The 72,089-nt window shown below is 44.4% G+C and overlaps 1 protein-coding gene across 1 annotated transcript; it reads left to right on the forward strand.

The window, feature by feature from the left end:
- Positions 1-11,444: 11,444 nt before the first annotated feature.
- On the forward strand, positions 11,445-39,844 carry B3GNT2 (UDP-GlcNAc:betaGal beta-1,3-N-acetylglucosaminyltransferase 2). Its single transcript, XM_081156633.1, has 2 exons — positions 11,445-11,702; positions 37,307-39,844. The coding sequence occupies exon 2, from the start codon at positions 37,316-37,318 to the stop codon at positions 38,507-38,509; it is 1,194 nt and encodes a 397-aa protein (XP_081012759.1). The 5' UTR covers positions 11,445-11,702; positions 37,307-37,315; the 3' UTR covers positions 38,510-39,844.
- Positions 39,845-72,089: the final 32,245 nt, after the last annotated feature.

A 72,089-nucleotide genomic window follows, 5' to 3' on the forward strand; every position in this document is an offset into this window, starting at 1 on the left:
TCCAGCTGTTCCTGCCAGTGAGCAAAGGCGTCTTCCTTCTTAGTCACTTTTCTTGTTCTTTCTCTCTGCTCTTCCTACTGTCTTCCCGGTCTTTTATCCCAAATGAGGCCTTGCAAAAGCAGGCTTGCCTTTCTGATCTATGGCTTTAACTGACATATTCAATTAATCAGCAAGTCTTTATTTGGCACCTACAATGAACAGAGCACAGCTCAGCGCTGTTAAGAAGGTAAAATAGCTTTGAGGCATGTTCTCAGTCTTCCAGGATGCAAGGCCCTTGAGGCTGCACATCCAGCGCCGACCTCCCGGGAGCCAACGCTGGTAACCAGCCCTCTTTCCCGGGCTCTGTGTCTCCACACCTGGTTTTCTTCCTTCCTCTCTCACTTCCTCCTGGCTTCCTTTTGCTGGGTCCTCCCTCGGGTCCCTTGACAAAGATTTGGTCTTCAGGAGCTCCGTCCTAGTCTCTTTTCATCCCCTGGACCATTTCAACCATTCCCATAACTTCAGTTGCCGTCTATATGCTGATAATTGCCCCAGGCCAATGCCTCCTTTCAGGCGCACTGCTATGTCTGCAGCAGGACCCATGATCGAGTTAACATGCTTGTTAACTTGGGGCCGACCCTCTCGCGGGCTCCAGTCAGATTTTGCTGCCAAGTCAGTTTTAGCACCACCTAATGGGAAAACTTTCATTTTTCAGAGCTTGATGAACTCCAGGATTGCAGAGATTATGGACCTGTATGAGGAGGGGTGGCCTTTGTCAATCCAGAAAAAAAGGTGAAAAAAAGGAACCTGCTCTGCATTTCCGTTTCTGCAGAGTGACCAGTATTCACAAGACTTGAGGTGTCTCTCTGGCTCCCCACTGCAACAGCGGCAGTTCCAGATTCCAGCACCTCACTCTACCTGGGATTCGTTTCTCACTTAGCTGAAATGTTTGGGCTTTCCGTAACACATAGTCTATACTTCCTGAATACACACAAACGTTCACGTGTATGGCTTTAATTCTGGGGTGTTTGAATAGGTATATAACAATGAACGAATGACTTCCCAGCTCTTTTCAGTGATGACTTCTTTCATACCCCAGCATAACACTTCCTATAAATTGGCCCTACAGCCAGATTAGCAACAGAGCTAGAGAATATTCAAGGGGCTGGGGGCATGGGGACAGGGAAGAATCATGGAGATGCTGGATAAAATGCTGTTTTAGTATTTTCAGTGAGACAGAGAAAAAAATCATGCAAATATCTCTATGTCTCCCCCCCCCTTTTAGTTTTATAAAAACTTTCTTTGCTCAAATCTCAATTTTGGATTAGACCCTTGTTGACTATATCTGTTTAAGTCCTAAATAAAGGTTTATTTGTTTCACCTGCCACATCAGTAATTGCTCATTTTGATTTCCTATTGTGTAGACTGTTCTAGGAAGCTTGGCAAGAAGCACACTATGAAAATGTGGAACTGAACAGCTTAATGTGTGTAATTTAGGAAGTCCAGCAGATGCCAGGGCTTAGCAGGCTCCCAGCTTGTTCAAGACTAATCCTGTGCATTTTCATGTTTGTGGGCAACATGCTCCTTAAGTCTGAGGGCTCGGGTCCCACCAAACTCAGTCCACACAGCCATCTCCCAGCTGTCCCACTCTTAAAAACCAGAATAGTAGCTGACACTTGGAAGTTCTGTCACTTCTTTCTAAGGAAGTAGAAGAGTAGTGAGATAATTGGGTTCCAGAGATGGTTCTGGTAAAGGCTGACATGTTTGCTCCAGACATGTTGGTTTCTAGGAGACTTGAATTGAACTAGGGATTGCCCATACAACATCCATCTTCCCTATAATGGATGACATGTCTTGCCATCCAGATCCCCCCTCCAAGACCAAAGCACTCATTTCCCAGTCTACTGGGAATGTTAACAGCAGCAACTGTCAGCTGAGTCCCTCTCTGAGGTTTCTCCTGTTCTGAAAACAGCCACTTTGCTAATGGTCATGCTCCCTTCCAAAGGGCAACCCACATCTAATGTCTGGCTGATGCAAGACCCAGCTCTCTCACACCGATTTAGGACAACTCTGAGCTATCCTAGCGCCAGAGCCCTCTGAAAGATCAGCTAAGGCCCTCAATGCGGCTGCATTGCAGTTCAACTTCTCTGCCCGTTCCTGCTTACTGCACTTCCCCCAGGCTTTGACGCTGAGTGTACCCCCCAATAAAATTCCTACATGGAAGCCTCTGTCTCGGGGTGGGGGAAACCCTACCTGCAACATCCCTTTATCCTGGTTGGTACTGCACCCACTGCGTTTGGGGGGCCATACCTCCTCCATGTGATGGGTGGCTCAGGAGTAAACCATTACTGGCCTAGGCTAGTCAGGCCGTCTCATTCATTTAGCCAGCGTTTGGCTTAGGAAGAGTCATGTGACCTCATCCCAGCCGAGGACGTGGGAAGGGAAATCTAGTAGGAACTGTGGGAAAAGTTTCCTGCATCATAAAAAGAGACAAGGGGAAAAGAGAGTCCTTTTTCTGCTGATGTTGGCCTTGAATGAGATCCCTGAAATAGCTGTAAAAAGGGCCAGAGAGGTGGGAAGAAGATGGAACAGAGAATAGCAGAGAAATCAAACTGAAGCAGAGCCCACCTTGCCTATTACCTTTTTGTCATCTGCAATAAGGTCGGTCAATTAAACTTTGCTCCCTTTTTCTATGGCATTATGGGCACGGAGTGTGTAGAGTTAATGTTATGTAACAATGTGGAGGGAGTGTGACTCCTAATGGATGCTGACTCTGGAAAACCATGTCCTGGGGATGGTTTTAGATAAGAAAAGAAAGAAATGGTGTTGAAAAGGCTTTCAAATTATAGAGGAACAAGGGCTTGAACTTAGTGTTTGGCCCAGAATAGGATACTTATTTTTAGAAAAATGCACTCTCTCCTATCTGTAGTTTATTTTGAAATGTCAGCTCATAGCTGCCCCAGAGTCTGGTGCAGAAGAAATTGCCTGGCGTGATAGTAGAACTGATGGTGGGGAGCCTACTTCTTTCTTCCGTTTGCCAGTACTCCCCTCCGTCTACAGACTGTTGCTTCCTAATTTATAAACAATAAAATGTACAAATCCAAAGTACACAGTGTGATAAGTTTTGACAATGGTATGCTCTTATGTAACCATCATTCTAGGCAACAGATGGAACATTTCTCTCATCTCAGAAAGTTCCTTCATGCATCTTTCCAGTTAATTCTTTCCTAATCCTCAAAGCAACTAGTGTTCTGACTTCTGTAACCATAGACTAGTTTTAACCTGTTCTTGAACTTCATATTTTTTTGTGTTTGACTTATTTCACTCAGCATGTTTTAAGATTCATCCATGTTATTACACGTATCCTGCTTCCCTTTAAAGACTATCATGGGGTCCACCGCTCTCTGATCTCTTTGACTGTCACGTCAAAATAAGGAGGCCCTGCCCCTCCTGGTGATGGTTTTGCTGCGAGAGGACTTGAGATAACTTGCCAAATGAGTGTCCTAAGTCCTTGGGTCCTAAAGACCAAGTGAGTGGCTGCTCTGAGGGACAGCTAGTAGATCTTTCCATTCTACATGGTGATGATGATGATGTTGAACTCTTTGGAATGAGAATAGAATAACAATTCCTCCTGTGAACTCCCAGGACAAATCCCCAGAATCCTATGCCAAGATACCACCTGTGCTTCGTCCCAGCGAGGACTTGGTCCCACTGCCACGGCCAAGGGAGAAACAAATATTTATTAAGCACCAAGTGTCTATAGGCACTTAGTCATAAATGACCTAATTTCCCCTTCCTGGGAACTCTTCGAGGTAGGTGTTACTATACCCATGTGTTACTATACCCATGAGGACACACAGGGCTTTTTCCCAGAGTGGGATTTGAACCTGGGTTTGTAGACTTCCATACCATGATTTTTCACCAGCAGCAGCCAAGACCTAGGCCTCTGTGTCCGCCTGAGGTGGCTCACGTATTTCTCTAGGTGATCATTAGATTTCACAGTCATAACCGTGACTGGATTGCTGCAGGGCTAGAGAGGACTTGGAGCTATAGGTACTTTCTTTCTCAATAAGAGCTAACTAGTTGGCAAGTAAGTCTTAATTTTTCGGAAATAGTCTCTTCTCCTTAGCTGGAAAGCTTTGACCTTTGGTAAAGGCCAGCAGATCTTTGTTATGTCCCTTGGAAATTACTGTTTTTAAACGGTGTGTTTACAACTGAGATGGTTTCCAGACCCAGGGAAGCTTTGCAAAGGATGATGCTAGCAAAGAGGCATTAGGTTCTCTAATAGGCTTATGCCCTGATAATCATATTAATGGCATTGTCTCATGCTTGATGCTGCAATTATGGGCCTCTCCTCTTGAATGTAATTTTGCAGTTTAATAATAATTAGGAGTATGATTTTTGCATTTCTCCTTAATGAAAGTTCCATTCTCCTAACAATATGATGACCCTAACAGAGATGACTGTTCCCTTCAAATTGCTGACCTTATACCCCCACCACAATGTCATATGCAAGCTGGACTTCACTAACCTAGAAATTCTGAATTCTTCCAGCATCAAGACTCTGTGGGATATGGAGCAGATGCCCTCAGAATCATGATACTGACTTCTATTATCATCATCTGATAATAAAGTTTTCTGTTTTTCTGCTGTTGCAAAGTCAAAGTAATCTTGGGGGAAGGGAGGGTGGGGAGGGAAAGGATTTGCCAGTTAATTTTTAATCTGTATCTCAATTGTTCAACATTCATGATATTATCTCTAGTATCAGGTGTTTGGCCTCCAGAAAGCTACTTTTGGGGCCTTCTTTTTTTCATTTGCAGGTTCCAAAGGATTTGGATTGGAATTCTAAGAATTCTAAGAATTCCAGTGCCAAGGTTCCACCTTTCCATTAGTAACTGATATTTTTACCATTGACAGAGGTGGCTGTTTTTTCATTGCCCCACCTGGGACTGATTAATAGTCTAACAAAACACTGGTATCCTAATGGAGTAACCTAAGCCTATAGCATATATGAGATTTGGGGATTTGCGCTGCTGATGCTACCCAGGTGCACTTGGCCCAGTGGCATGCTGGGAGATTTTCCAGGCTTGTGGTAAAGGGAGAAGGGAGGTATAGGGCTGAGGCACCAAGCCATGGGGCTAGCCACTGAGGAAGAAGGCCTTCATTCTGAAGCATGTCCAAAGGCCTCTAGGACTTGGCTCCAACACAGCCAAGGAGGTGGAAATCAGCTCTCGGGCTCTGGTGTGGCAGCTCCATGGGGCCTGTATCTGAATGGAGGGTTGGTGAGTGCTCCTGGGCAGTGAGGCAGAAGCAGTAAAAAGCAAAAGAGGCAGGCTTGAGGGCTGGCTCAGGGCTTTGGCTCTGTGGACATGCAGCTGGCCATGTGCAGTAAGGCAAACAGAAGAAGGAGGACCCTGTAGGACTGGCTGGGTAAAAATACCAGGTATGTGCTGGCACCAAAGAGGGCACAGAAAACTTGCTGAAGGTCAACCTCTGTTTCTTCACCAGGAAAATGGGTGACAAAGAAAGACCAAAACAGGAGAGGCCCACGGCACAGAATATAGGTTCATTGTGTAGCTCAAGCTGCCCAACCAACCAGGATATGGGGTGTGTGTGTGTGTGTGTGTGGGGGGGTGTATGGAATTGAGAGGTGGCAGAGTTTATAGGAGTGACCACAGGCTGGGAAGCAGGGGTACCAAGAGAGAAATTTGTGACCTAAAAACTTTTTGTAGACATATAGCAGATTGTCAGATCAAGTCTCTGCAGCCACAAAGGAATGGGCATCTTTACAAATATTATCCTTAGGATAAGTGAGCAGTCTGGGTACCTTCCACCCTACCATCTCCAGGAAACCTCCCAGACTTTCCCAGCTCCAACTTATTGTTCCCTTTTCTGATCTCAGAGCCCTTATTTTCTGCACCTTACAATTTAGCACTTAATCAGACGCAGCTGTGCATTCCTCTCTAATTGTTTTGGGTGTGTTTGTCCTGTCTCCGGGGCAAGAGTACAGCTTCCTCTGGAGCAGGGACTCAGAAGCTTTTTGGGAGGGTTTCTGGGAGAGATGTGGGTGTATGTGGTGGGGTTCTGAACAAGGGAAACCACTCACATTCTTATAGCACTTTACAGTTTAGGAAGTGCTTTTACTTAAGTTATCTCCATTTCTCCCCTACTCCTTATAATTGCTCTGAGAGGTGGTGTAGTTTAGAATCCTCATTTTACAGACACTGAAACTGACTCAAGAGAGGTCACCAATCTGTCTGAGGAAGAGAGAAGGTGAGTGTAGTAGAGGTGAGATAAGCTTGGGATTCCTGATTCATAACCATGGTCCCATAGAGGCTCATTTGGACAACCAAGTCCTCAATGGAGAAGAGGGGGGTAGAAGGGGAGGCTTCCACATGCCTTTCCCTGATGAAAATCTTGGGGAGAAGAAGGGTGTGAGGGATGTGTGGCCCTGGTTTACAGAGTTACTGGGTCAGGCTTCATAAAGAGACAACTGGGGCAAAAGCAACTGTGCCACTCATTTCTACTTCCACTGTCATCCCCTAACAGATCCTCTGTCCTGCCATCATATCACAATGCTCTGAATCTTTCTGGCACCGGACCTCCCCTTCTTTTCTTACTCCTCCCATCCAAATCTTATCTACGGGCCTCTAGGACTGCAGACTTCAACAAGCAAAGAGAACCAAAGGGCGGTTCATCATTGCATGCTCCTGTCCATCCATCCATCCATCCATCCATCCATCCATCCATCCATCCATCCATCCATCCTTAAGGTCTACTTAGAATGAGATGAGGCTGCTCACTCTTTTGCCTCTATGTCCTCCTGGATCCCAAGGTAGGATGAGTCTTCTTTTCTGATAATTTTTCTTCTACCTCTTGCAAACACCCTGTTCCTTTGAGTGGGCTGCCACCTAGCCATATCCCCTCTCCCTTTGCTGGTGGTTCCCATCTTCTCACCTCCTGGTCACTCCCTCTTTCTTACTCTCTTATGACTTTAGCTCACAGTTCTCTGACCTTCACACCATGACCTCAATTCCTGCCCACATCCTGGATAGCTTCACTGTCCACACAGATGACCCACCCAGTACCCTGCCTCTAAATCCCTTGGTCTCACATTCCCCAATGATGTTCTCCTCTACCCTTCCCCATCACATCCTGCCTTTGTCATGTCCCTAAACTTTATCTCCTGAACCACTTTTTACTTTTTTTAAGTAATGAAAAGGGTAGAATTTAATCTTTATTTATAGGACTGAACCACTCATTTAAGCATCCAGATCTCTGACCCAACTCCCTCTTTTCAGCATGACTGAGCCTTGACCCTGTTGACCCCTTCAACCCATTGACTTCTGTCCTTTCTCTCTGATCACATATGATGAGAACCTCACTTTAGCAAGGTATCCAATTTGCTCCTCCTCCCTAGCAATTCCCTCACCAGAGCCTGCGTTAGAGCAGACAGCTAAGCTCTGTGAACGAAACCACAAAGGAGGGCCAATGGGCACCTTACGAGTTCAAGCCACTAATCCATCGGGTTGCCATGCTGCCTGCCATCTGGCCTGTTCTCTGGTCATCTCAACCCTCCCATCTGCTGCAATGACTGTGTCAAGCCTCCACTCTCTTCAAATCTCTCATTTCTCCTTGCCCCACCTCCAGCCTCTTGTATGTCAGAGAGTAGGAGGAAGTTCTCACGTGGAAGGGTTCAACAATCCACACCAAACCTACTTGGCTCGGTCCTCCACCTCCCCCCTCCTGTTCTAATAGAGCAGGTGGTCTCCTGCACGATGCTAGTCTTTCCACCCATACTCTGCTTCCATTCCCTCCCAGGGTCACAGGAACCTTTATTGTCCACAGTCCTCTTTCTGCTGTACCTTCATCTTTCTCTTCTCTATAGGATTCTCTCCATCTGCATTTAAACACGCTCAGTTATTCCATCCTAAAGAAATAATAAAAAATATATAAACTAAAATAAACCCACAGCTGACAGCTCGCTCTCTCTCTGACCCTTCACAGTCAAACCTTTTAGGAGTTGCTGTACTCACTGCCTTTCTTCATTTCGTCACTCTCACTCACTCCTTAATGCTCCCCAGTCTATCTACCACCCCTTCACTCCACCAGTCACTGTTCTGTAACAGCCCCCGTGACACCAAGGTCACTCAGTCCAGTGGAGGTTATTCAGTCATTTTCCTTGGGTCTCGCAGCCATTCTGAAGGTTGTTGACTACTTCCTCATAACAAGCTCCTTCCCTGCACTCTGTGGCCATACCTGTCCAAGCTCCTAGTTTTCTTCCTGCCTCTCTGGCTGCTCCTCCACCCTCTGTCAGAAAGTTTACCTCTGTCTAGCCTTTAGATAAAGGTTCCTCAAGTCTCAGTCCTAGGCCCTGTTCTGGTTGAACTCTATACTCTCCTAGGAGACCACTGGTTTCATAGCCACCTCTACACCCACTACTCCAGCCCCAGCCTCTCCTCAGAGCACCAGACCCTATAACCAACCACCTAGTGAACATCTCCACTTGAACATCTCACAGGCACTTCAAACCCACCTTGTCCAAATGTGAACTCAGGAAGGTTTTCTCAATGCTCCACCCTGAGGGTTCCCCAAATCAGAAAATTGCACCACCATTCATCTGGCTGAAGAAGCAGAAACCTGGGAGTTTGCCTTGATTCCTCCCTCTCTAAGCAGCTGCCAACACTTGTTGGTGTCTACTTCTCTCCATTAGCTCTTCTCCTTAGACAAACAACCCTTTTAACTTATATTATTGCAACAGTCCCTCCATCCTGCTCTCCCCCTCCCCGGTTCCTTCTTCACATTGCAGTCAGAGTGATCTCACTGAAAATGGTATACTAAGCCCGTCATGGTCTAGCCTGTGCCTCTCTTTCCAACTTCTCCCTCAACCACATCCCCCTTTGTAGCCTGAAATAGCCAGAAACTCTGTCCCATTTTCCTCTTTGCCTGAATAAATCTTGCTCATCCTTCAGAGCTCAACACAAATGCCACCTCCTCTTGGACTCTCCAGACAAATGGGACCTTATACTCTCTTTGGCCCATATCACAACTGTAATTATATAATTGGTAGTGCATTTAATTGTTAAGCCTTTCTCTCTCCAGCTAGACTGTTAGCTCCAAGAAGGAAGAGTTTGCCTGCCATGTTCATTACTCCAGTGCCTAGCCCTGTGCTGTGCACCTAGTAGATGGTCAACACATATTTGTTAAATATATGAATAATAGATCTTTATCTAATGATGATGGACTTAGGCCCCAACCCAAGAGTAGAGACTATAGCCAAGTGGTTGTGGAATTTAGTCCCCAAACACAGTGTAACTGTTACAGATACACTCCCAGCTGCATTAATTAATAGCTGGATGGAGAGAATGCCCTTATTTTTTAAATTTCAGGGCCTACTCAGCTTTTGGCAGCTGCCAAGGACACAAGCTAATTTCCTTGTTGGCTGCCAGCTGACATTGTAGCAGTTCCTTAACTAAAAACTCCTTGGCTAGCAATTCCTGAAAGTATGTCTGTGGCTAGTGGGAGTGCATTTAAAGGGAAGATAAATACACATAGACACAATATACCAATCTGACAGCACAGGAAAATCTTCAGATGTTAGTGTTGTCAAACTGCAGCAATTAAAGAACAACAGCTTAAAGATACTTTATTTAAACCAAAGAACATGGACTCAGGATTAATTATTTTGACACAAAATGAAAGACATAGGCTTCATCTGTTTATTAATTTATACTTTCTGTAGAGTTCTTAAAGATTTTCTAATTTCTATATTTCTTTACAATGTTTATTAGCTTCCTAAATGATTAAAGTTAATATAACTGGAAAAATTCGAATTCAGTAAGGGTATAAAATTCATTTCCCCCTCTTTCAACACCCCTGTCCCACACGCTGTGGTTAACAGCGTGCATCCTTCCAGATGTTTTTCTATGAATATGCAAAAATCTAGCTTGTTTCCTGGACGTTATGTTGTACTCTTAGGAGTATCGTGCGATCAACATAAAAACAAAAACGTCTGAAGACTGCAAATTAAAACTTTCCTAGATCTGACTGAGAGTTCTTGTTTCCAGTGGACCCACATGGCTCAGTGCATCTAGCGGCACCCTGTTCTTTGGAGCTGAGCTTAAGACTAGGTGGGCTGAGCTCAAAGGTGCCTGAGATTCCTACAGTAATATTTTGAGCTAATTCCGCTACAGAAAGGCTTCTAAAAAATGCAAATAGTTAAGGGTGGAGTGTCCTTAATTCCTCAGTCTGATTACCTAAAAGGGGAACACTGCTTTCCTCCGGGAGAGATTAGGAACAAAGGAGGTGAGTCCGCTTTCGGTTGCGCCTGGGGCCCGCCTGCCTCCCCGCAGAGCGCACGGGTGACAACCTGGCTGCGCCCGGCCTTTCAGACCCGGGCAACCTCTCCTTCTGGTCGCCCCCAGCTTACCTGGGGCCCCTAGGTTGCGTCAGCAGCGGCTCGGGCTGCTTTAGAGTGCAGTGCCCTGGCGAGCTCGCGGGGGCGCTGGGAAAGAGGGGGCGACTGTGGTCCCCGGAGTTCTGGCCCGTGGGTGTCGTTGGCGCCAACCCCCCCCCCCAGCCCCGGGGAGCCGGTGATGTGTGTCCGTTAGAGGTCAACCCTTTTAGGTTGCACTAGGTACACGCCTTGCCCCTTGGCCCGGCACGGGTTTGAGGCCCAGCCTCTGGGAACTTCGCGTTTCCGTCTTCCCGACACATCGGTGGAACCTCGAGGAAACTTGCAGGTCACCGCAAAAACTAGAACTTCCCCCTCACCATGTCCTAGGCAGCTTCATAAATCTGAAGATGGAGTGGCAGTGGCAAACCGGGCACCGCCCTAGGCCTTGGGCTCTAGGGCATCATTTGGGCACCTAAGAAGTGGTAGCAGGTACTAGGTGGGCAGAGAGCATTGGTCTGCTCAAGTCCCGTTCTGGCCCTGGTTCCCCCCCCCCCCCCCCGCACCTTCCACGGTGGAACCTCGGGTTTTGCGGGGACGCCCCCGCCCAAGCGCTCGAGGTGCGGCGGGGTCCAGTGCAGGTCCAGTCACAAACTGGCTCCAGCCCGGAAAGGTCACTGGAGTCCTCACGAGGCCCTGCGCTTAGTCCCCCAACATCAGAGGCGCTGCCGGAGGGGCGACCTGCAGCTGGAGGCATTTAGGGTGGACCGGAAATGGAATACAGTTCTCTTGAACTTCAAGCTGCCCCATTTTCCCGGAGGGTCTACCTCCCGGGCTCGCCTGCCTCCAGCTTAACCTTCTGCTTTCCAGGGGTGGGCCTGGGGGCGCAGGGGTCCCGGGAAGCCAGCAGGAGCGCGAGCCCGGGTGGGTCCCCGGCGCGGACTCGCTGACAGGCGGCAGCCGGGCCTTCTCCAAACTTGGGGCGCGGGGCGGCGGGCGGGGCCGGGCGGTGACGTGAGGGGCGGCACCCGGCCTGATAGGCTCGCAGGGCGAGGGCGGGGCGCGCCCGGGCGCCCAGGGCGGTGACTGGGCGCGGAGCTGGAACCCGGAGCGAGGCGCAGCTGCCGCGGCTGCAACAAGTGCGGGAGCCGAGCGGAGCGGAGCGGACCTGTCCCCGCCGCCGACACCAACGGGCCGCCAGTGGCGGGCGCAGCGCATGGAGCGTGAGCGGCGGCGGTCGCGGGGCTGAGCCGCGCCGCGCGGCCGGGACGTGGATGTGGCCGCGATCTCCCGCCCCCGCCCCGCCGAGCAGGAGCTGCTCCCGGACAAGGTAGGGCCGGGCGGGCGCGCACCCCGCCGCTTCCCCTCTCCCACCACTTCCCCACGTCAGCTCTGCTCCCCACAGCCCGTCTGCTCCCTGTACCCCCACGCCCCCCTCCCCCCGCCCCCGGCCTCCCTCTTCTCCACCCCAGCCTCGCTCCTCGCCGGCTCCGGCTCGGTCCCCGCGTCTCCGGGCGGCTCCTGCCGCATTCGGCGTCCCCCCGCCCCCGCCCCGCTCCCACCCGCGCCGCGCCGCCGTCCTTTCCTTGGAGGGACCTGGTAATGAAATCCCACGACAGCGTGTCTTTGGAGCTTGTTTCTCCATTCCACCCCCAGCCCGGGGATCGGGGACGCCCCCCCCCGCCCCGCTGCACCCCAACTTCCGGGAGAGCCCGCGCCGGGGTGCTGCGGGCCATGTGCAGGGGCGTGCGGGGCCGGCGTCCTCGGGGTGGCTCCGGCGTTTCGGGGAGGAGGGCGGCGCGTGAACTCGCGCCCGCGCCCGCGCCCCGCGCCCCGCGCCCCGCGCCCGCCGCGCCGGCCTCCCTTGCCGCAGGGGGAGGTCAGGTGTTCCCGGAGCCAGAGCGACGCCGCGGCCTCTCCCCACCCCCACTGCCAGCCGCTGCCACCTCCGGATCCCCGAAGACTGGCTTATGCGAAACTTAGGGAGAGCCTTTCGCTTTGACCTCTAAAAAAATATTCCCCAGCGCCCGCGTTGAATGATTAACCAGGCTGAGACCCGGGAGGGGAAGGGGTGGGTGCGGGGGAGCGCGGGCTGGCGGCCTCTGCCCAGCACCTCCCGGAGGGTGGGCGCGGGGTGGGCGCCCCGCGGGGCCGGGGGCGCAGGTTCTGGCGGCGACGCGGGCACGGCAGGCGGCCCCTTCTGGAGGCAGTAAAACTAGTTACCTTAATTTACATTCAGAGCTGGGGAGCCCCACTTCCCACCAACTCCCCACAAGTGGCACAGCGCGGAAGCTCTCCTGTGAAAATAACATGTACGTTTAAACCCGGGTGGTGGTCCAGGAGGCGCCCTCTTTCCGGCCTGAAACGTGGGGGTGGTATATTTGTCTTTGCTCCCCGTGGCCTCCTGAGCCTCTGCATCTTCGTAGAACGATAGTTTAGAACAATTATATCATATTTTCCTGCCCCTCCCTTGTTGGAGGCTTGCTTTAGATTTCGGATTGCCAAGCCAGTTGGTGAAAATGGGCTTCTACTTGTTATAACAAAAATTTCCAGTGTAATTGTGCCTCGGGAGGCGAGGGGCTGGTTAACCTTGAGGCCAACTGGGCCAGGTCTGGGACTGGAAAGGCGGGGGCCCAGGTGATCCCGGCCCAAGGGCTCTCCAGCCATCTCGTGGTCGCACCCAGGCAGAGCTTGACAGCTGACCCAGGGGCCCTGGGGTCACTTCCCACTGCCCTAGTTCCCACTTCTGTTTCTTGTGAATAGAGGTTATTAAGCCTGGTGGAATTTGGGAGAGTGTTACACAGAGCCTCTGTACTCTTAATCAGATTAGATTTTGAGACCGGGTTGAGTAAACCTTTCCCCGCTGCCCAGCCTTTACAGATGTCTTCATCTTTAGATCTTTCTGAAGTTCCTTTGTCGGACTGGAATATTGCTTCTTCCCTTAGGAATCTCCCTGCAGCAGGTGTTCAGAGTTCCCAGCCTCGCTGATCACTAATCTTGATGCTGCCAGGCCGTGTTCAGTGACCCTGGGCAAGTTTAGCATCCCAGCCTTATTTTCCATATCCAGTTTTGCGGATGGTAACGTCTGCTCTACCAGATTGTTTTTGAGGACAAATAGTTTGCCAAATGCCTAAGCTTTGTATGGTGGCAGTTAAGAAGTGCTTAATGAGTGGTGGACATTGTGCCATCAGTATAGAAGTTCCTTCATGTGTCAACTTCCCCTTAAACGAAAAACAGTAACCGTTTTGGAAATGGTTTGGATTTGTCTGAGGCTGAAACCAGCCAAATTTGGCAGGTGCAGATAGTTTTTAAAGTCCAATGTATAAGGTAGCCTTTTGAAGAAAATAAACACAATATGCGTGTAAAATTCATTAATTGATTTTTTTCTGGGTTTTTGATGGAGAGCTGACTATACAGATGGCCTATACTTTTGAAGATGTCCTTGTTTTTTTTTTTTAAAAAATCACAATTTAGATTTCTCTAATTCTAAGATACTAAAGTTGCTAAAAATAGGGAAGTATAACTGATAATTTATGGTTGATTTTTCCCTGTACAGTTTGTTCAAATGGGTGGCTTTTTAAAAAAAAAATAATAAAAGAATTACATTAGGATATTAATGAGAATCCAAAAAATTATTAATCATTTTGCTTTACACAATGCATTGGTATAAAGCCAAGATGTTCTTGATAGAAACGTGTGGAACTTTTTCAGCTGGTTCAGGATACGAGAAAAGGTGGCGAATCTTTTGTTTCTCAAAGAAACTTTGAAACTTTAAGTTTTAGTTTTCTAGTAATGCTGGTTTTTTAAAAAGCAAAAAGAAAAAAACACATAATTTAGGGATGCTGACCCAGAGCTGTGAAAATGCCTGAAGCACACGTTGTTCTTAACATACTGGGTCAGTGCTTTTAATTCTTTCTAATTTGCTTAATAGCTACAATATTTGACTCTACTTAGTTTTTTTTTTGACACTTTTATTGGGCATTTTATTAAAGACTAAAAATTAATAAATGCAAATGGGTAATTTTATAAACATTGAGATTCTTGCATCTAGGATAATATTTGGTTATGTAATCTATTGCAACATACCAGTGGTGGTGTATAAATTACTAGTACTGAAAAATTTTCACAAGAGGCCTTTTGATCTTATATCTGCAGATGCCAAGGGGAAACTAAAATCTTTTCAGTCAATTGCCTGGCATTTCTAGTGTGTACAGAAGGCTAAAGTGTGAATTAAACTGGACTCTGACAATTTGAAAGTTGGGTTTCCTGGCTTGCATAACTGAAAGCACCTAGTAAAGACCACAGCACACATAAACTCAACAGGTGTGGATCCAGCTGCCTTCTCCCTGCCCCCCAAGGGCGAATAACTGTTACTAGGTACTTGCCAAATATGTCTCTATATTGTAGGATGAATAAATTTCTCTCTCTGGAGAGGCAATTACTGTTTGAATGAGAGTGTGTGTATGTGTGGGATAGAGTTTTGAGAGAACTGATGTAATGATTTCATCATCAAAGGCTGGTGATGAGGCTTTGCTAGTCTGAACAAAGCTTCTGTGGGAAGAACTTGTTACTTGATGAAGAATTTGTTATTAGGGAACATGTGGCACAGTTTACTGCTGGAAAAAGTTATTTGTATGAGTTTTCTGTTTGTTACAATTCTGAGTTGAGATTTTGTACTCACTGTGCGTTGCCCCTACTATGAGTTTTATCCCTTTGCCCATTAGCTCTGTCTTCTTGTCTTCTCTTAATTTTTGTAACAGAATTCAAACTTCTTTTGAGAGTTAGCATTGTTGATAAAGTTGTATCGTATGTCTTAAAATATTTGGTGTAATTTTAGGTTTAGGTATTTATACAGGTAGCTCTAAGAATTTGCTACAAGTTATTTTCTCTGCATCTATGAACATTCCCTTGGAGTAGGGTTTAAAATTGTTTTTATTCTGATGTTCCATTTGCAACTTACTATGTGACTGTAGTTACTGTCTAGTGACTAAGTTACTTAACTTCTATGAACCTCAGTTTCTCATTTGTGATATGGGGGAGTTAAAGCCCTATTGTAGATTTGCTAAGAAAATTAATGTGATGAAACACCTAAAATAACTAGCACTGTATCTGACATGCAGTTTCCTCGTTCCCCTTTTATTTCTTTAAAAAGGTGATAACAAAAGCAACTATATAATATGTGTTTTGATTTGCTATTTTATTATAAAGTTATAAAAGTTTCTTATTGAAACTTAGAGGCCAAATATTGATTCAACACTTTGTTGATGTAGCATTTAGTGTAATTAAGACATATTATTTCTTGATAGTTGATCCCCTGTTATTTTTAATTGACATTTCCTCTGTAAGCCATGAGATGACAGTCATTGAAATGTCCCATTCAGAGCTGATTGGTCACCTGTGTGATATGACCTGGTGTGCAGAAGGGTGCAGTGATGACAGCTAATTTACACTCTAAGGCCCATGGAAGAGTTTAATGTCAATAAGAGTCATCAGTAATTGCCCAGGAAGCCCAGAACAACATTCACAACTTTACATTTTGTGAAATAATTATTTCAGAAGTGAAAGCACAGGGCCAGTTGTTAATTGCATGCTTCAGACAAGCCATTTAAAACATTTTCAACTTTTATTTTATTTAAAAAGTTTATTTTATCCTCACCTGACGCTAATTTTTCCATTGCTTTTATAGTCTTATCCTATAAGTGGTATATATTCAATGGCCTCATGTACCCAGTGTTTTGGTGGTTTTATTGGATACTGTTTTGGGAGTCATTTAAAAAATTTTTTTACTGAATTTATTGGGGTGACATTGGTTAATAAAATTATATAGGTTTTTCAGGTGTACAATTCTGTAAGACATCATCCGTATATTGTATTGTGTGTTCACCACCCCAAGTCAAGTCTCTTTCTGTCATCACTTATCCCCTCTTTACCCTCTTCTACCTCCCTCACCTCCTTTCCCTCTTGGTTATTGTAAATAACGTTGCAGTGAACGTAGGGGTGCATATATTCTTTCAAATCAGTGTTTCAGGTTTCTTCCGATATATTCCCAGAAGTGGAATCTCTGGGACATACGGCAGTTCCATTTTTAAATTTTTGACGAAACACCATAATGTTTTCCACAGTGACTGCACCAATCTGCATTCCCACAAACAGCACACAAGGGTTCCCTTTTCTCCACACCCTCACCAACACTTATTGTTTGTTTATTTATTGATGACAGCCACTCTGACAGGTGTGAGGTGATACCTCATTGTGGTTGGTTTTAATTTGCATTTCTCAGATGATTAGTGATGTTGAGCATCTCTTCATATGTCTATTGGCCATCTGTATGTCCTCTTTGGAGAAATGCCTATTCAGGTCCTATGCCCATTTTTAAATTGGATTGCTTGTGTTTTTTTTTTGGTGTTGAGTTGTATAAGTTCTTTATAAATTTTGGATGTTAACCCCTTATCAGATTTATCATTGGCGAATATGTTCTCCCATCAGTAGGTTGTCTTTTCATTTTGTAAATGGTTTCCTTTGGTGTGCAAAACCTTTTTGGTTTGAGGTAGTCCCATTTGTTTATTTTTTGTGTGTTTCTCTTGCCCAAGGAGACATCAGAAAAAATAATGCTACAAGAAATGTCTGAGATTTTACTGCCTATTTTAAAAAAATTTATCTTTATTGTTGAAAGTATTACAGATGTCGCCCCCCCATTGATCCTCTTGACCCTTACTGCCTATTTTTCTTCGAGGATTTTTGTGGTTTTGATTCTTACCCTTAAGTCTTTAATCCATTTTGAATTTATTCTTGTGTATGGTGTAAGAAGGTGGTCTAATTTCATTTTTTTTTCATATATTTGTCCAATTTTCCCAGCACCATTTATTGAATGAACTATCTTTATCTCATTGTATGTTCTTGCCTCCTTTGTTGAATATTAATTGCCCATAAAAGCATGGGTTTATTTCTGGGCTCTTTATTTTGTTTCATTGATCTATGTCTGTTTCTATGTCAGCACTATGCTGTTTTGATAACTAGGGCCTCGTAGTATATTTTGATATTAGGTAGCATGATTCCTCCAACTTTTTCTTTTTCAAGATTGCTGTGGCTATTTGGGGTCTTTTGTGGTTCCATATACATTTTTGGAATATTTGTTCTATTTCTGTGAAATATGCCGTTGGTATCTTGGTAGGAATTGTGTTGAATCTATAGATTGCTCTGGGAAGTATGGAATCTTTAAGATGTTGACTTTTCCTGCCCATGAACATGGTATATGCTTCCACTTATTTGTATCTCCTTCAGTGTCTTATAATTTTCCTAGTACAGGTCTTTTACATCCTTGGTAAATTTATTCTGAGGTATTTTAATTTTTTAAAATGCAATTGTAAATGGGATTGTTTTCTAAGTTTCCCTTTCTGGTAGTTCATTATTGGTGTATAAAACTGCAACTGATTTCTGGATATTTATTTTGTATCCTGCTACTTTACTGAATACATTTATCAGTTCTAGTAGATTTTTGGTGGAATCTTTAGGGTTCTCTATATACATAATCACGTCATCTGCAAATAATGACAGTTTTGTTTCCTCCTTTCCAATTTGGGTGCCTTTTATATTTTCTTCTTGTCTGATCGCTGTGGCTAGGACTTCCAGTAGAATCAGAGTAGTGGAAGTGGACACCCCTATCTTATTCCTGATCTTAAGGGAAATGCTTTTAATTTTTACCCATTGAGTATGATGTTGGCTGTTTGTCATATATGGCCTTTATTATATTGAGATATGTTCCCTCTATTTCCACTTTGCTGAGAGTTTTTATTATAAATGGGTCCTGCATTTTAACAGATGCTTTTTCTGTATCTATGGATATGATCATGTGGTTTTTATACTTCATTTTGTTTATGTGATGTATCACATCTATTGATTTGTGGATATTGTCCCAACCTTGCATCCCCAGAATAAATCCCACTTGGTCATAGTGTATAATCTTTTTTAAAAAAATCTTTTTTTTTTATTGATTTTTAGAGAGAGAGGATGGGAAAGGGGGAGAGAGGGAGAAACATCAATGTGAGAGTGAAACATGGATCAGCTGTCTCCTGCATGCCCCCTACCAAAGATTGAGACCACAACCTAGGCATGTGCCCTGACAGAATTGAACTGGCAACCTTTTGGTGCACGGGATGGTGCCCAACCAACTGAGCCATGGTGGCCAGGGCTATATGATCTTTTTAATGTATTGCTAGATGCGGTGTGTTAGTATTTTGTTTAGGAGTTTAGCATCTGCCCAGACCTCTGCATCTGAGCCTGGACAGCTGAATCCTCAGTGGGACATGAGGTTCCCAGGGTGGGGTGACAAGGAATCCCGAGGGTGGGGCTATTGCATTCCCCCAGGCCAGCAATTTTCAGCTGGTGTGCCACAAGAATTTTTAATACATGTAATACCTGACAAGTCAGGGGCTCTGACCTCTTTTCCTTTAGATTGTCAAATAATAAAATGACAACAGTCAACACAAAAGTAGGAGCCCAGTGTGAATGAATCAGAATCGTATCTAATTTTTTGGTCAGATCAACAAAAAATGTAATATATTTTTGGTGTGCCGCAGAATTTTAGTAATTAGTTTATGTGTGCCATGAGATGAAAATTGCTGCCCCAGGTTGGTAATTTGCATTCTTTCTAAAAGACTCCCCCCCCCCCATTAAGATGTTTATTTAGGGAAACAAATCAAGATAAAGTAGAGGAAAATAAAATTCCATCATCTCTTAACATTTAACTACTTGTTAACTGGGTTTGGATCCTTCTAGGTGCTTTCCTCTGCATCTGTACACTTCTTGAATGAGCTTAGGAAAAACACATTGCCACCACTTTAGACAAATTTAAAACAGATGGTTTGGCCCTGTGTAGAGACACCTGGCAGAGAGGGCAGGAGGCTTTGATGGCGTAGGTTCAGGTCTATTCCCCACTCTGGCTCCTACTTGTAGCTGTACCATTGTCAGGAGTGATGGGCCGCATTCCCATCAGAGGGACGCCTGGCCTCCAGATTGCAGTAGCCGAGAGGGAACCCACTGCCCCATAAGACCTCAAGCTGATATATAATGAAATGGGCAATTTGTTCACTTAGAGCATGCATTGATTGAGTACTTAGTTTATGCTTAGCACTGTGCTTGGCCCCATGTGTATTCCTAGATGGGTCAGGTGCAGTTTTTGCCCTCGAGGAATTAGCAGTCTGGTGGAAATTCTAACCAGGAACTGATGAAATAGTGCTTCCTAGTAGAGGTGTAAGCAGAATGTAGTGTTGGGGCAGCCATGAAAGGCTTCCTGAGGAAGTGGTGTTTGGGCTTAGCCTTCATAGGGTGAATAACTTCAGGGGCAGAGAAAGGATGGTGGGGCAGTTGGGATGGGGGGTTTGTGGCAATGTTTCTGGGGAAAACAGCAGATGTGATCCCCTGGGTTTGGAGGACAGGGTGCTTAGGAAGGGGTAACAGGACACAGTGTAGCATCGGTCACCATGCAAAGAAGTGGTGGCACTTGATGGTTATGGAGGTCATGGTGAGCTCTGGAAGGTTCTCATGGAGAGAATGTGGTGACATGTCATGGTCGGGCTTGTGTTTAGGAAGGTGAGCTTGAGCCAGAGAGGTAAATGAGAAGGTGTGATCATGGGTCTGGGCCATTTTATGGCCTCCTAATGGGGCTCCCTGCTTCCTATTTGCCCCACAAGAGTATATTCTCAGAAGTTGGAGGAATCTTTAAAAAGTGAGATTACTTAATACATTTCTCTACTCAGAATCCTCCAGTGGTTCCTCATCCCCCTCTGAGTAAAACGAAAGTTCTACCAGGCCCTTGGCTCAATTCACTGCCGCCGTACTGGTGTCCGAGCTAGCTGCCTCTGGCCTTTGCACTGGCTGTTCCCTCTCCCTGGAATCGTCCCCTCGCCCGCACCCATCTCCTCTATGAGAAGAGAGGCTTCCTCTGACCATTCTTATCCCCTGTACTCTGCTTTGTATTTTGTCTAAGCACTTGTCAACCTTATGAAAATCGACCACATAACTTTATTCTTCATTGTCTGTTTTACACACTGCTCCATTTAATTAGGTGCTTGATAACCACTGAATCAACTCACTTCATCAGTCTTGCTGGGGGGAAAACTTAGGGCTCAAACCAGGTCAGGGATGCAGAGATGATACAGGATTAAAGTGTGTGTGTGTGTGTGTGTGTGTGTGTGTGAGAGAGAGAGAGAGAGAGAGAGAGAGAGAGAGAGAGAGAGAGATTTATTTGAAAGGGAGTGAGACATAAAACGACTCTCATGGTGGTGGGGTGTGGAAACCGATTCAGGGAGGTGTGGAGGAGGTGAGCCGCAGATGCAGGTAGGTTGGGGCACTGTGCAACACTGTGGAGCACTTCAGTGGTGTCTGAGAGGGCCCAGGGACAGGAGTGTGGGACTAGGGAAACCCAGCAATAGGCTTGAGCCCAGAACTGTGGAGAGCGCCTGTTTTGGGGGCATGAGGCCGGGAACAAAGGTACAAGAGAACCGGGAAGAGGAGAAGCCGGATTATGCCTTGAACTTGGGGCCGGGGTAGAGGCGGAGGCCAGCAGTGTTGAGTGCCCCGGGAAGTCAGGAGAGGCCAAGGACTGTGAGGACTGTAGAGGGTGGAGGGGACCGGGAGAGTCAAGGCATAGCACAGGGACGTGACGGCTTCAGGAAGCTGGCAGAGAGGGAAGAGGAGCCTGTGCCCGAGCCGCTGGAGAGGGAGAGCTGTGAGGTGGGGAGAAAGTGGAGATGGCCACTGATACAGGACCCAGGGAGCAGCAAGCGGGGCGTGACTCACTGAGAAGGTGACTGGTCCAAGTGGAGAACTTGAAGTAGATTTTGGTCCCAGAGCTGACCTCAAATAGCTTTGTGACCATGGCAACCACTCAGTGGCTTCTGTTCCCTCCCCCCCCCCAAGAAAAAGCCTGCGCTGCCAACCTCACATATTGATCGTTTGAAACCAGTGCTGTCGTGACTGTGAACGTATTAGCCCCCAGTAAGGTTATTTCTATGGACTGTAAACTTGCTGGGGCTTAAAATTCGTGCTTCGGAATTCTGTTGTTTATTTTCTTTAAAAAGCATTTAACATTCACACGCTTCTCTGATCAGGGAGTAACACAGTTGTGTTTTAAAAAAACAAAACCAAACCCTTCAAGTCTGGCTCTAGATTGTTCAGTGGGAAGCCTGGTGATGTTTGCGGAATCAAATGTATTTGTCTAGCGTTGAAACGGTCAAAGTAGGTTTGTTACAAATACCATCCTTCCTAAATATTTAACATTTGGAACAAATGACATATATTTTATGTGTATTATTTTTATGGTTGAATTCGATGCTTGTTTATAAGGAACTTATGTAGCTTTTATTCTTTAAGTAAATAAGATGCAGCCTTTTAATCTTTCTGATTCCTTCACCACATAAGGAATTATTTTCTTCAAGTGAACTTAAAATACCTCTCATGAATACTCCTATTTTTAACTGAATGTTTCTCTTTTGAAATTCCCCCCCCCTCAAGATTCTGATGGATCCTCTTTTAAAAAAATCTCTTAATAATGAAAAATTTCAAACAAGTACAGACACAGAGGGTGATATAATGAAGCCTTAGGTGGCCATCACTGGTTTCAGCATGATGGCCTCTTTTTTTGTCCCTACCCCACACATGACTAGGAGGTTTTGTAGGCACCTCCCAGAGTGGGAGAGCAAGTCCATGCTGGACTCCAGGTGTGGGAGTCATCAGTGTAGAGATAGTAGAAGTTATGGGAGTGATTGGACCAGGGGAGAGTGGGCAGACGGTGGAAACTCAATACGAGGAGATGCAAGTATTATTACCTCTGTGATATGTGAAGGTGACATTCACAGACATACTTAAAATTGGGTGACTTAAACTGCACTTGGTAAAAGAGGCCCGATTTCTAAGCTGCTCAGTAGCGTGTCCATATATTGAGCAAACAACATGTTCTCTTTTATCTTGACAAGTAAATTTTTCTTGGCAGGTGACCGCAGAAGGCAATGTTACTATTTAATCTCTTCTTTAAATATGTAGTCATAAGTCTTGATTGAACAAATCCCCTCCACCCCCCTTAATAGAACATTTGGATAAAAGGCCAAAATGTTTTGAGGGATATGTATTTTAAGTCCATATGATTTATTTTGATATTTTAAAAAACAACTGTTGTCAAGCACCTATCAGTTGAAATTTAACAACACTTGAGAAGGGGGGAAAAGGGCAGGAAAGGAACCTGGGACCTGGGAAGAGGGGTCACCATTGTGCTTGTTTGGTGCCTCATTCTGAAGTTGCCACCCCAGGGCCACTTGTCAGTAGAAAGGTTGTCTTCTGGGAGGAGGATGAGCCCTGACTCTTGAGCAGGGGTGGCTTCCCAGGGGAGCCCAATTTAATTGGGTACTCAGTGTGTGGGGAGCAGTGCCTGCGCTCACCTCATGGTTACGGCCCACGCAGGGTAGGCCGCCTCGGTTCTGTGTCCCTCAGGGCTGAGGAGAGCGGATCTTGGCTCGCCTGAAACCGGTTAGGCTGGGAAGCATTGACGGGGCTGGGGGTGGGTTCTAGGTAATGAGCTCTTGGCATTCATTTTGAGAGGCTTCAGTTTGGGGGTGATGGGAGTGCCAGGAGGGAGAATTAAATACAATACACCAAGGCGATTGATGGGGAGGCAGTAGGATTTGAACCTGGACCTTTGAGGATGGGGGTGGGATTGAGAAGCAGGAAATGGACATTTTAGGCTGGAAGAAGCCACATGAGCAAAGGTGTAGGTGGGGAGGACCGCAGTTCATAAGGGGTGCTTGTGCCCAAGAGGCCTCACGGAGGAGATTTTGAGGGTGGCATACCTGGATCTTGGATCAGGTCTTTGAGAGAACACTTAATGAAGACGGGGTTGCTGACCTACCCTCTACCCTGGCGATGCCAACCGTGCAGTCCATGCCGGTCTTCAAGCCTGACAGCAGCTGGGATGGACCTGATGGCTGGAGTGGCCTGTCTGGGTCCCAGTCCCTGTCCCCTCCCTCCACTCTCTGTCTTGGGAACCTCAGACAAGTTTTTGGAAGCAGTTCATTTATCTGTAAAATGAAGATACCTCAGTAACCACTTCACAGAACCGTGTATCCAGTTGGGTCCTTGACATGTTTTCTGGCACATGGACGAGCCCTCTGTGGATGGGTGGGGGCTGGTGTGGGTGCCATTGTTAATTTGTTTTTTTATAAAAACTGCTCCATCCCATTTCTTGATTTCTTGTCTTTTTTTCTTCCTCCCCCAAGGATTAAACCTGTTGATTCCTTTTAGCTTAATACAACATTTTAAAAATCTCTGCACATGCAAGTTCTGCACAACGTTCTGTGATTTTCATGCATGGTTTTAAGGAGTGAGTCAGGTAGTCATCTCAAGACTGCTCCTCTGAGGGACTCCCAAGTGGTCAGGCAGGAGTGCTGGAGCCTAATGCTCCTTAGTGTCCCCTTCGTTGTAACCAAACGCAAGTGCTCTTTAAGAAAACATGTTACTGGAAGCCTTCGTTATAACAGTCAAGAAATTGAGACTTCCCAAGGCAATTTATTAAATTATGTAAAATAAACAATGAATGTCATTGGTAGTAATTTAAGTATTTATTGAAGTTATAAAAGAAGGCTAATTTTAATGTGCTATATGTATTCCCAACTTGCAGCTTGCTTTCTGATCTTGGGAGGTTATATTTTTTATTTTGGAAGGAAGACAATGTGAACTTTTATTTTGCAGGAAATTGATGGAGATGCTCTCAAACTTGACATTTGATAGGGACAAGCACTATCAAATGTAATTTAATAGAATTAGGCTGGTCAGTGATTACTTTGAGAGAGTTTGTAGGATTCCTGTTGGTATAGAGATCCTTTCTTAATTGATTTCACACAGTAGCCCACATAGCGGGCACCGGATTACCTCTTCCCCTCCCCATCTCTGCACCAAGATTGCCAAACCATGGCTGATGGCCTACCTATTTCCAGAAGCATTTATACAAGGTTACTTTGATAATTTGTTTTGTGTAATGGGATTCTCTTTCTAGACCAGTACTATAATTTATGCTTGTGGATTTTAATTTTTAAAAAATTTTTACTAATTTTTAACTGCCTTCCTCTTCCCCTCCACCACTCCTTGGGCCCGTGTTTGTTTACAGATTTGTTCAATTGTATGAGACTGTTCCTTAGGTGCTGTACAGCATTGAGATGACCCCATGTACTGCTCTCCTTGTGGGTAAGGGCTGAGGCATTGAAGGGAAAGCACAAGAATTGCAAAACACTGATGACCCTTATGAAGAGGGGTGGCCTGGACTGACAACTATACAGCCAGGGATCAGGGAGAATGTTCTGGCCTGGAAATGCAGGGCCTGTGTGTGAAATTATTCAACAATGATTTGTCTAGAGCAGTATAAAAGACCCCTGATCAAAAAGATCAAAGAATAGCCCAGCCAGGCGTAGCTCAACGGTTGAGCATCGACCGAGGATCCAGGAGATCAAGGTTCGATTCCCGGTCAGGGCACATGCCTGGGTTGTGGGCTCGATCCCCAGTAGGGGTTGTGCAGGAGGCAGCTGATCAGTGACAACTCTCTCATCATTGACGTTTCTCTCTCTCCCTTCCTCTCTCTGAAATCAATAAAAGGTATATTAAAAAAGAATAAAAGTTGGTTTTTCTTCCTTTACTGCCCCACCCGTTTTATGTCCTTAGTGTTCTCAAATTTAGTGCCTGATAAATTGTCCCAAGAGGCAGACACCAGAGATACAGAAATAAACTTGGCCCAGCCCCCGCCCTTGAGACCCACGCTCCCTGCTGGTGTGTCAGGCTTGGTAACTAGGTGCGATAAGCCAGGTGAGTGTGAGTGTGAGGTGGAACAGCAGAGTGGAAGCAATAAAAACACACCCACCTGGTGGGAGGAATCAGGGAAGGGGCCATGGGTGGTGGTGCTAGGGCAATTGACCTTTTTGGACTTTTTTTGTTTTGTTGCTGGTGGCTTAGAATTGAAGCTGTAGACAATGACAAAAAGATTTTGTCACTAATAATAATTCTCACCGCCCTGGTTCTCCTCCCTATGGTTGACCTCAGGTGAGGCTCTGGGCCTCCCTGAGCCTTGTTTCCTCTTCTGTAAATGAAGTATTTGGAGCAGATGAGCTAGAAGAAGCTCATCTACTGATAAAGATGTTCTTGTAGCTTCTTTCTGGTCATGAAACTGGGTTATGGTCTGTTTGTGGAATGCATGTGCATGTTACAGAGAAAGCAAAGGGTGAGATGGTGCAGTCTGTGGCCAACACTTGTTTTTTCCATCAGCTTTTCTGACATAGGCGGTGACCTTTCCTCTCAGAGTCAGGAGAGCTGGGCTCTGGACCACCTCTGCACTAAACCTGCAGCAGTCCTGGGGCTGTGCTGGGTGCCCTTCACTTCAGGCTGCGGTGCTGGAAGGGAGAGGAATGAAAAGGTAGTATTTTCTCTGACTAAACCACTCTGACAAATGGATTTGCCTGGACTTATTTGTGGTTAGGCCAGTTTAAGCCCCTGCCAGTCTCTCATTCTTGAGTGTGGATAAACACCTAACACCTCTGCAGGGACTCCACCCACAGTAAGGAAGGTGCCTGCATTACCAGGCCAGGACCTCTGGGCCCCTGAAAGCAGTGAACAGTTCTCAGCCTGCAATTTTATCTACATTTTTCCTTTGACGTGCTGTTTGCGCCTTGGAGTTGTCTGTATCTTCTGGGTATCCACAAATGTTGTGATTTTAGCTCCTAAATTATTTTTCTAAAGTGCAGCTGTATTTAGGAATTCTTGCAATCTTTTTTGAGCAACAGTGTTGAGAGGTAGAAAGAGTAAGAGCTTAGACTTCGGGTCAGGGTCCAGGGTCCCAAGTGCTGGCTCCGCCAGGTTCGCTCTGTGACCTCAGACTAATTGCTTCACATTTTTCAGCTTGTGAAGATTAAATGAGATGAGAACATCCTGACATAGAAAAAGGGGCAAACGGCATGGGGAGTAGGAAAATCAGGAAGGAAGCCTATGAAAAGACGCTGCAAACTGAAAGAGGGAGGAGGTGCCTTGTAAAGATTACAAAGGGCAGTGTCCACAGTCAGTGTGGACAGCTCCATGCTCGAGTGTGTACAGTGAGAGGGTAAATCAGTCCAGCCTTTTTGCTGGGGGGATGGAAGAGGAGGGGAGAGGAATTATTTGATTTTATTCTAAGTGACTTAAAAATTTATGTTCTCTGTAATTTTTCCAGAGGAAATATAAGACCATGGAAAAAGACACACATGTGAGGTGGTTCGTCAGGTGTTTTTTTTCCAATTATAGGGAAAATCAGAAACAGTTCAAGAGTTAGTGATCGGTAAACCAGACCAAAATACCTGTATTCTGTTAGAGGTGCATTAGAGATCTGATGATAGAAGACAACCTACCCGGATGATGTTCTTTTCCCCCTGTGAACTGAATCTGCTTTACAGAAATTAAGCCTCAGTGAACACAAAAGCCAAATACATTTACAATCAAGATGGACATCCGATTTGGAGTTCTTAATTTTTTCCCTTGTTATGTATAGATGTGCAATATAGTCAGTTTTCTTTCTTCCTTGAGGGGCTGTGGGAGAAAACACACCCCTACAGTCCTCCAGCAGCGGCATTTATTAGTGAGGTGGAGGCATGGCTCGTCCTTGGAGAGGCCCTGGGCCCACCAGTGCTGACCTACTCTTTCCAGGGTGGCACCAGAACCCATCTGCCCACAGAGTAGCTGTGTTAGTCTTTACCTGTGGACACCCTGTGCCTGCCTGGTTTCTCCCCACATTTCTGAAATCTACCCTGTTTCCAGCCCCACTCAGGTCCTGCCTCGTCCCCTGTTTTCGGATAATAAACTGTCATGTATTTGACTATTTGCCAATTCAGTGTAAATGACCCATGTTTTAGGTCTTTTCTCCTAACTCCAGACTCAAATAAAAATGTTTGTGGTTGGAGATGACTTTGAGTTGGTGATACAGAGATTTACAACTTGTGCCAGCTTCTGACTGTTGCCTCTCAGCTCCAAATCCACCCTTTGTTGCCTGACCTGTGGAAAGGGATCGGAACTCTCAAATACGTTTCCCTTGCCTTCTGTAAGTTGAGGGCTCTGAAGAGGGTGTTGCAGGAGGAAGGGATTTTCCTTCCTGATTCCTGGTGTATTGAGTATGTGTCTTCAGGCTACTGCTTTTCCTGCACTCGTAGGTGCCTGCTGGGCACAGCTTTTTCTAGCATTTGGCTGCTCCGTGCTTGCTCCAGCTCTGGCAGGTGTGGTGGAATGGGGATCCTGTGCCCAGCCCAGGTCACTGCTACTCTGCACCCTCTCCTCAGCCCCCACATGTTTGCACATTGTAGACTCCATGGTCCTGGCCATCTAGTGAGCTGGCCACCCAATATTTGTCCTGAGCAGTGGCCCTGAGCTGCTCGTGGCGAAGCCATACATTGACATGCTGAGCTCCTGCACAGGGAAGCCTCTCCAGTTCCCAGTTCCAGCAGCACCCTGACTCCCTCTGTGTGCATGACTCCCTCTGCACCTTCAGTCTCTCTGCACCCCCACCCAGCAGTCTAGGCTCACCCGCATCCCCAAGGTTTGTTTTCTGTAGCCCTACTATGGGGATGCTGTGTTCCAGGTTTTGTGCTTGCATCCCAGAGGGCTGGCCCTGCCCTCCTGGTTACTAAACCATCTCTGGCCTGTGCACTTGGGGGCTTTTCTGCCACCCATATCTACTTCAGCACGCTCTCAACGCCCCTTCCACATTTGTCCTTTTTTGTGTACTTTCCATCTTCTGGGAACCCTTTAGAGTTCTAGTGCATCTTTACAGTTACTCAGCTATCATGTTCTTTATACTAAACTTCCCCTGCTTAAACTACTGTGTGTTTTTTTGTCTCCTGGTTGGACCCAGACTGAAATACATCCCATGTAACCTAACTGAGCAAACAGAAGAATGAATCAGAGAGAAATCTTCTGGGCAATGATTTTCAACTGGTGTGCAGCAAGAATTTTTAAAACATGCAATACCTGACTAGTCAGGGGCTCTGACCTCTTTTCCCTTACATTGTCAAATAAAAAAGTGACAACAGCCAACACAACAATAGCCATCCAGTGCAAATGAATCAGAATTACACCTCGTTTTTTGGTCAGATCGGCAAAAAATTAATATACTTTTTGGTGTGCCACAGAATTTTATTAATTAGTTTATATGTGCCATGAAATGAAAAAGGTTGAAAATCGCTATTCTAGGGATTTCTCTGAGGGCTTGTTGAGGGCCTGGCAGACTACACTTGTTTATATATCAGTCCTGGAGCTTGGAGTAGAAACATTTACCAAGCCATAACCAGGAAGTGACTACCTGCATTGCAACATTTCTTTTTAAAAAGGATTTCCCACCTTAGGTAAGTAGATGTCCCCAAGTTTTACGTCTGTACTGGGGGCCTGCCTGCCTTCCTTTAGGCATGCTCACCCTGTCCCACACTGTCATGGCCCTGGTGAGGATAACAATTGCTGGAGGTCCTCCCATTACAGAAAGGAGATCTGGAGGCCCCTATTTTGGGATATGGTGGAGGAATGGTTGGCTTGGATCTGCTGCAGGAACATGGATGGAGCCCTCATCTGGAAGCACTGCTGAATCCCACACACCCCATTCCCACACACAGGGTGTGCTTAGTCAGGACGCATCCGTGTGTGTTCCCTTTGGTGGGTCTGGGGCTGACTGTGGGGAATGAGGGGCTGGGCTGTACTTACCACCCCAGTTTGCCTCTTTAAATCTTGCCCCCACCCTCTTAGTCTCATATGGACGCCCTACTTCTGAAACTCTTATCTTCTTTAACTCTAGAAAATTCTTTAAAATTTTTTCTATGGTACTTTAAAAAGTGAGACAGATTTTTATAAATATATGTGTGTCATTTTCCAGCACACATGTAAGTGATTTTCCAGTGTCATTTGTTTGGAGAAAGGTGTGTATATTTAATCCATTTTCTACTGAACACTTTACTATACTATATTCCAGGGGTGGGGAATGTTCAGCCCACGGACTGTATACGGCCCTCAAAATCATTTGGTCGGCCCTGCCAAGGCAACCCGCAGGCAGAAATTGAAATTCAATAAATTCAATTAAATGTTTGACCAAATATAGAAGGCTAATTTTTAAGTTGATAATTTTTTATGGCCCTCGAATGATGTTATAAATATACAGATGGCCCAGGAAGAAGTTTCCCCATCCCTGCTGTATTCAATGAACTTGACCAGATCACCAAAATGTTTGTTCAGCAAATGCAGAATGAGTCTCAGGTGCCATGTGCTGGGGTAACGGTGGTACAGTGTGGAAGATGCCCAGGTGTAGGCCACCATGACTGGGAGTAGATGCCCTAACTCCTGGGAGGTGGGTGCTTCAGCCAGGGGTGACATGAACTAATCTGGAAGAATTGGCAGCTCTCCAGGAAGGCACAGCAGAAGGCAGAGGGAAGCTGGGATTTTCTGGAACAGAAACATGTTTGCTCTGGTTAGAGTTTAAAGTGTATATAGTGTATACGGCGTGGAGATGGGAGACACTGGCAGGAGGTGACCTGAAGGGAAGCACAGATCATCATAAAGGGCCCTGGCTGGGGCCACATGGGCATATGAGAGAAAATTGGAGGAATGAAGCTGGTGTTCCGACTGCGGCATATCCCTGGGCAGGAGATCTCTTGTTGGGGAAGAGGGGTGAGGCTCTGAGCTCGAGCCCTGGGAGTGGGAAAGGAGAGTGGAGTTCTAGAAGTCAACACACGCTTCCAGGTAGGCGTTGAGGGAACCCCGCTGTTTTGGTGGTCTGATCAAACTGGGGGAGCGGCGTGAGCAGGGACCGTACATACAGACACCTGAGACTGAGCGGTTGGGGAGTAATAGGGTGCATTTGGGAGCATGGTGGGAAATGAGGCGTTGGGCTGCTGCCGTGTCGCCGGTAGCAGAGCCTGGATGGACTGGAGGAGAAGGGAGGAGGGGGTACGAGTGACCTTATGGAGGTGGGAACACAGGATTTTGTTCCTGGCTGTCTGTGGAGAGCCCGGAGAGGAAGCAGATCAAGGTCATACTGGGGTGTGTACCCAGGTGCCTGGGAAGCTGATGCATTGCAGATGGGGGTCTGGGAAGAGGGTCTCCACAAAGCATTTAGAAGCTAATATCTAGAGTTAGCTGGATCAACTTGTAAGCCTCCTTTTGGAGGTGATGCTTAAAGCAGTGGATATATGGGTTCCTACAAAGAAATTTATAAAAGAGGCAGTGAACGACAAAACTTTAGAAACGTGCTTTCATTTAGTATTTGGTAGGGGAGTCAAACTTCGGAAGGAGAACTATTGAGTGCCCTTCGCGCGGCAGACAACAGACTGCTGTGGTGGGTTATATCATCCCCATTTTACAAATGAGGAAACTGAGGCTCAGAGAGGTCAAATTGCCTAAGGTCTCAGAGCTAGTGGGTGGCATAACCAGAATTTAACTTTGGGCTGTCGAACTCCAGATACCAGGCTGACTTTCCAAAGTGAAAATGGATCTGGGATTATAATCTTTACACTGAAGATCTAAAGCTCTTGTTAGTTTTACTAAAGGCAGGGGCAAGATGGCCTCTGGTAGGGTTAATTCTCTGTTGTTAGCTCAATTTTCTTCTCCTTTTCTGAAATTTCTATATGTGCTTAATGATTGATTTTATTTTAAATGATGACTATCATTTGAGAAAAATCAGCCATGCTGGGCTTTGGGGGAATTTAATCAATAGGGACTGGAGCATTTCCTGCCAGACTCTTTGATGTATAATGTTGCCTGTGGGGCTGTGTAGGTGAATAGATTCATTGTATGTACTTTTCCCTTTTAATTTTGAACATGAAAGGGTACTACAAACCAAATTCCTTGAATTCAGCTGGTTCCAAGACTTGCAGACCAGAAAGCAGAGTCAAGACACATGTTCTTGCTTCAGGCCAGTCTCTAGGTGAGGTTGTGAGGGCAATCTTGGGGCTCCCTTGCCCCAGGCCTGGCAAGAACCAAGACCAGGCTTCTTGTTCCTATTAAGAAACAAGCTCTAGGCATGGCTCTCTGAGTTGCTTCATTCTAACCTTTTCATCCGCTGTCTGCCTTGCATGCTAGAAGCTGTTTTCTCCCCCAGAACCACTTAGCTGCAAACTGTCCCTGTCTCTGTTCATCTGAGCAGAACCCGGAAAGGGCTGGCAAGGGCCAGGCAGCAGATGGGAGCAGCGTGGGAGGAAAGGATTTAGGAAAAGCCACTCTGGCCGGGCTCCAGGAGGGTGGGGGAGAGCATGGGGCAGGCAGAATGCTGGTCAGGCTCTCCGAAGAGTAAACATGTTTCCCCCGTCCCCATGCTACGGCTCTTTCTCTGAGGATTTGTGTGTCAGGTTTGTGCAAGAGAGTGATTAGGAAGCGGCCCCCGTGGACATGGAAGCTGCTAGCTCAGTCTCCTGTGGTCGAATTGGCTTGGATACTCAGCCTCCTGGTCTCAGCCTGGCTGGATGGGGGTGGCTGGTCATTTTATTTCTTGATTACAAGAAGGCCCTGCCTTTCTCTAATCTTATCCTTGTTACTTGAGGGCCTGGGTGTGGTTGCTGGCCCTGTCCCTGACTAGCTCTTGGTGGCCACCTACCTTACTTGCTGGAGCCCCTGGGGGTGGGGTCTGTCAATTGCTGACTCAGAGTTTTGTAAGAATGAGTCCTTGTGACTGTTCATGGCTACATTAAAGTGTCTTCTGGCCAGCACTTGTCTTCAGTGATTATAGGGCTTTCAGAAATGGAGGGAACCTTGTAGGATCATCTTCTCCAGTGCTTCCCAGTGTAGTAGTGTCCATGATGAAACACTGGGGTTGTTTGGACTGCAAATTGAGAGACAAATGAGGTATGTGAGGTGTTTTGCCCAGAGCTTGGCCTGTAGAGTAATCATTCAATAAATGTTACTTATGGTACCACTCTGCCTCTCCCATATCTTACTTTGATTCATGATAGTTTTGTGAGTTAAAATGTATAAAGCTTTCAAATATTTAGTACTTCTAAAGGACATCAACCATTGAAAATAAGACTTGCATCCGTTTAGTTCCTTTAGTCATAATCCTGTGCGGCAGCATTTGCTTGCATCATGGTGTAAAACTCGGACTCCGGAGTAGAACTGCTTGGGTTTCAGTCCTGGCTCTGCCATTTACCAGATGTGTGACCTTGGCAAGTGAAATCACTTCTGTGTGACTGTCTGCCTCATAGGATTGCCAGTGCCTGGCAGGTACCTGAGTATTGATTAAAACAGAGCAGATGATCATATTTCACTATTATGTTTAGGAACCCTTTCTAACAGAGGGCTACAGGCAAACAGCACAGGCCCAAGGACAGGTGTGCCGGTGGTCTAGGGAAGGGTGACAGAGCCTCTGTTGAACATGGCAGGTCCACACAGTGGTGGAGTGTTTGGCACTGTGAGGCCGTGACACAGGCTAGTGATGTGGGCTGCAGGAATGAGAGCCCAGCGTCAGGGATTTTGTGTGATGTGCTCCCACACCCACCCCAGGCTGCCTGGATGTGTGTGGCGGAGGCCATTCGAGGGGAGAGATGGTGTGGCGGAGGTGAAGAATGAAAATAGCCTGTAATCCTAGCACCCTGATTAACCCAGTCTTGTTTTCGTCTGGTGTTTTATGTGGATTTTCACATAGCCTGTACTATTTTGTAATCAATTTTCAGCTAACAAATATGTTTTTCTGCCCCTACCTTGTTTTTCTAAATATTTTCATTACAAAATAAAGGAGGAAGTGGTTTTTCATTAAACAAATAAAATCAACTGTTGTGTTTTAGAAATTTCAAAACTGTTGGGTCCTTGTTTATGCCCAAGCACAAGGTGAAAAGCTGAGCTTGTTCTTTGTTTGTACATGGGATTTTCTCCTGTTTCTGTTACTCACAGTAAAAATTCCTTGTTTCACAGTGAGGGTTGTATAACATCTCCCCAGTGTTGGGGTAAGTTTTCGTACTCAAATTCTTCTTAAGCAATGTAACTTCCTGCTCAAAAAAGGACACGGAATTGGTTTTATGTCTGCAATGGGAATATGTAGTCAGCTAGTCAGAGAGCTTTTTCCCACAGATATTTTTATGGGGGTCACTGCTTTATCTTCCTTTCCATGAACTTCAGTTTGCTGTAAGAGTCTTTGCCAAAAGCAGAGTTCTCATGCGAGGGACTGACTGTGCCCAGTTCACAGATGAAAGATGACATTTAAGCTTGATGGATATGTACAATTGAGAATCTCAGTTTCCTACTCTTCCTTCTCAGGTTGGTTGGGAAGAAGTGCCCTCTAGCAAGTATTGGTAAGAGTTAGCCCCTGCTGCACGATTGGAAATTTGGACAAGGAAGGCTGGCCCATTCTCAGAAGCTGGGCTGGGAGCTTCTAGATGGTTTCATTTCCCTTTCTTTGGAGAGTCTTGGTAACAGCAAATGTACCATGCATGGTCTTGGATCTTTTCAGTCCTGAGCCAGCCCTTGAGACTTCACTGTTGACCTAGACCAGTGCCTTCACTGTTGACCTGGATGTGCCTAGTAGCAAAAGGAGGAGATCCAAAGAACCCTAGATTGGGAGCCAGGAGGCCGAGCCATCTCAGCCTTGTTATTTAGCTCTTCTGTAACATATAGGCAGCTCAATGAACTCCCTCTCTGAGCCTCCATTTTTCTCACTGGTAAAGTGCTTTCCTCTCACCTTCCTTCAGGGGTTGCAAATGAGAAGTGGGCAGGAAAATACCCTGTAGATTGGAACCCTTGAACAAACAGAAGGTAAGGATGGTGTTCCTTTGAGAGCTACAAAGGCCCATCTTAGCTGAGGTGATGGGAGGCCCTGGCTGGGTCTTGGTCATGGAAATAAAAGCCTGAATTGCAGTGGATGAAGTTGGAAATACTGGCCAGGGTCAGCGAGCCCAATGTACTCCTCAAAGTATTCCCAAAAGAAGGATCTGTGCTTTCCGTGATAGAAACTTCAGACCATCTCTTCAGATGGTTCTGGCTGGATCCAGATACCCATGCCCTGCCCCATAACCTGGATGCACAGCTGGCTCATTTATCTAGAATCGTTTCACATATTATTTACCCTGAATCTTTTCCTAGGAAAATGAACTCCATAAAGTACTCTGTGTCCCTTTTGCCCCGTAAGCAGTCCTTTTTTAACTCTAGAATTTCAGGAATAGTCTACTGATATTCATACTCCTTTTCCGAGTTGAAATTTCTGCCAAACAGCTGTTCATTGTGCGTGCTGTTTTTTCCTGAGTACCTTCCAAATCTTTTCCCTCATTGTGGTCTTTCTCCGTTTACCCTTATACCTTTCCTTGTTGTCCTTTTTTCAGCCTCTTCACACAAAGGGCCTAAGACCTAGAGATTGAAGATACTGGGTCAAGTGCTACTTTTAGCATTAGGAGATTTATCCCAATTTAGAGATAATTGTTTGTTTAGTCTCAAATCTGGAACCAAAAATTAAAAAAGCTTATAACTACCAATGATTCATTTTCTAAAGAGATGACTAATGCTTTTAACTGTAAGAAGTACTCATGCACATACATTCTAAGTGTTCATTCGAGCTCTCTTGTCCTTGCGAGTAAGGCCCACAGCAAAGAGATGTAGGTTGCCAGAGGTGGGCTGGACTCGGACGTTCAGTTTGCTCATAAGGGTTTGCCCAGAAGCGCCTCTGAAAGGAACTGACCTACCTACCAAGGGTGTGGACCCAGACTCAGGTGTGGACACTTCGAATTATTCAGGTTGCGTGTGACTTGGGGTCCTTTAAAACTGTAATTAAGGAGTAAGAAATGTCTTGTGTTTGTTTACTGCCTTCTTTGGAGGAAGTTTAAGAAGGCCCTTTTTTGGTAGCTCAGTGGTGGGATCTTGAAGAGTGGAGAAGGGTAGTGGTAGAGAAGTGACGGGAGGCTGAGGGCACCCACCTTACTTTAGCATCTGCCATGCTCTCTAGATCTGCAAAGGCTTTGGGGGAGTAGAGGCATGAGTAGGGGCTCATTTTTTAAGAACACCTTTTACTTATATGGTCATAAGCGAAGCTATTTAGCAGTCGTAAATACAAGCCATAAAATAAGGATCTACTAAACAGATTTAAAGAGACACAAACTAGCTTGGGAATTCCGATTGATTAATCTGGGCTGTCCAACATGTAATAACTTCAAGGCACTCTCAGCACAACAAATACTTCACCTACCTTGGGACTGTTTGTTAGAACCCAGTGAACTTAAAAATCCTCTTACATTAAAAAAAAAAAAAAGTAAACACTATCCTTGATTAAAAAGTAATCACACGGTTTTGTTCTGGAGGTTGGAGAAGAGTGGTTACCATTTGACATGGTGGCCTTGGTACCCCGTTGCTTTGGCTGGAATTCCAGCTCTGCCCTTAACACAGTTACCTCTTTAAATCTGTTTCCTCAGGTATAAAATGTGAATAAAAGTAACAGACTTACTTCTGAGGCTTGCTGTATCAAGCAAGATAATGCACAGTGCTTGGGTTGCAGTACTGCTTTTGGATTCTTATTTAAGGATGAAGTCCCAGTCATAGAGTTCACCTGAAAAGAAATTTTATTTACACTGTATTGCCATTGCACTTCTTTGGGCTGTCTTTTAATGTCAAGCTTATTTAAATGGTTGCTCTTGGGTAGGTCATCCGTCTCAACAGTGTTGGAACTCTGGAGTTACATCCCCCGCAAACTGTGCCGTCACTTTGTTCTTCTGTTGCCCACAGACTGAAATCTGTTCTTGGCTTTTGATAATTTACTAAAATGTCATTTTCATTTCTCTTTTCCTTTTTGCTATAAAAAGCAGAGATCTTAAGTTTACACTTTGAGTTTTGACAAATGTGTACACCCATGCAATTCTCATTCCGATCAAGGTATACATAGTACATTTCTATAGTCTAGAATGTTCCCTCCTGCCCCTCCCCAGACAAAACCTCTACCCCTGTCACCTTCAGATATCTAGGACCTAGATTAATTTTGCCTTCTTGAACATAACATAAATGGAATTTGAGGTCTGTCTTTCACTCATACTGTATTCTTGTTGCTTGTAGTAAGTTTCCTTTTATTGCTGGGGGTTATTCCATTATATGAATATATTGCAATTTGATAATCTATTTTCCTATTGATGGTATTTGGGTGGTTCTCAGTTTTTGGATATTAGGATGAAGCTGGTATGACTATTCATTTCATTTCCCTGAGCACTCAGTGTGGTTAGTGGCTCTTTCACCTCCTAGCCCTTCAACCCTGGCCAGGGGTCTTAATCTCTCTGCCTTTGTTTTCTAATCTGTGAAATGGTGGGTTGGCAAACCATTCAGGGTTGGGACCACCATTTTTTAAAAAATGAAGTAGAATAAAATAAAAACTTGGAGTGAATTACATGAAACTACACATATGGCAACACATATAAATAAATACCTGTACAATTATATGTGTATGCATATGTGTGTACTGGATCACAGTATAAAATGTATTTGTGACTATGAATTGTGGGCAAATCAGTTTGCAGCACATTGATTTGTATGAGTCCTTGTAAGCAGAGAAGTCGAACACCTGTGAGGCTATTTAGTAAATGCATATTTCTGTCCCCCAGTGTCTAAAACAGCCACAGCATTAACGGCCATTTATATACTACTTGCTATGGGCCAGCCACTGTTTTAAAAGCTTTACATATAAAATCATGTAGCCCTCACACCCATCCTATGAGGTAGGTTATTATCTCCATTTTATAGATGGAGAAGCTGGGACATCAGTTTCACCACTTGCCCGAGGTCACACAGCTAGAATGGGAGGGTCATGATTTGAACCTAGGCCATGCAAGTCTAGAATCTGTGCTCTAAACCACTCTTCTAGGGGAGGTAAAGACAAAGAGGCAAGTGACATATGTGAGCAAATGCAGATTAATAATTATTCAATTAATACAATGCTCCTCCCTTTTGTTCCAGATATGAGAAATGAGTGTTGGACGTCGAAGAATAAAGTTGTTGGGTATCCTGATGATGGTAAATGTCTTCATTTATTTGATTGTGGAAGTCTCCAAAAGCAGTAATCAAGGAAAAAATGGAAAGGGGGAAGTAATAATACCCAAAGAAAAGTTCTGGAAGATATCTAACCCTCCCGTGGCATATTGGAACCGAGAACAAGAAAAGCTGAACAGGCGGTACAATCCCATTTTGAGCATGTTGGTAAACCAGACAGGGGACGCGTACGGGTTTTCCAATATAAGCCATCTGAATTATTGTGAACCTGACCTAAGGGTCACTTCTGTAGTTTCAGGCTTTAACAATTTGCCGGACAGGTTTAAAGACTTTCTGCTCTATTTGAGATGTCGAAATTATTCGCTGCTTATAGATCAACCGGAGAAGTGTGCAAAGAAACCCTTCTTACTGCTGGCCATTAAGTCCCTCACCCCACATTTCGCCAGAAGGCAAGCAATTCGGGAATCGTGGGGCAGAGAGACCCGCGTGGGGAACCAGACAGTGGTGCGCGTGTTCTTACTGGGCCAGACCCCCGCGGAGGACAACCATCCGGATCTTTCAGACATGCTGAAGTTCGAGAGCGAGAAGCACCAAGACATTCTCATGTGGAGCTACAGGGACACTTTCTTCAACTTGTCCCTGAAAGAAGTGCTCTTTCTCAGGTGGGTGAGCACGTCCTGCCCAAATGCCGAGTTCGTTTTCAAGGGCGATGACGATGTTTTTGTGAATACCCATCATATCCTGAATTACTTGAATAGCTTATCCAAGAACAAAGCCAAAGATTTGTTTATAGGTGATGTGATCCACAACGCTGGACCTCATCGGGATAAGAAACTGAAGTACTACATCCCAGAAGTTGTTTACACTGGTGTCTACCCGCCTTACGCTGGGGGAGGGGGATTCCTCTACTCCGGCCACCTGGCTCTGCGGCTGTACAATGTAACCGACCAGGTCCTTCTCTACCCCATTGATGATGTTTATACTGGGATGTGCCTTCAGAAACTCGGCCTCGTTCCAGAGAAACACAAAGGCTTCAAGACATTTGATATAGAAGAGAAAAAAAGGAATAACATTTGTTCCTATCTAGATTTGATGTTAGTACACAGTAGGAAACCTCAAGAGATGATTGATATTTGGTCTCGGTTGCAAAATGCTCATTTAAGTTGCTAAAATATATACAAACTAAATTTTGCATAGAAAGAAGACATATCTTGGGTAGTTTCCATGTTGTATTTTCTCATTAGGGGTAATTGCTCTGTTAAACCATCAAAATTGCCTTCATAAGTAGTATCTATTTGAGGGCCTCTAAACCCTTTAATGTGGTATTTTCTGAAGAGGGAAAGCAGAAGATTATAATTTTTAAAGGAAGATATTGCAGGATGATTGGTTCTGATTCTTCCTACTGGCTAGTGGTCATTATTTTCTAATTTTCTCCCCTTCTTGTCTGAAATAATGTTTTTGGAATTTGACTATATTTTAAGCTATTTTTGTTTTGACCTAATACGGTAATATTCCTACTTTCTATTATAATGAGTGAATTGTCTGCAATGTAGGTGTTTAAAACTATTGGCTACAAATGATTTGTTACATATGACTCAATGGTTTTTATGAAATGGAATTTAATTTGTTTTCATGAAATCTGGATGAATTTTTAAAAATTGTCTAGAAAAATTGACCTCTGTCAAAATTTCCTGCCACCCCAACAGTATTTTCTTGTGTTAATATAATGTTAATTTTGGAAAATGAAGATCACTGTGTGACCCAGTTTAGCTTGTTATGGTCTTATGGTCATAATAAGGAGATTATGATACAAGGACGTAATATCTGTTCTTATATTTGGTTTCCTGGGTAGTATCATAATAATTTTCTATTTTTAGTATTTGAAAATAACGAGTATGATTCCATAATGGGCAACTAAAGATTGAATTGACCCTGGCAGTCATATTATGTTTATGATTTTTAAATGTGGACCAGGAAAACATATGTAACTTTTGAACTTTAAGTGAAAAGATTGAAGTTGCAGACCTTTTCATGACTGGTTTGTCAGTTTAAAACTCCAGGATTCTATTCTTGCCATATTTTCACATGTTGCTTATACACAGTTATTCTGAGTAGTGAGTGACTGCTTCCCTGTCTCAGTGTAGAAGTGCCTGTGTTTTTATTTATTGTTCAGATCAATGACCAAAACATTTTCTTAAATATATTTTGTGTAATATTTGTATACAGTGTTGTTGATGAAATATTTAACTAGAGCATGATATTTTAAATGTAAGATGTAACATATGTAAAATAAAGCTGTTATTTTTGAATTTTAAAGTTCATTTTTTTGGAGAGCTGTGAATTGCTTGAGTTGACAAAATTCTGCCAAACTGTTGCTTATATAAACCATCTTGTAACATGCTTTCTTGAAAATTTTTTTGTGTTTATAGAGATGAGGATTCTTACCAGATGTGATACTGGCAACTGTAAGAAGATATAAATAAAGTCATTGTATTTTTAATTGTCATGTGTAATGTGTAATGATCTATGATCTTTTTGTTGTCTGTATTTGATTACATTTTCCCCAAAGAGGCCATTTTTCTTCCCAGAAACTATTATAGTGATATTGAACTATAACTTTTTCTCTGTATCAGTGGGTTATCTATCTTCATGTTCAAAATTCTTTTTCTTTTTAAAAATATATCTTTATTGATTTCAGAGAGAGGAAGGGAGAGGGAAAGAGAGAGAGAGAGAAACATCAGTGATGGGAGAGTCATTGATCTGCTGCCTCCTGCATGCCCCCTACTGGGGATTGAACCCGCAACCCTGGCATGTGCCCTGACAGGGAATTGAACCCCGATCTCCTGGGTCATAGGTTGATGCTCAACCGCTGAGCCACTCTGGCCGGGCCACATTCAAAATTCTTAAAAGTGTTTTCCTACTTTGAGTCTTTAAAGAGGTGTATGAATATTTACCTATGCTCCCATTTTCAGTGAGTATAAAGAACTTAATGGTGCAGCATTTTAAAAAAACTTTATTGTCCTAAGCCATGTCCATTCTGGGGCTTGTACCCACAGTGATGAAATCTAGAGGCAGCCTTTACCACTCAAGTTTCCTACCTAGACTCATGTTGAAAAGAAATTGCTAAAGGTCAATTAAGAACAAATAGACATTTGATGAAGCTCAAAAAACAGAAGGGATCAGTGTTGTGAGAACATTTAGCAGACTGTCCTCTCCTACTGGGAATATTGAGGCCATATGTGAGCAGTTATGAGGACACAGATACTTAATGTGGGTTTGAAGACCATTGTAAGCTTGGTCCTGACCTCTCTGCTGCAGTGGTTGCTAGCAACCTAGAGAGCAGCGTTATCACATTAGAGTAGAGAAGAATTGAGCTCTCAGAACATTCACTGGTGATTGGTTCACAATTTGCTTGCGTCTGTATAACTTGACCATGCATTTCCAAAATATGTTTAGAGGGCTACTGAGGGTCTTTTGTGAGCCCCCAGTTGACACGTGCTGTTGTTTGAACGTAAGTCCTTGGTGTTGGTGATGTTTGGTGGGTGAGATGATCTCTGGCCCTTCTTTATTTGGCAGAAATTCTCGTGTAGTGGTTGCCTGAGCCCACAACACTGGTCATCGATCGCACAGGCTTTTCAGCAAAGGGATACGTAGGTTTTGGAGCTCTACTCATGCCTGGGCTCAGTTGTGGTACTGATTGATTCTTAAATCGATGAAGCCTTCTCTTGGTGCCCACGAGATGGATTCTGCCCTGAGTCTCCATCTCATGAATGTAAGCATCACCGTTCATTCATTCTTTCAGAACTGCTCAATAATTGAGGCCTCAGTGAAACTGGCATTTGGGTTTTTTTTTCATGGCTACTACCACGTCATCTTGATTTTGAGTTTGAAGGCCAAAAAGGCTGAATAAACATTGCCAGGGCTTGGACTTTCCATAAACCCAACCAGGCCTCAAGAGGAAAAGGATGAAAGAGACCAGAGTGGCTCATTTCTGTCTTTGACCCTGTTTATACCCATCTCTACTCTTGAGTTGGATGAGGGAGATGGGTCTAGAATGAAAGGCATCCAGAGTGTGACCATCTCCTACTTTATACCCCTGATTGATAACGGTTTATAATATTTGATGTTCTAGGTTGTCTTGGCCCCCTCATGCAGAAAGGGAGAATGCATTTATTAAGGCAAAGGATGACTTAGTTTCACTTCCAGAAAAGCTGAAAAGAAGGAAGCCTTTACTTGGGCCAAAAGTTAACTTCTTTGTGATTTACCTTCTTATGAAAAATGTCAGGTGAAATGACGTTTCCCATTCTTATTGGGAATGGGAAAACAAGTACTTCATGTGCTGAGCTGTTAAGATTACTGGATAAATTAAGTTTTTCCTTCATGTTAATTCTATATTGATTTTATTCTTTAAGTGCTAGGAACATCTGCCAAATAATTTTGATGAACTTTATTAGCATTAACAACAAATCTGAAAAAAAATTAAACTATTATCCTGATTTATTCAAGTCTCAAAGTAATGCACTAGAAATGTTTTTTTTTACCCATGGTATCATATCTTGAAAGGTAGAGGCCATGAATGAGGCACTTGTGTCTTTAGGGAGCCCCCCAAATCTTGTCATTGCATATGAATTACCATATTTATTAAGATGCAATCCTTTTCATATACCTCAAAAAACCTGCGAATTCAATATGATTTATATCAACTGATGTGCCTCAATTGCAGAGATGTTAAAATGTGAAAGGTTATATGTTAGAATAACTGAAATACAGCATTAGTGTGTATATATACGCGATAGTACACTAACTGTATTTCAGTTATAGACACCCATAGACACACATACACCCTTAAATTGAAAGATGGAGTCCCATTTAGGCGTATTTCCTGCTTCTCTTACTTTCCTTTCCTCTCACTTTCTGTGTTTAGCAGTTTTCACCCAAGCAGCTATGGGGGCTTTGAGCTTTGGCAGTTGCTTTCTTCCTGTCTCCTGTGCGTTGTAAGAGGGGATGCATTGATTGCACTGCAATAGCAAAGTTTTTTGGTTTTTTTTGCCAAGTAAAGTTTTTAATTTGATTGTATTACAAGGGCTTATTTCTAAGTCGGGGCCTGGCAGTGGAACAAAGGTGCTTGCAGCTTCTCGACAGCTGCCCAGCATCGGGGGTGCTTTCATCCTCAAGCAGTAACCCACATGAACTTAGCAAGGGCTCACTCATTGCCCTGGACACCTACTCTCCTGTGACTAGTACTTTCCTAGCTTGTCTTCAGCTACCATTTTCCTGCTCATCCTAAGTCCTGTCCGCACTGCCCTCTGTGCAGACCTCAGTAGCCAGGGAGGTGGCCTTGGGAAGGGGGCTTGGGCACATTTACAGGCACCCAATGCTGCCCAGGCAGCACCCTTTCAGCTGCCAAAATATTCCTAGGCGGGTGGGAAGTGGCCAGGCCTTCCCAGCCTCAGTCAGGCCCACCCGAGATCTCCCTGTACTTTAGAGAAAAGTCCAGCTCTCACCTTTGAATCAATGGCCCTCTGGGCTCATCCTCTTGTTCGAGGGTCCAAGGCATTGGGCCTAGAAGGTCTTTTTCCACTTACCCTACCTCATTGCAAAACGTGCACAGTCTTGAGGTGTTAACTAATCACTGGAGAATTTATTTTCCAGTGTGTGGGGTGGAGAGAAGAAAATGAAAACAGAACTTTGTTGGAACAGGACAAAGACAGCCGAGGGACAGGTTGCAGGGGCCTAGCTAGCGGGAAAACTAACCGTGCAGACACCCAGGAGGCTGACGGCGGATACCCAGGTCCAGCACACTAACAAGGCACATGCCCTGCCTGCTCTGCTCATTGGGACCTTCGAAGAGGAACATGCTTCCTCCCGGTGCTGCACATTCCGTAGCCTCTCATCAGCTGTTATCCTGGCTGGTGAGATGGGACAAACTCAGAGAAGCATAAAGGGAGAAAAACAAAGTAATCAAATGTGGGCAAAATAGCAATAATTTCACATTTATATTTCCTCTTGTGGGATATGAGAAATGAGTGGTGGACACTGAGGGATAAAGTTGAAGGGCTTCAAGTTGGTGGGAAATGCCTTTATTTGGTTGCAAAAGCCTCCCAAAGTGAGTCATCCTGGAAGGAATGTAAAAGGAGGAGTTGTGATGCACTGTCAAGAAAGCTGGACAATGATCTAACTTGCCAAGTCCTCCTGGATCGAAGAACAGGACAGACAGAAGATGCAGAACAATCCACCTGAGAACCTGCAGCCCCAGGAGGCTGGCGAGGAGCGTTGCATTGCGGGAGGCAGCCTGTCTTGTCAGCATCGCCTCCAGAAATTGCAGAGGTGCTGATTGAAACGAGTGCTGGCACCTTCCCTGCAGCTAAGTTACCTGCTCAACAAATAAGGGCAATGTTAGCAATAAAAAACCCCAGCTGTGGCAGACTTAATAATATGACAATTGAAAATATTTTCTGCTTTATCCAAAGTCTGGATATGTTTCATTGCTGGTAGACCAACCCGATAAATTCCTCTTCTGAGATGGGATTGATTTGTTTGGAGAATCTTGCACTTAGAAAACAAATTTTAAAATAATTTGAAATTTTAAAATTTGAATTTTTGACTTAGAGAAAATTATAGGACAGAGTCCCTGTATACCTCTACCTAACTTTCCTACGTTAACATTTCACAAAACCGTATTACAATGTGCAGAGTCAACCCTGGACCAACCAACAACAGGGAATCAACATTTCTATAATTCTATTACCTACACTAAGACCTTATTTGAATTTTACCTTTTTTTTTCTTTCACTAATGACCATTTTCTGTCCCAGGATCCTGTACCAGGTCCCACATAGTATTTAGTTCCTTTTGCTTGGTCTTCTCCAATTTGTTGCAGTTTTCAACCTTGCCGTGCCTTTCTTGACTTTAATACTTTTGAAGAGCAGTGGCTCTTGTAGAAAGTTCTTCAGTTTGGGCTGTCTGATGTTTTCCTCACGATTAGAAGGGAGTTATGTATTTTTGGCAAGAAGACCACAGAAGTGATGTTGTAGCTCCAGTGCATCACATCGGGGGGTCATGATGTCACCACGTCCTATTCCTGGCACTTTTCACCTTGTTCACTGGGTTTCTCCTCTGTAAGGTGTTATCTTTCTCTTTGTAGTTAAGAAATGCTGTGGGGGACATTTGTACATTTTAAAGTTTGTACATTTAAACTGTACAATAATTAAATGATTGAATGCATGGAAAGTGCTTATAGCCTGGCATGTAGTAAGTGTTCAATGAGTGGTAGCTGTGGCTTTTTTTCATCATTATTGCTGCCTCTGTCTCAGTTCTGTCCTTGGTTTTCCTTCTCTGGTGTTGGCTACTTTTACTGCTCCTTCATTATTCTCTGCATCCCATGCTGACCCGCTCCTGACCGGCCACTTCGTCACATTGGGGTTAGTGCTCTCATTCAAAATATCTGTGGCTTTAAGAAGGGCACAGAAGAGCCCAATGCTTCTCAGCACATGGGGGTTTGGGCAGGCAAGAGCCTACTGAAACTCCAGGACAAGGGCAAAGCCATACAGGAGGAAGGGTTCCTCTGTCTTTGCAGGATGTGTTTGCTTCAGAGGTGACCTTGGTTGGCAGACAGGGCCCCAGCCGGCCTGTATCCCTCGAGGTGGAATCTGGACCAGAACCCAAGGACCCAAAGTCACTCTCCTCTTGGACCTGGAGGGGCTGGATGAAGGAAAGCCCACCTGGCTGAGGCCTTGAAGCAGGACTGACCAGAGGTGGATCTCCTCCTGTGGAAGGTAGAGTTTTTTCCAACAAGGGGTGGGGTTGCTGTACTGAGCAACCTTCAGGAGTCACAGCAGAAAAGGAGTCAGGTCAGGGGTAGAGGAAGCATTGAGATTTGATGTGGTAGAGCCCCCCCTTCACTGGGCAGATGCCCAAGTTAAAGCAATCTTGGTTCCCTCTAGATGAGAGCAGAGATGCCAGTGTGATCAGGGACAGCCTGCTATGAATTGCTTTCTAGGAGATTCCTTGTCCTACTCGAGCACACAGAGCTTTATTTACAGAATGGCTGTTCTTGGCAGTTTTCTCAGCCTCCCAGACTCTTCCCCTACTTTAGAGGATTTGGGCTCTATTTTTACTCACAGATGAGAAGTTGCCCATGTTTGAAAATAGCTGCCATGTAGATGACTGTTGAAGTTACTACTTTTGCCTGCTTAGGATGCTTTTAGGAGAAAGTCAAAGTTTTAATACATGTGCATGGGAATTCACATAGGCATGAATATTCTAAAAACAGTGAGGCAACATTTAGTATACATGACAAAGGAGAAGGAGGGATGGGGGTATAGATTTCAGAAGTGAGAATGGGCGATTTGCAGGTAGTTGAAGAGAGGAACATACCTGGCAGGCATATTCTTGCTAGGTGACTCAGAAACATTGGGACATGGGGTATTTGGCTAACAGGCCCCTGCCTGAAGCCCTCTTGTTTACCATACTTAATTTAAATTGGGCTAGGATGACATCTTAAACTCTCCTTCCTGAAGCAGATTTCTCTGTCTGAATCTCTTGGGCAGGAAAGGGGGGAGAGTCAAATGTTCTTTCTGAGTCTTTTGTTTCTTAATAAATAGCTTAAAATCAATATCCTGAAGAGTAGCTTCAGCGCTGTGTGAGTCTGATGATCAGGGGAGGGAAAGCCTGGGGGCAGCTCCTGGCAGCTACAGTGGGGTAATAAATAGCCTGGCCCAGCTGTGAAGGGGAAGGAAGACCTACGCTCCAAAGAAAGTTCTGTGCTCCAAGAGGTGCAGGATTCTCCTGGGCCAGAGCAAGCTGGGGCCCAGCAGCACACAGCTGCTGAGGTGGGAAGAGCCGACTGACATTTTCCTGCTTTCATAATCAATGTGATGATCATTCCTGAAAACGTGCTTGGTGTTGGTATCAAGGGGAGATGAGACCCCAGTGCCTCACTGGGGGAATGTCAAGGGTCTGGCTATGTGGCAAGCGCTCTGGCCCCAGGGAGAGATGTCCAGTGTGCCTGTCATCCACCAAGCCCAGCCAGTCCTGGTTTCTTCCTTCAGTTTACAGATCGAGAAAGTGAGGCTTAAAAAGTTACATTGACTCAAGTTCACAGAAAGAGGAAATGGGGAGCCAGAATTTATACTTGAGGTCTCTGACTCCAAAGCCCTAAGGGCTTTATCCTGATGAGGGCCTGGCTCTCTGGGGCTTCCAGAGGAGGTCCATGAGAGGTCATCATGGTTCAAGGAAGTGCCAGTGCTGTGTCATCTCTGCCAAAGTTCACAGCCATGAACTTGGATCTACCCTTTGGCCTTTGATCCAGCTGTCTAGAAATTTTTGCCTCTATCAGCTGCCTCACTCAGACTTTGTCATCCCAGAATTTGACTTAAGCCCCACCCTGCCTCACTGTGCAAAGTCTGGTGTTTTACTCAAACCTATGACAGTTTTTTTTTTAAAACATATCTTTATTGATTTCAGAGAGAGGAAAGGAGGGGGAGAGGGAGAGATAGAAACATCAATGATGAGAGAGTCATTGATTGAGCCCGCAACCCGGACATTTGCCCTGACCGGGAATTGAACCCCGATCTCCTGGATCCTAGGTCGATGCTCAACTGTTGAGCCACGCTCGGCTGGGCTATGCCAGAGTTTGTTACTGAAGGTGTGTGGCCACTGAGAAGACCATGTTATTTGGTGAGAAAACTGAGACTCATAGAGGGTATGACCTTTTAATTTCACATAGGCAATGTTAGTAATTGCCTAGGACTTGGAGGTGATGGTGGAGGGAAATGGGGAGTGACTATTAAGGGGTAAGCAAGTTCTTTTTGTGATGATAAAAATGCTCTAAAACTCATTGTGGCAATGGTTGCACAACTCTGAATACTAAAAACCATTAAATTATACAGTTTAAATAGGTGAATTATATGGTATGTGAGTTATATCTCAATAAAGTTTCTATGAAAAATAAAATTTCACTGAATTTAAGAAAAAGGAAAAGGTAAGGCAGGGCCTCAATTCCAAGTCTTGCACAAAACAGATCAAATCAATTGATTCAGGCTGTTCCCTCAATGCTAGTAATAGACAGAACCTTTACATTAGGCTCTGCTTGGTTTACTGCCCACTGAAGTAATGCTTTCCCCCCAAAATGGGAGCTTTCCCTGGAAGAAGTTGTCCATATACTCCTTCCCAGCCCCAGAGACAGTAAAGGCCTAAGTCCTGTTCTGATGCTGAAATTCTTTAATTCTGATTCTGTGATGCCACGAGACCCCTGGCTGTCTGTGAGCTGGTTGTTTCGAAGGAGGGGTGTAGTCCGGGCAAAGGGCTGTAAGTCACTGGGTACAGTCACTTCTCTGCCTTGCCATCTGTTGTCCTAATAGACTAGGCGTTCACGCAGGGTAGAGGCTGGTTCTGTCTTGTTCATCCCGAGTCCCTAGTGCCTGCCATTCGATTCCTCCACTTACTGTCTTCACATTACTGGTTTCTTTGTTTGCATATTGGCTCCCACCCACTAAAATAAAAGTTTCACAGGGCAAAGGTCTATGTGTCCTGTTCACCTGTGTGCCTGCCCGTGACAGGTACTTATGAGGTAGTTGTTGAGTGAATGAATAAATGAACATAGTAATATTTGTTAAAGAAAGAAGTGTATGAGTGAATAAATAGTTTCAGACTTCCAACGTGTTTTTCCTAAGATTCTGAACTTACTAGATTGAGTGATTAAATTTAATCTTTGTTTTCATGCGAAAGTAGGTGAGAGTAGGTGAGAGGTTCCATAAAGGTAGGTATTCATTGTGTTTATTTCCATATCTTGTCCATAATAGAGGTTCAATAGAGGGTTTAATGAATGAATAGATGAGCATGGTAATATCTGTTGAAAAAGGAAAAGTCAGTGACACTCAGAAGGTTTCCAGAGAGGAGAGGAAGGAAGAGCAGAGAAGTGTTTGTTCCACACAGTCACTAACTCTTTATTATGTGCTTTTATCTGTCCTGTCCTGGCCTCTTACATGGACCCAAACTGCCTCTGCAGAGAGAACCTGAGGCTAGGTAAACAGCAGCCACAGGTGTCATTCACTTACTTCAAGGACTACCTGAATCTCTTGTCTGGTCTTCCAACTTCCATTTGCTTCTGCTCTTAGCATTGATATCTGTCCTTGTATCTGTCCTTTGTTATCAGTCTCGCATTTGATGACTCACTATGAGACCTGAATCTCAGCATGAGCCCTTGGACTGGAGTCAGGCATTTGATCTCCAGCCCTGCCTATGGCCACAGTGGGTAAGAGATGCTCCTACTTCCTGCTCCTGGGGCCTAACCAGCCAGATGGTGTCTTACCCAGTGTCCCTGACAGTAGAGGGAGACTGAAATTGTTTTACAGACCATCTTGCTTCTTAGAACCTCCAAGGGTCTAAACTTAGTGACTTGCTTCTAACCAGCAGAATACAGCCGATAATGAGAAGTCATTTCCATGGTTAGGTTATAAATGTGACTTCTGTCTTGTTAGCAGTCGTCCTTTTGCTAGTTTTAATGAAGCAGGCTGCCACCTTGGAGAGGCTATGTGGCAAAGGAACTGAGGGTGGCCTCTGGCCATCTGCCAACTAGGATGTGAAGTCTTTAGTCTAATAGTTTTCAAGGAACTGAATCCTGCCACAGTCACATGAATGAGCTTAGCAGCCACTCCTTCCCCAGTTGAGCCTTCAGTTGGCCAACACTAGGCCAACGCACCTTGACTGCAGCCTTGTGAGGCGATGAAGCAGAGGACCCAACTAAGCTGTGCCTACATTCCTGACCCTTAGAAACTGTGAGATAATAAATGTATGTGTTTTGAAAGCACTACATTTTGGTATAATTTGCTACTCAACAGGAGATAATGCATCATATATGTGTTTTGCTTTTAACTCATAGAGATGAATTTACTATGAAGCTAGCGAAACTTAAGTTTCTGGGCCCTTCACTTGCATAAGCCCCTTGCCTGGCCCTGGGAGAGTCCCTAGCAATGTGTTCACATAGTCATGTTTTTGTAAAATTTACAGAAATTATTTCGACTGCAGTTAGGGCTGGTGCCTCTTATACTTTAGCTTCCCCTCCTTCATACTTCCTCTTGTGTCTGGTGGTGTGGGAATGGATGGGGTATTTTGAGGATTTGGGTCAGGGGAAGTTGATTAGGAAATACATTTACTGGGATTTAAGAGAAATACGTCATGTGGCTTGCAGTCATTTCTGTGTAGAGTCATGTTGTTGCTAGAGAAGTTTCACAGCCTAGTAGTTGGCAGAATTAGGATTCAAGCGAAGATTCATCTCATAGATTTAATACTGGACTAGACTGGCTTTCATATGTCCATGATCCATCCGTGACTTTGATTCCTAACTTAAAGGCATGAGTGTCTATCCTCAGATATTTGCCACATTTGACACTATTTTCCCCCTTCCTGCTTGGTCTAACATCCTTATCACTCGTTGCTACCAGCCCTGTACCTTTTGCTTGGCCCATGGAACTCCTGTCTTTGCCAGGCCTGCTTCTGCTCTGCCTGAAATGGCATCTCCCAAGTACATCAATATAGATTCTTACCGAGTTTTTGCTGTCTTGATGTGAAATGTTGACATAACATAAAACTTACCATAAGCCACTATGAGGATATGAATGGATGATGAATGTAGTCAGTTCAAAGAACACAATGAGTCACTGCATAAACACATTTGAAAGTCCCTATAATTCTATATCGTTCCTGTGTGAAAGGAACTTGAGAGTTCTACCCAAATTTGGTAAACATTATAACACTATACAGGACATTTACAAACAATCCTCTGTGAGGCTGAAAAGAGACTTTTCTAAACTGTCAGTGAAAAGCAAGTTTTGATCAAACATGACAGGAAAGACTGAATTATCCTTCTGTTTTCTCTGTAAAAAATTATTTCACAGAATTGTTGTTATCTGAAGTAGTGATCAGAGAGTGTACAGACCAAAAAGAAGGTTTTATAGAGGTGTGCCAGGTAGTTTATGAAAATACGTAATTTTTCTGGGTTTTATGGTTCTTGTATTTCTAAGCTTTATACAATTTTTAATTTGTTGTGATTTTCTTCCTTATTTTTAAAAAATATTTTTATTGATTTTAGAGAGAGAGGAAGGGAGAGGGAGAGAGAGATAGAAACATCGATGAGAGAGAGACATTGATCCCCTGCCTCCTGCACGCCCCCTACTGGGGATCGAGCCCACAACCCAGGCATGTGCCCTGACCGGGAATCAATCTGGTGACCTCTTGGTTCATGGGAAGATGCTCAACCACTGAGCCACATTGGCTTGGCTCTTATTTTAAGAAAAAAAATATTTGTGTGTCTGGAGTTTTGTGTTCTTTCTCAAAAGACGGCAACCAAGTAGCATTAGCTTCCTAGTCCAAAGCTGGGATCTCCTCCAGTTTCTGTCAAGCAGGAGAGAATATTCCTTGATTGAGGTTCTTTCTTTCTACTTTTCCACCTCTAAGTCCAGCTGTGTGTCACATAGCTTTAGGAGGGCTCAATAATTATTTTTTTAAATTGAATAAACTGAAAATGCTTTGGTTTTGAGGAGAGGAAACAAAAGGAACATGTGACCAAAAGTGCCTCTGTCTGTAAGACGGTCAGGTGGAGAGGGAAGTAGGGAAGTCCTGTGTAAACTGAGAAGATGACAGAATCAGAACCTTGGGTGGAAGTTATATTTAGAGATACTTCAGTTAATTGAGAGAAACACCTTTAAAAAAAATTTTTTTTTAAAAAATTGATTTCAGAGAGAAGAGGGAGAGGGATAGAAACATCAACGATGAGGGAGTCATTGACCAGCTGCCTCCTGCACGCCCCCGACTGGGGATCGAGCCTGCAACTCGGGTATGTGCCCTGACCAGGAATCGAACCGTGATCTCCTGGATCCTAGGTCGATGCTCAACCGCCGAACCATGCCAGGCTGGGCGAGAAACACCTTTTTAATAGTTGACCATCCGTCAAGCACCCAGCCTGGACAAGCAGATGGATTCCATGACATCTGAAGTCTCCTCTTTTGACATTTGGATGCTGAGGATAGCATTTCAGGCCTGACCAGAGTGGCTGGTACCTGTAGATTGGACCTGAAATTGGGGGAAAGGGTGGACCCTAGAGGCAGCCCTAGTGTAAGTCTAGCTCAGCAGGCATACCCTGGGCCCATGGAGGATGTCATGCAGACCTTGTTAAGAGTAGTAGAGGGGTATTTGGAGCTTTGGAAAGGAATCAGTTGTGGGAAATATGGGGAGAGCTGAACAGGTCCGTATAACAGATTTGGGGCTCCAGGCAAGACAGAAGGCCAGACTAGAGGAGGGGTAGTGCTGAAGAAAGCAAAGTCAAATGCCAGACTCTGGGGGAACCAGATGGAATCCCCCTGGTTTAAGACCAACTTACAGGCCTGGCTTACGGTTTTGCTGGCAATACAAGTCCTGCCTGTACTTAAGAGGCTTTCCAGCTGTTTGCCTCCTGTCAGCTATATGAGTGAGTAATCATAGTCAAATATCTCATTTAAACATTGTTCAACATTCTGAAATCTCTGCTAGTTGCTCTGCTCAGCAGTTCTGCCTTCCTTAACATAAGGGCGGCTACTTGAGGCCGTCAGAAACAGTAGGCTTAAGGAGAAGGCGGTATTTTTAATCTGATCTTTGTCATTGTGCTGGCTGTCATGCTTCCTGTTCCGGCTGAGAAAGATTCATAGGAAGCTCTTGAGAAAGGCTTGGGGCCTCAGTCATTTTCTGACTCTCAGTCTCCATTTAGATTGCAGATCACAGGCGGAGAAAGCCTGTCTTAGCTGGGCTAAAAATACAAGGCTGCATTCCTTAACATCTCAAAAGATAATTGACTGTTTAAACAAAAATAATCACAATGTACTGTAGGGCTTATGACACATGTAAAAGTAAAATGCATGAAAACAATAGCATAAAGGCTAGAAGGGGAGAAGTGGAAGTATATTATTGTAAAGTTTGTATATGATATGTAAAATGGTGTAATATCACTTGAAAGTAGATTGTGATAAGTTAAAGATACATATTATATACCCTAAAGCAACTATTAAAGAAACAAGAGTTATAGCTAATAAGCCAATAAAGGAGACAAAATAGAATAATAAAATATGATCAGTTAATCTACAAGTAGGCAGAAAAAGAAGTGAAAGGCAACAAAGGACATATAGAACCAATAGAAAACAAATAACTGGATGATAGACTTAAAACCTAATTTATGACAATAATTATATTAAATGAAAATGATCTAAATACCTTCAACCAAAAGATAATGTCAGATAGATTATGAAAACAAGACTGAACTATGTGCTGCCTACATGAAACACACATAAATATAAAGATACATAGAGTAAAAGTAAAAGGATGGCCAAAGATACACATGCAAACACTAGTCAAAAGAAAGTAGGATGACTATTATCATTAGACAAAGTTGATTCATAGAGATAAAGAAAGTCATTTCGTAATGAAAATAGGGCCAATTCATTGAGAAGATATAAAAATCCTAAATGTTTATGTACTTACCAGGTCTTCTGAACACATAAAGCAAAAACTGATAGAACAGCAAGGAGAAATAAATCCACAATTATGGTTGGAACTTTCAATACCGTTTCTTTAAGAATTGATAGGCATGAAGGCAGAACATCATTAAGGATATAGAAGATTTAAACAACATTATTGGCCAACTTTACCCAAAATATTCTACCCCACGAGAGCAAAATATACATTTTCAAGTGGGCATGGGAGATTTACCAAGATAGACCACATTTTGAACCATAAAACAAGTCTCAATAAATTTTATAAGATTAAAATTATACTAAGTATTTTCTGTGGCCATATGAATTAAATTGGAAATCAGTAACAGACCTCTGGAAAAATCTCCAAATACTTATAAATGAAATAACACACTTCTAAATAAGCCATGGATAACAGAAGAAATAAAAAAGGACATTAGAAAGTCTTCTTTGAATGGAATGAAAATGAAAACACAACATAGAATTTGTGGGATGTTGTGAAAGCAGTGTTTAGGGGAAATTTGTAGCACCAAATTTTTATATTAGGAAAAAAGAGAGATCTCAAATCAGGGCCTCAACTTTTACCTTAAGAAACTAAAAAAAAAGCCCAGCCGGGCATGGCTCAGTGGTTGAGCATTGACCTAGGATCCAGGAGATCGGGGTTCGATTCCCGGTCAGGGCACATGCCCAGGTTGTGGGCTGCAGCCGATCAATGACTCTCTCATCATTGATGTTTCTATATCTCTCTCTCCATCTCCTTTCCTCTCTCTGAAATCAATAAAGATATATTTTTTTTTTTAAAAAAAAGAGAGACCAAATTAAACTAAAGTAAGCAAAAGAAAGGAAATAATGAAGATCAATGCAGACATCAATGAAATGGAAAACAAAACAATAGAGAAAATAAAAAAAACAAAAAGCTGGTTATTTGAGAAAATCAATAAAATTGATAAGCCTCCTGCCAGACCATTAGGAAAATAAGAGAAGACACAAATTACCAATCAGGAATGAAAGAGGTGAATCACTACAGATTCTACAGATATTAGCAGGAATATAGAGAATATTCTGAAAAACTTTATGCCAACGAGCTCAAAATACAGAAGAAAAAGACAAATTCCTTCAAGGACACAAACTACCAAAGTTCTCTCAAGAAAAAAATAGATTTGCCTTAATAGCTCTGTATCTATTAAAGAAATTGAATTTGTAGTTAAAAACCTTCCCACAAAGATAGATCCAGGTCCAGATGGCTTTACTGGTGAATTATACTAAACACTTAAGGAAGAAATAGTACCAATTCCATATGAACTCTTCAAGAAAATCAAAGAGGAGGGCACATTTCCCAACTCATTTTATGCGACCTGTATTATTCATACATCAAAACTGGGCAAAAACAGTACAAAAATGATAGACTAATATTCATCATGATTATAGGTGCCAAAATTCTAAACAAAATTTTAACAAATTAAATCCAATAGTATCTAAAATGGATAATCATAATCACGTAGGGCTTAATCCTAGATTGTAAGATTGGTTGAACATTCAAAACAATTGTGAGTCACCATATTAAACTGAAACAGAAAAACACTATGATTATTTTAATAGATAATCTCTCAAGACAAAAACATTTAAAGGCAATTTTTATTTTTATTTTTACATATCTTTATTGATTTCAGAGAGAGGAAAGGAGAGGGAGATAGAAACACCGATGATGAGAGAGTCACTGGAGATGGGGCCCTCAACCCGGGCATGTGCCCTGACCTGCAGTTGAACCTCGATCTCCTGGATCCTGGGTTGATGCTCAACGCTGAGCCACGCCCGGCCGGGCACAAGACAAAAACATTTAATTAACAAAGATGACAAGAGAGACAACACTTTGAGGACTTGGGACCTGTATAGAATCTCTCCCAGCTCTGCCTAAGATCTTTCACAGGATGAATCCTTAGAGCGCATTGTCTGGCCCTGGGGGCTTGGGAGGGGGCTTCTCGTAGAGCTTGGTGAACTGTTCCCCAAATTTTATTGCTAAGAGGTTTAAGGTATTGAGGGATTCTAGGAATCAAGAAACTTTGGATGATGCATTCATCCCAGTGAAGAGATCCATTCTAATGTGGCCAAATTCGACCCATTAATAATGTGTCAAGGTCAGCAGGCGACAGAACTGCTGTTTACCTAACACTGACCAACTTAAATGACAAGGCATAGATGGGCACCCTGGAAGCCTGGCTGAAGGAGACGGTCTTTGTTTTAAATGTGAAAGGACCTGTTGCCAACAGGTGCCCTCTTGTACTCTCCCAGAGCTGCCAGTGATGGTGGGTGGGCTCTTTCTGTATCTTTTACCTCTGTGTCCACTCCTTCTGCGTCTACACGGCTTTCTCAGAGCAGAAGTTGTATGTATGCGTGCTGTGAAAGAGCATTTTGTATGCTACATCAAACTGGTATGATGAGGTCGCATTTTATTTTCATAGCCAGATAAGATAACTTTAAGCTACTTCTCGGATGTCCTCTAGGTGTGACTGGGAATGTCCAGGGTCCAGTCTCAGGTTGCTCAGGAGCCAGTCTGTTCACATTCCTCCCCTCAGTTTAAAGGAGCCTCTGTAGATGGTGACTTTGTGGTAACAGCGAGGACTACATACAGATCATTACAGATCATTTCTTGGGGGGCCCTTCTACCCATCTCTGCCAGAACCGGCAACAATTTTCTTTCTTTTTAAAAATTTTTATTGAATTTATTGGGGTGACATTGGTTAATAAAATTATATAGGTTTCAGGCATACGATTCTATAATACACCAACTGTATAATGTATTGTGGGTTGACCACCCTAAGTCAAGTCTCCTTCCGTCACCATTTATCCTGCATTTACCCTCTTCTGCTTCCCCATCCCCTTTTCCCCTGGTAATCACCATATTGTTTGTCTGTCTATGAGCTGTTTTCTGTTTTGCTTAATCCCTTCACCTTTTTCACCCAGCCCCCCTCTGAGAGCTGTCACTCTGTTCTCTGTATCTGTGAGTCTGTTTCTATTTTGTTTGTTTTGCTCATTAGATTCCACATATAAATCATATGGTACTTGTCTTTCTCTGACTGGCTTATTTCACTTAGCATAATACTCTCAAGGTCCATCCAGGCTGTGGCAAAAAGTAAGATGTCCATTTCCTTTTTTTTACAGCCAAGCAGTATTCCATTGTATAAATGTACTACCGTTTCTATTTACTCATCCACTAGTGGGCACTTGGGATGCTTCCAAATCTTGGGTACTGTAAAAAACGCTGCAATGAACATAGGGCTGCATATATTCTTTCGACTCAATGTTTCAGTTTTCTTCAGATATATTCCTAGAAGTGGAATTTCTGGGTCATAAGGCAGCTCCATTTTTAATTTTCTGAGGACCCTCCACACTGTTTCCCACAGTGGCCGCACCCGTCTGCGTTCCCACCAGCAGTGCACCAGGCTTCCCCTTCTCCACACCCTCGCCAGCACTTGTTGCTGGAGCCATTCTGACAGGTGTGCGTGCTACCTCATTGTAGTTTTAATTTGATCTCTCTGATGATGAGCATTTTCTCATGTCCCTTGGCCATCTGTGTGTCCTCTTTGGAGAAGTGTCTATTCAGCTCCTGTGCCCATTTTTAAATTGGATTGCTTGGGTTTTCTTGGTGCTGAGTTGTAGAAGTTCTTTATAAATTTTGGATGTTAACCCCTTATCAGATCTGTCATTGCTGAATAGGTTCTCATTGTCTTTTCACGTTGTCCAGTCACACACTGCTTAACGACAGGGGCACAGTCTCAGGAACGTGTAGTTAGGTGATTGTTGTGTGAACGTCATAGAATCCGCTTGCATAAGCCTGCATGGTGTAGCCAACTACACAGCCGGGTTACATGGTATGCCACTGTCATATATGTGCTATATCATATATGTGCTATATCATAGCCTGAAACATTGTTATGTGGCGTGTGACGCATTTCCTTCTTTCTTCCCTTCTTTCCTTTTTTCCATATCTTTCTTCGTTCCCCTTTTTCCTCCTTCCCTCCTCCTTCCTTCCTTTCTTCCCTCCTTCATTCTGTTCCTCCTTTCTTTCTTTCTGGGACATAAAAATACTGATGTATTCTGCAGTGATTGTATCTTATAGTCAGTGGTTTTTTAGATGAAATGAAATACTGTTTTCCTGGAGCTTTGAAAGGAGTAAGTTATACTTCATCGACCAGAACTTTGAAAATCCTCTCCAGGTGTCCTGCTCTTTCCCCAAACCCCCTTCCCCTCCGGAGTGACACATTCCTCTTCCTTTGTAGCCCCCTCCTGTAGCCAGGCCTTGCCAGGCAGCTCCTAGCTCCTCTCCGCCCTCACTTTCTCCTTGCTCCCCCTTCATCCCTGAATCCCTGAATCCCTCCAGGGCGCAGGGCCTCTGTCTCTTTACTCCCCTTAGGCCCTGTCTCGAGGCTTCTCCATTTCCTGTCCCCAGCAGCACCCCACAAAGGAAAATAGAGTCCTCCAAGAAGTCTACCTGCTTAGACAGTAAGAGCGGGGAGGCAATTATACATACTTAATGGCTAGTTTTTGTGGGTGGTTTCATGGGTGAAATAATATCTACCCCAAGAGCCTTCTGAGAAGATTAAAAGAGACGGGGAATGTAAACACTTGGCAAGTTGCTGGCACAAGTTGAGAATCCAATCAGTGTCAGCTGTCATTCTTTACCATTGTTTATAAAAGACTGTACAATCAACATTGTAACAACACAGGAAGGGAAAAAAACCAAAGCAAAAAGACTCACCCACAGTCTTGACACTATGTATTTTCCTGGTAGTAACCATAAATATGCCATGAAGAAATTGGATTTTTATACTTTTTCAGTGACAGAGCATTCTTATGAATCAAAGTCCATAAATGGGGATATAAAAGGCTGGAAAGAAAGTCATTGTGCATTTTTAATGTGTTTGAACTGGTAGCAGTCTGAGATATTTTTAGATCACCACAGAGAGGAACTTACCACCCTCTGCTTCCGGTATCTAGGATGAATTTCTTTTTCTCCAAAGGCCATTTGGCAGGTGCCTTTTGAAATTCAAAGTAATGCTGCTACCTACTATTTTAATGAAATACCTGAAGAGGACTGTAAGAAAAGTTTTAAAACTGGGGTAATAATTTTTAAATGCTTTCCTATTCCTAGTCCTAGAAGATAACTGGGAAACTTGGCAGAGTTTAAAATGCAGCCTGTGATCTTGGTTGTCATTTCACACCCCATAACTGAGAATTGGAGAGGCTGCCCCGAAGGCTGAGACCCTGCTATGGACTGAAGCATGTCCTCCCCGAGTGTGATGATGGCGTTTGGAGATGTGGCCTTTGGAAATGGAGGTTAGATTAGGGCTAGATGAGGTCATGAGGGTGGGCTGCTCATGATGAAATTAGTGCCCTCACAAGAAGAAGCACCAGAAAGCTGTCTCTCTCTCCCTATGCCCGGGGCGGAGGGGTGGGTGGGGGGTGCACAGCTGTCTACAAGCCAAGAGAAGGAGCCTCAGAATGAAACCTACCTTGCCAGCACCTGGAATTTCCAGTCTGTTGGGAAGTCCAAATTTCTATTGTTTAAACCGCCAAGTCTATGGTATTCTGTTATGGCAGCTGAGTAGACTAATCAGCCTGGTATCCTCCCATATTCAAAGTTAGCAAGAAGGGTCACACTGAGCTTTCTTAGGCCAGTCTCTTCATGCAAAGGGAAGTCTCCTAAAAGTGTGTGAAAGTTGAGGCAATGTAAGAAGTAAAGAACATATGCCTCATATTGCAAAACCGAATGAAGTCTTAGAAATTCAAAATTAGGAAGTTTTACTTTAAGAAATCACAATGTGCAGTTTAACTGTCCTTCCATTTCTTTGCTGGCCGAAGTGTGGAGAGTATGAGTTGGTAACCAGTGCAGGACTATTTTGCTATCTCAGGGTTTCATGCTGTTGGTTTGGTATTGCCCAAATGGTACTGTTCCGTTTGTGGAACAGCTAAGAGCCTTTAGACTACATGCCTGGACCAGGACACAAATGATCTGTGCCCCCCAAATTTTCTTTGCCTTAAAGAAAACTGGGTGTGTCCCTAAAGGGAAATTATTAATCCAATACTTTTTTTGAAGCTCTAAGGAAGATAATATAAATACAGCAAATTTAGGGATCCATGTGACAAAAACTGCCCTCTTCCTTACCTCCATGTTGCTATGTATTTATTTTATCCCCTCATGTGTGGTGGGAGAAGAAATTTTTCCTTTGTAAAACAAGAACCAGTTGTGATCAGCTTCCCATTCTAGAGAAATGTCTTATTTTGTATGAGGGGAAATGACTCTTAGTCTAGGAGGATACCTTTGTGGGGGAGGAAGAAGCTTTCCTCTACTCTCTTGGTTTTTTTAGCTGGTCTAATCATTAAATCTACACGAGACAGATTAGATTAACAAGAGAAGATAGCAAAATTTAATTACATATGTACATAAGGGGACCCCACGTCCATGAGCAAGTAAGAGACGTGAGAGGCTGAGACAGCAAGGGGAAATGTGGTTTGTATGACACTGTGAGCTAAGGATGAGGGGAGGCACTTTGGGCTTCAGATGGGGGGAAAGATAATTTTCAGGATGATTGGAAGAGCAGATGTCCAGTAATTAGAAGTTTGCCCTGCCCTGTAGATAGGCCATTAAAGTGATTTCTGGTGATAATTTTTATTATGGGCTAGACCCCCAAGTTAAATTCTTTAAGGGAGGGATAAAAATTTTTCTTGGGCCTGCAGGATCTTCATTACAATCAGCTCAAAATAATGCACATGACAAAGTGGGTTCTAATAGTAAATATGAAAATGGCGGTATCTTCTCTCAAATCTTTATAAGGTCTGCTGCACGCAGCTGCTCTGGGAAACCTGGAGGGAGCTGGGTTCCAGGGGTGGGACCAAAAGAAGGAAACAGCCAGGGTGCATGACACAGGCCTGCAGTGGGAATTGGATGGCCTGGAGGGAAGGGTAACCCAGGAATGCCCATACCCCAAGTCATTTAGATGCAAAAGTTAAGGGACAGGGCAACTCCCTGAGCCTGAGGACTTCCCAGGTCACATCTGAGTCATGCACCGTAAGGGTGCAGTTACACTGTTGGGTGCAGGAAAAGCCCAAGTCCCATCCAACTGGTGGTGGGAAAGGGGGGTCCAGAGGAGGGAGGATACAACCATGACGAGTCTCTACAGTCCTGCTTACTATCTAGGGAAAAGTCAAGCTTCAAATCACAAAACAAGGTCCAAATCTGAGTCCTAGATTTTGAACCTTTCGTAGTCTAACTTTGGAGGTGCCAGAGGGTCTGGAGTTGGCAGGGCCTGGATGGCACTCTGTGTGAATGTTGAAGAGCTGGGAAAGTCAGAAGGGGCATTGTGGCCTCCTGCAGCAGCCACTTGTTATATTTGTGGACAAGGTATGAAGTAGATAACAGTTTAACTGTGATGGGATCAGAAGCCAGATTTTTATACTTTTTCAATTCCTTCTCTTTATTTCCTTTCTTTCATAATTGGCAAAGTCATTTAGAAAGCCCGCTAGAGCTAAGAGTGTCAAAGAATAATTTTCAAAAAGTTAAAACAGCTCGCATGCAAACATACAGTGAACCCTTGTTATTTATTTAGCTCACCAGGGAGAGAACAAGCATAATGACAAAGCCAGTTCAAGGACAATACACTGAAGCATATATAGGCAGTAAAAAGAGGAATGTCGAAATAAGATGTCTGAGTTAGAGACAGAACAAGTTCATGTCCTTGGCAATCTCAATGCAACCTTCAGGCTTGTCTTTTCTACCAGGCAGAAAGTCATTGGCAAAATGTATCACCCTTTTATACATTAAATGTAGCTTTCCAGAGCCGGGCCTAATCAATTGTAAACAGGGGGTCAACAAAGTTACATCCCTTAGAAAATCAGATGACTTGTCTGCAGGTTGTTACCCAGATTCAGTCTTGTAACCTTTTTGCTGAATTTCCAATTGGGCATAATTTTTCTTAACAAACGAAGGGAAACGAGGGACTAGACCATTGTCCTCACTTAGGTCAGAGAACTGGAGGATCCACAGTCTTGAAGCCACTGCAATGGGGTTGAATCCTGTTGGGAAAGGAAGCGTGGAGGTGATAACAGACTCCAGGAAGACAAGGGAATGTCTGCTCAGCCCTCCCCTCCTGGGGATTCTTCTTTAACTTCTGAAACCAGACCTTTCTGTTGCTGATCTTAGAAAGGTACTCTGGTCTCTCATGCCCACCGAGATCCTCTGTGCCACCTCTTGGTCTAGCACTGGGCTCAAGCACTGCCCTGTGCACTGGGGCTGGGAGAATTAAGTGCTGAAGCCTCTTTGAGGACAATTGGGCAATATCTGTCAATATTTTTTATTGCGATAATCTACATAACTTAAAATTTACCACTTTAACCGTTTTAAGGGTACGGTTCAGTGATATTAAGCTCATTCACACTGTGCAACCATCACCACTATCAATCTCCAGAACTTTTAATCTTCCCAAAATGAAATTTAAAAAAAAAATTTAAATTTATTTTTATTTTTAATTTTTAAATTTTTGTTTAAAATATCACAGATGTCCCTTTTTCTCCCCAATGACCCGTTCCACTCCATCCCCTCCCCCTCCCCAGTCCCTCTCCCCACCGTTGTCCGTGTCCTTGGGTTGTGCGTATATGCACATAAATTCTTCGGTTACTCTCTCCCCCTCCACCCTCCCGCCCTCCTCCATCCCTCTGACATTCATCAGTCTCATCTATGCCTCCATGTCATTGAATCTATTCTGTTCATCAGTTTATTAAGTTCTTTAGATTCCACGTATAAGCGAGATCATATGGTGTTTGTCTTTCGCTGCCTGGCTTATCTCACTTAGCATAATATTCCCCAGGTCCCTCCATGCTGTCCCAAAGGGTACGACATCCTTCTTCTTTACAGCTGCATAGTATTCCATGGTGTATATGTCCCACAACTCAACATTTTAAATGAACAAACTTTTTTAACCCAACAAGCCTATTGCAGGGACTTTGTTCTATGAATACACTTGCATATGGTGTGCAGATGGATATACAAGGGTGTTAGTGAAAGACCCTCTTGCTTGCTGCCCAATAGACATTTCGCTCTTTCTTCTTGCCAATAGGACCTTGAGTTGGTTCAAGTATCAGGATGCACTGTGCTCAGGGAAATCCTGTTCCTCCCCAGTCCTGGGAGATGCATCTCGATTCGTATAAACCAATAATAGTAATTCTATTCCTGTTTGCCAGAGATTGTCTATGGATGGGAATGTTCTGGCCAATGATGTATGAGGGGAAATCTGCAGCAGGGCTTCCGGGAGAAGCTTTCCTCCCAGAGGGAAGGAGCAGCGTAAGGAGAGGTGGACTTCTCTTTGAACAGAGTTGGATGAAGATAGGAGGTCTGGAACTGTGGCAGACACCTTACTTCCAAACCCTGAGCAAAAAATCCAACACTCCGAGGATGGCAGGAGCAAGAGGGAAAGCACCTGGTCCCTTAACGACATTGTTGGGCCTCTGAAGCAACCCACCCCCGGCCCCACCCAGCTTAGATCTCTTATTATGTAAGACAGTGAGTCTTTATGGTTTAAACTACTTTTACTTGGGTATTCTGTTATTTTCTTTCTAAAACACTCTAAATCAATAGTGTTTATTACAGTATTGTTTGTCTTAGCAAGCACCTTAAATGTTACTCAACAGAGGTTTCATTGCATAAATTATGAAACATGCATACAATGGAATGCTACATAGTTGTAAAAAAGAAAGAAATATATTCATATGCAGATACAGAGCAGCTCTAAGAAATGGTGGGAATAACAAAGTGTATACATATGTGCGAGTAGGCTCTGTGTTAAAAAGATATATAAGTACATACATAGATATGTTTGTGTAATTTATGAAATGTATGCAAAATTATTAATAATGCACCTAGGGGTGCCAGGGAATCGAACCCCGATCGCCTGGATCCTAGGTCGACCCTCAACTGCTGAGCCACGTCCGGCCGGGCTCTCTCTTGTTTTTAACCAAAGAGTAAAATCTTCCCTAAAATCCACCAGTGGACTTCCAACGTGTTTTATTGGCCAGAACCCGGCCATGTACTTACCCTTCGATTGATTACTGACAAAGAGGAAGAGCTTTGAGCCAATTATAATTAATCTTCTTCAGTTGGGCCTAGCCCCTGAATAAAATCAGCTTAGCAAGAAAGAAGAGGAAACGGCAGCTGACTAAGTAATCGGCTCTAACAGCCACTCGTAGCTCTTCGGCTGGTGTTCTTTATCAGAATCCTGTCAATAGTCTGATTCTCCTTTTTCTTGACTGAAAATAATGTCTATGTGTTTTTTATTACAAAAGCAATATATGCTGCTTGCTCAATGGGTAGAATATAGAACATATACAAAAAAAATCAATACGTGTGTGTTACATAAAGTTGAGACTGTTATGTATAATTTAGCTTAGTAGCCTATCTATTTTCACTTAACATTTTATGATGAACTTGCTCTTCCCCTCTTGGACCCAGCTTCTCTTCACACACGTCCAAAAGAAAGAGAAAGAAGCACAGAACACATCATGGTCTCCATGAAGTGATTAATGAGATGAAACTCACTTTGATTTGGGAAGACCCTGACCTCCTACCTCCCAACGGTTCTCTGCTTCGGGTACATCATCTTATCACTGTCCTCTGAGGAGTCCCCTGAGACTCCCAGGACGCCAGGACACCTCGGCTGAGAGTCAGGGGTGGGGGGTTGGAGAGAATATGAATGAATGCCCCCTTCTCCAGACTTGACACTGGGAGTGACCTCACCCTCTAGGAGAGTCACAGCCTCACTCTTTCAGGCCTCAACAGGATGCTTATATCTCTATAGGACCTGAGAGCACCAACTGTTGTGCAAGTAATAAACACACCTGGTGTTGGTGAGAGGGGGTGATCTCTGTCTGCACAGAGCAGTGCTTATACCTTTATCACGCGTGTCACTAGGTTGGCGATAGGGAGGCGTGCACAGACTTTCTCCTGCCGAGCAGGACCTTTGGGAGCTCCAGATGGGGAGCCATTTGTTCTTAACAAATGTTTTTTATTAGTCAATGTGTTCACAGTGCATTGTTACCTCAGGCAGCCTTACTTTAGCAAAAACATTGTCTACAATGGTGCTATGGAGTATGTTATTGTTATTTGTAACTTTGGTCATGGTGTAGGCAGAGAAGAATGCCTATTGTCAACAGGACTTAGAGCTACTATCTGAGGATAGTTGGCTCCCAAGCTCAGAGTGAAAGGAAAAATAGATAACAGAGGGTCCTTTCTCCCAATTCTATCCATCCAGGCCATGAACTTGAATGAGGACCCACCTGGCAGCATATGGCAGATTGTATTTTCCAAAGATGTCCACAGTCTCTCTTATCCCACATGCTCTCTGAAATGTCACCTTGCCAGGCCTTCATCAAGAAGTGGGTCTAAATCTCCTCTGGAATCTGGCTGGTTTGGTGACTCCCATGTAACATTGCCAGGTTGAGCAAAAAAAATGCAAGATGTCCAGTTAAATCTGAATTTTAGATAAGTAATGAAGGATTTTTAAAATATAAATATATTCCATAAAATATTTGCATGTTATTGGTCAACCTTACTCTCATGTACCCAATAGGGTGTGACAGAAGGGATATATGTGACTTCCAAGGCTAGGCTAGAGGAAGCCTTGCAGCTTCCACATTGGCCTCTTACAATACTTGCTCTGCTGACACTGCCCCTCAGGACACACCCTCTAGGAAACTAGTAGCTGTGCTGTGAGAAGCCCAAGCCTCACGTAGCTGCTCCACTCAGAGATCCCGGGCCAGGCACCGTGCATGTGTGTGAAGAGGCCTCAGAGCAGGCTTCCCCACAGAACTTTCTATGATGATGGAAATGCTCTCTATCTGGACTGTCCATTACAGAAGCCACTAGTTACGTACGGCCGTTGAGTCTTTTTTTTTTTTTTTTTAATATATCTTTATTGATTTCAGAGAGAGGAAAGGAGACGGAGAGAGAGACAGAAACATCAGTGATGAGAGAGTCATTGATCAAGCCCACAACTAGGCATGTGCCCTGACTGGGAATCGAACCCTGATCGCCTGGATCCCAGGTTGACGCTCAACTGCTGAGCCACGCCCGGCCGGGCTGGCGGTTGAGTCTTAAAATGTGGCTAGTGCCACCAAGTAACTGAATTCTTAATTTTATTTAATGTTCTTTAATTTAAATGAACATTTAAATGGCCACGTGTGGCTACCGTATTGAACACTGCAGTTCTAGATGATTTTAGCACCCAGCCCTTGGAGTCGCCCCCATCTGTTCGAGTCTTCTTAGCTGAGGCCCCAGGCATTATGATGCAGAGAAAAGGCACCCCAACAGGGCCCTGTCCAAACCCTAACCCACAGAATCCGGAAGCATAATAAAGGTGGTTTTCTGTTGATACATGTGGAGTGGTTTGTTATGCTGCAAGAAGAGACTGTTGAGAGAAGGGCTCTAAACCCAAAGACCCAGTGCCAGGAAGGAAGTCAGTGAAGGGAACTGCTTCAGAGGACAGCAGTCAAGGCCCATGAGAAGGGCAGAGGGCCAGCAATCTTCCGTTAGTGTCCTCAGTTCCCGGTGCCCCAGGAAGGACTCAGGCCTGGCGAGTGAAGATCGGCTGCTGTCCAGGCTCTACCTCTCATCAGCAGTGACATCTCAAGTCACTCTTTACTTTGAACCTCAGTTTCTTAACTTGTAAAGTGGGACTAAAGTGATCTACCCTGACTGGCTGAGCGTGCTGCCGGGGGATCGGGGAGCCTGTGGAATGAGGCACACTGTTTGCTCCTCACAGCAGAGGCCATTCCCTTCTGCCTGCTCAGTTCTCGGCTCTGCAAACAGCTTTGCGAACCGACTGCAGCAGCTCTCATTGCACTTTCGGGAACTGTTTTGTCTTAAGAGCCAAACTCTTATTAAACACTCACTGGTCTTGAATTGAGTTGCTCTGGAAAATTGCCAGCTGCCCCAGAAAAAACATTTTGGAGCACAACTTAGAAGACACCTCACTGTTCAAAGAAACCTCATTGTTTTTCTAGGTACCCTGTGGGGCTCAGTTCCTGTGGGGGCCTTTAGCTCTGAGTTGCACACTTTGCTGAAGCTGATTTCCAATGGTGATCACCCAGGTAGGCTTGGCGTGTAAGGCCCCACCCGCCTGGATGGACTGGCCTCAGGGCCTGGGCACCCGAGAGCGGGATCTCAATGCTCTCAGATGTAGGGGCCGTCAAGGGAATTGTTGCTTGAATTCTGGCCAAGAAGGAGCAGGTTTATACATGATATCTAGGGAAGAGATGTATAGTCAGTGCGCCCTAGGCCTTAGGAAGGGAGATTTCAAAAAAGTTTAGGAGAAGGGTGGGCCTGATCCCAGGTCCTGAGTGGAAACAGCCGTGGTTTTGAATCCTGGCTCTGCCACTTAAGGATCAATGATCTCTGAGACTCAGTTATTTTATCTCTGAGGGGGTGTAATACCTACCTCCCAGGGCGTGGTGGAGAGTAAACTGGGACACAACAAAACAGACATTTAGTCAGTATTAAAATTAATATAAAAATATTCAATAAATAATAAAATAAATCGAATAGGGTTGGGGGCTCTAGAAAATGAAATGTGACAACTTAGCAGCAAATTGTCTTGGAGCCAAAGGAAAGGCAGGCAGCAGAGGTGGTTAGAAATCTAGCAGGAGTGGGGTACCACTCTTCCACCTGCTTAGATGAAAATGTGTAAAGTGCGTAGTGTTGAAGGCGTCAGGGCTTGGGTTCCCTCGCCTTTCTGGATGGGCAGGGAAATCACACAAACTTCTGGATGGCAAGTCACCAATATTTTTGAGACATTCTCAATGTCTTAAAAATCTAGCAGTCTTCCTTCTTAAATGTGTTTAAGGGAATAATTAGAAGTGTAAATTGAGAGGTATATTCAAGAGCGCTGTTGGTAAATAATAAAAAACTGGCAACAGCCTAAATATCTGACAGTAAGAGACTGGCTAAATAATTGTTGCAACCATATGACAGCATATATGTAGCCATAAAAGTAGACAATGTAAATCTATATTTATTGACATGGACAGATATTCAGGAAATGTTATGTGACAAGTACAGGTTATCAAATAATGTAAATATTGTGGTGTCTTTTTAAAAAGTACATATATATGTAATATAACCCGGAATGCTTATAGTTGATTGATAGGATGTGCTTTTTTTTTTTTTTAAAGTGCATATACTGCTTTTATTAGAATGTGCTTTTGATTGAGATATAATTCACATATCATAAACTTTACCATTCACTTAAAAAATATGAGTCAGTGGATTTTAGTATATTCACAGAGTTGTGTAACTCTCACCACTACCTAATTCCAGAACACTTTTGTATCACTCTTCTCCCTAGCTCCCAGCAACCACTAATTGTTTCTGTCTCTATGGATTTGCCTGTTCTGGACATTTTATGTAAATGGAATCATACAATATGTGGCCTTTTGTGTCTGGCTTCTTTTAGCAGGACATCTTCAAGGTTCAGCTACATTGTAGCATGTGTAAGTACTTCATTCCATTTTAATTGAACAATATTATGTTATAGTGTGGATATGCCACATTGATGAATGGTTTATCCATTCATCAGTTGATGGACATTTGTGTTGTTTTCACTTTTTGGTTACCATAAATAATGATGCTATGAGTCTTCAAGTACAATTTTTGTATGAACATATATTTTCAATTCTTTTAAGTGTGTACTTAGGAGTGGAATTGCTGGATCATATGGTAATTCTGTATTTAACTTGTAACCGCCAAACTGTTTTCCACAGCAGTTTCACCATTTCATATTCCCACCAGCAGCATATGAGATTTCTAATTTCCCCACATTTTCACCAACACTTATTTCCTTTTTGTTTTGTTTTGTTTGTTTTGTTAATAACCATTCTAATGGGTGTGAAGTAGTATCTCATTGTGGCTTTGAACTGTACTTCCCTAATGGCCAATGACATCAAACACCTTTCCATGTGCTTATTGGTTACTTATATATCTTCTTTGGAGGAATTTCTGTTCAAATCCTTTGCTGTTTGGTGGAATTTTGGTGGTTCTCTTTTTGTTCTTGCACATTTCTGATTTGTGTGCAATGACAAGAGTTGCTTGTGTAATAATGACTGAAAGAGTCAGGATAAAGGCTGGCTGTGGCTGCACAGTGGACACTTCCGGAGCCCCTCAAAGGCAGAGTCACTAACCTGGGCCTTGGCTGAGGAGCATATTACAGGAAGAAAAGACTATAATTGGAGGCGAGTCCTAATTATAGAGAGAAGGTTCAGAGTCTGACGGAGGGTTCTGGTGGCAGGTGGAACAGAGTCAGGTGTGGGAGCGTCTTAGTGGCTGGGCTTGGGCCACTAGGATAGGAAAGACAGTATGTCATGTCAGGGTTCCCTCCTTCTCTGGCTCCATCTCCCTCCCTCAGGCTCCCACGCGGCTGTGGGTATGCGCAGGAGGCCCAGGCTTGCACGGGCTTGGGAAGCGCTTCCATCCGGTCGAGTATGAACTGTTCCTCCTACTGCCCTATGTCCACTGCCCTCATGAACTCTCCCAGGCTCATGGCCCCTCTTCTAAGTTAGGGTGCAGCTTTGTGGAGGTTCTCAGGCCACCACCCCTGGTGCCACTGTCTCTTACCTGCAAGGCACCACCACTCCTGGGTGCAGATCCGTGTGCCATGGATACATGAGAGTGGACGGCCCATTCCCCCTTCCTTTCCTGCACTTTGGCAGGCGTCCTCGGTAGCTACCCGCCATACTCACCCAGCAGCTCTTTATCTCCTTGATAAACATCAAGGCTAACCTCTCTGGGCGAGGGAAATGCAGGCCCCCAGGACTCAAGCCCTGGCTATCCATCAGGAGAAAGGGGAATACTTTGTGTTTCATTGTGAGCCTACAGCCCAGGAAACAAGGGACAGTGAGTTTCTCAGCCCAGTTGTTCTGTCTCACTGCTGCGGGGGCTTTGTTCTAAAAAAAGAGATAGGGGGAGGTGCTAAATGTCCGGTAGGAGTGAGGGTGGTCGGTGCACGTCCGTTGAGCATGGTGGCCTCGTGAGGGTGAGGCCTGTGGCTGGCAGCCATGAGTTCCGGAAACAGACAATACCTCAGTGTCCTGGTACTGTGCCCAGCCTGTCTGAGGCCAGCATCTTGCCGGCTGAAATGTGTGCGGTTACAGGAGAAAGGGAACTGGGTTGGGTGACAGAGCCAGTGGTTTCAGTAGGTGTGAGCCCAAAGAAATCCTAGCTTTGGGGCATTAGAGGGAGGTGGCAGTAGCAGAGAATCAGAGAGTTGGTCCATAATTCAGAATTAAGAGGGAAGGCACCAAACCCCACCCAACCTCTGGCCACAATTGATTGTAAAAAGGAAGTGGGTCTGTTCCTTGTTCTGTGTAGTCTGCCCCCGCCCACCCCGCCCCAAGATCTCTAAGAAATGCTTGGTCTATATTTCTTGGTCCTCCTGGGAGCCAGATGTATAACAGGGCTACATTTTTAACTTGAAAATGCAAAAACATCCTTCCAGCTGCATTCTTCTTTTCCTTTCAGGGTCAAAATAATGCAAGGGGAGAGCTTGGTTCTGAAATAAAATAGAAAGAGCTTTTGTTTCTGAAGATTGGGAAAAAGTTGTCAAAGAGCCAAGACCTCATCTCGAAAAAGAAAATGTGAAATGGGCTACGAGGCCTGATTAATAATTAAGGGACCAAACTGAGCCAACAAGAAGCTGGAGAGAATTATCAGATATACCTACACCCTTCTCTTTTTATCAGCTTGCAAATGTCCTGGTTGGCACCTGGCTGGAGAGAAGCGGTTAGTGACAAATGGAACTAAGCCATTTATTCATTCACTCACTCATTCAATAAAATTTTCATGATTGCTTACCGTGTACCAGGTGAACATGGCTAGGAGCTGAAGATACGCACCAGAACAAGGCTCCCTGCCCCTGGGCCATGGAATCTCTGCCACAGTTCTCAAACTTTAATGTCCATTGGACTCACCTGGATGGCTTGTTAAACCACAGATTGCTGGGCCCCATCCCCAGAATTTCCAATTCAGTAGGCCTAGGTAGCTGGAGAAACTGCATTCCTATCAAGTTCCCATGTGAAGCTGCTGCTGCTGATCCTGGGATTGCCTTTTGAGAACCACTGAGCTAGGAAATATCACCCAAACATTTTTACCTCTTGGCACAACATGGCTCACTCGGGTAAACTGGAGGAAATTTGGAGCCCTGGACCAGGTTGCTAACAGCCTGAGGTTACCTGCGCAAGAGCTATGGCTATCCCAGACCCCACCCAGTAAAGGGAATCAATCTATTAAGGCACACTGACCTCTAGGAGACAATTCAAGGGCCTTGGCACTAACCTGAGATAGGAAGGGGTGCAGCTTTCAGAGATCTTATGTTGACTTCTCTTTGAACTTTTAGGCTTCATTTTACCACCAGTCTAATGCAAGCTTATAGCTCTGGGTGCCCAAGTCTGGGGTGGGTTATAAGGTGGCCTTCCAGAGTTTTGTACTCCCTGCACCTGGAGCCTCTACTGATCTCTTCCTGTCATGTTCTTGATATAGCTCCACTCCTTCCATGTTCAAGGGCTTTGCAGGCAGGTGAGATGTCAGTTGGGCCCTTGTAGCCTTTCCACCTGAGTGGGCACAGAAGCATCAGATGGAGCTTCCTGGGGCCCTGCTGCAGTGTGACTGCTGCAAGTAAGGGCAGGGAGGGGGAGGGTGGTGACAATGACCCTTTGCACAAGGAGCTTTTACAATGCATTTGAGGAGGGTGTGCTGGGCAGAGGAATAGTTGACTTGAGGCTGGATTCAGGGCCCATAGGCCAAGTGATGAATCATCTTGTGAGTCAAAATCTATCAAAATTGTTTTTTTTCTAACAATTTTATTGAGATATTACTTACATACCATACAATTCACCCACCTGAAGTGTACAATTCAGTGGTTTTTAGTATTTCACAGAGTTGTGCAACCGTTTTCACAATCAACTTTGGAACATTCTCATCACTCCGAAAAGGAACCTGGTACCTTTTAGGCTCCCACCTTTCCCAACCCTGCACCAGCCCTAGGCCACTACCAATCTACTTTCTGTCTCTAGATGTGTCTATTTTGGACATTTCATATAAATGAAATTGCACTATATGTGGTCTTTTGTGACAGGTTTCAAAATTACTTTTAACAGGGAAATGCGACAACCTGCACTTGGGTCCAAAGCGTGATTGGTAGAAGCCCAAGGTGAAGACAGTTCATTAAGGAATAGTTGCTTAACGTTGGAGCTTCCATTATCTCAGGGTGCTAATTTCCACCTCACAAGGCTACAGCGAGGATGTAAAGGGCCAGCCCAGGCCTGGAGCCCAGCCGCTCAGGGTAGGGGAGCCTCTCTAGTGAGAAGGAGGCCCAGTGATAAGAACACCAGCTGTGGAGCAGCCTCAGATCAAAGCAACGTTATTATGAATCAGTGGCATCCTGTGGCTTTTAAAAAGTTCAACTGTGAGTGAACTAAGGTTGTATAAGAGGTATTTTCCTTGCCTCTCCTCCAGGAGGTCTGTCCGGGTGCCAAAGTCAGCAAAGCCGAGCTCTAGGCTCTTTCTTACCAGAGAGGTACAGACACGTTCAGCCCCGTTGAGGTGGCTCCTGCTGTCCAAGAGAGAGGAGACTTTCTGGGGTACTCTGAATTCCCAGGTTCCTCCTCCCCTGATGTCTCTGAAGGCCGTGCCAGGACCTCTGCTGGTGACTACACGTGGCAAGGCAGAGGCTTCTTACCTGTTCCATGTGAGCCGGTTGTTTTTGTTGCTACAACAGCAACAGCCTCATTTCTGCTCCCTGTGAAAAGTCCCACTACCAGAAATCCTCTCCTTCTGCTCCATTCACACCGCTTCTCATCCCCAGTATGGCACCCTGGGAGGCCCAGAACCAGGTCAGCAACTGACCTCTGCCCCAGCCTGTGAGTGGGGTGGGGGCTCTTTCAGTGGCTCCTTTTCCTGACTCAGGACAGTGCCAGGAATGTCAGGAACCAGGCCCTCCCTTTGCCCTTCCCAGAGGAAACGAGGTCCTACAGGATCCTTCTTTTCTTTTCAGGTCACAGAACCATCACACCCCTCGCCCCCTCCATCGCATCTGTGGTCTGGGGGTTTTCTTGACAGTTGCAGAACAGACTCTGGGGTCTTGAGGGAGGGGCGGGGCTAGAGCTCTGCGTCTGCCATGCAGGTCCCCCCATTTAGCAGTGAGCTCAGGTCTGGGGATGGA

Source organism: Miniopterus schreibersii, assembly GCF_964146895.1.
Source record: "Miniopterus schreibersii genome assembly, chromosome: 13".
Taxonomy (NCBI): Eukaryota; Metazoa; Chordata; class Mammalia; order Chiroptera; family Miniopteridae; genus Miniopterus; species Miniopterus schreibersii.

Excerpts from the sequence above, each read along its gene's own strand:
- B3GNT2 (XM_081156633.1), top strand. The coding sequence starts at position 37,316 with ATGAGTGTTGGACGTCGAAGAATAAAGTTGTTGGGTATCCTGATGATG.